Source organism: Pleurodeles waltl, chromosome 6 (assembly GCF_031143425.1).
Source record: "Pleurodeles waltl isolate 20211129_DDA chromosome 6, aPleWal1.hap1.20221129, whole genome shotgun sequence".
In the NCBI taxonomy this organism is placed as follows: domain Eukaryota; kingdom Metazoa; phylum Chordata; class Amphibia; order Caudata; family Salamandridae; genus Pleurodeles; species Pleurodeles waltl.
This window is the reverse complement of record NC_090445.1, coordinates 324,688,490-324,760,578: the sequence shown is the minus strand read 5'-3', so window position 1 is coordinate 324,760,578 and position 72,089 is coordinate 324,688,490. Positions and strand designations below refer to the sequence as shown.

The 72,089-nt window shown below is 46.1% G+C and overlaps 1 protein-coding gene across 1 annotated transcript; it reads right to left on the bottom strand.

The window, feature by feature from the left end:
* Window positions 1–16,352: 16,352 nt before the first annotated feature.
* On the bottom strand, window positions 16,353–47,173 carry CHMP4A (charged multivesicular body protein 4A). The gene is made up of 6 exons (XM_069238167.1): window positions 47,022–47,173; window positions 43,282–43,437; window positions 29,320–29,497; window positions 28,908–29,022; window positions 28,457–28,583; window positions 16,353–18,539 (listed from the first exon to the last, which is right to left on the bottom strand). The coding sequence occupies exons 1-6, from the start codon at window positions 47,050–47,052 to the stop codon at window positions 18,478–18,480; spliced, it is 669 nt and encodes a 222-aa protein (XP_069094268.1). The 5' UTR covers window positions 47,053–47,173; the 3' UTR covers window positions 16,353–18,477.
* Window positions 47,174–72,089: the final 24,916 nt, after the last annotated feature.

Sequence of the window (72,089 nt, the reverse complement as noted above, 5' to 3'; positions counted from 1 at the left end):
CAAGCTTACTGTCTCTGGTGGTTCTCAACATGACTGCAGCAAGGACACCATCCGACTGCAGACTAAGTGGGTGGGTGGGGGGGGGGGGGGGGGGGGGGGAAACACAGAAAGGCCTTTTCCATCTGTGCACACAGAATCTGGAACAGCATCCTTGTATCCATCAGATCCACCCGAATGCTGCCCTAATTTAGGAAAGGGTTGAGGACTGAGCTATTTAAAGAACACTACAACACAATGCATTTTCTGTCCAGAAACCAACTTCCTCTTGTAGTGTGGTCAGTTTTATGTATCCTTTGCGCATTAGCCCTTTGTGCACTTTGCCCTGGATGTCTTTTATTCCTTTGCTCGCAGCATAGAGCCTTTGGGCACTTTGCTCAATGCTGGTTATTCAGCTTCGTACTGTTATTTCTCAAATAGCAAGTTCTATGGTCTTGTTTTATTTTTTATATCACACTGTTTAGCCTACTTCAGCACTGAAGTTTTCAATAACACATTCTTGTTCACTCTGTGCTTCAGTCAAGGACACAGTCTGGTACATTGCCGATAGACGTGGTAGGAGTTTAGTCTTTGGCATTCTTGCGTAGGGACATTTTGTGATCACACTGAAATGTTAGTTATAAAAACACTTCCTTGTCCTAATACACGCAAGAGGGAGATTCCGACCAGGGAACCACAACTAGACGCTGACTGCCCTTTTGCAGATGCTGAACCAGATCACAGGCCTTTGCTCAGGTATGAGGGTTGATGGCTTCCCGAGGAATCTGAAAGGCAAGTTAGTAGCTTAACATGCTGTGCTCGAAATATAACTTACTGAGAGAGAATAGAATCTATTAACACCATGATAGCGTTGTTTTTATGTTTCACTCTCATCGTGACTATTTCAATCCTACTATGTTGTATGGTTCTGGTTATTGCGGCTCACGCCTTACTATCTAAAATGCAGTCGTTTTATTAAAAACAATCTATAAAACTTAAACTGCCTTTGTCATTTGTATATGAGATCATACTGTAAATGAGAGAGCTGGTTGGAACCTGAGTGACCACGACTTCCCTGAGAAGTTTCCAAGATGTCATGCGCTCGGCTGCCCAATCATCCCTTCCCAATGGGAGAGATTAGGCACTGCTAGTTAGCCGGAGCAAAACCGGATTTAGGGTGACAGAGGTCCTTCCAAGTGGGTCAGACTCAGTCCCCCACACCAGGAACGATCCTGCTACCTAGAAATCCAGTAGTCTCATTTAAGATAATGAGAGCCCACGCGACATGGCACCGCCAACGTTTGGTCTGGCTCTAATTTTCTATAGGTACATCCTATTATTTTGTGGTTGGTTGTTCAAGCTTGAACTCTGAAAGGAAAACCCCGATATTGGTGTGCCTTTTCTGACCTAGCGCTTTTTTCATAATGGCGAATCCCCAAGTAGTGAACGTCGCACTTAATATGCGACTCCCGCTCACAGGACATCTGTTAGCACATGGTTTGACAAACCAGGGGGGTCTGGTCATGTTTGTGGTGGACGCCCATGCAGCCTATAGAACAGAGCTTTTTTTTATTCTTGGGTCGTATTTCCGGCAGTTGATGGGGCATCACACACTTTTCATGATTACACTGTTGCAAATGCCCCTGGCCAAAATAGGGCATATGCATACTTAGAGATACCTTTATCTTATCAAGAACACCATAATTGGCTTGATGGCGCCCTCCCACACACCATAGCACAAGTTAGGTTAGGTCCACTGAGTAATGATGGTCCTACCTGGCCTTTATTGGCTACATATATACCACATCCTGCGGTTGCTCAATTGGCAGTGGCTGAAGTTAGTCGTTTATATACAGACCTAACGGCTACATATAGACATTTAGTTCAATTTGTGATGCAGACACTAAATACAAACCAGCGCGTGCTGCTCCGGCGCAACCACATGCAGTGGTTCCGGGTATCAATCCGGCCACTGTACACTCAGTTATGGGTAAAGTACCGGCTAAACGAGAGGAACTCCATTTTGGCTGGCGCAAAAAATTAATACGCTGAAAGCAGTATTTCCCCATACGGGACCTCAGGATAAACATAGAATATTGACGATGTGTTCACCGTTTGGTATGGTTCCTACTGTGGACCATTTTAATACATGGGGCATGGTGTTTGCCGCGCTCTACACTACAGCACACGGTACACCGACATTGGCTAATTTACCGGAAGTGCTTAAACAAATTCAAGATGAATATGGGGCTGCCCCAGCCTTAGCTCTAGGGATGCAACTGATTGGCAATTTTGCCACGGTTTCTTCCATCATATTGAGTAATCTAAAAGGGGAGGCAGTGGCACTAGCGGTGCGTATGCGTCTTCGTGACGTCCCGCAACTCGATCAGGAGCGGGAGCTGCCGAGAATAATAGCGGAAACATATTCCAATATCGGTCGTGATAGCCTAGGGGCTAGACCACAGAAACCACAGTTTCAAGGTATGGGTAGTAAGGATACTACTAAACAGCAGCAACCTGAAGGTACTAAAAAGCGCTGGGAGAAAAAACAACAAACACCTAAAAAAGAAAGGGGAGAATCTCTGCAACCGGAGACCACCCGACTAGGTATAATCTCAGGAATAGGGATAATTTGAAGACGCCTGATAGATATCAATATACTGATACACGCCAATCTCGTTCCTTTCAGGACTCATCGGAAAAGAGAAATGAGAGAGGTGGGCGGTCAGAGCGGAGAACAGAGTACGTGAAACCGAGACAGGAATCACAACGCTCAACAGAGGTTTTGGTCAAGAAAGAAGAGAAACCGACCCAACAAAAGCAGCAGTTTAAAAAAAAGAAGGTGGAGGCAGTCTCAGTTAGACATGCCACACAAGAGAGTTCTCTTGAAGAACAAGACATGGGCGTTAGCACTGTTAGACAGCGCAGCAGAGGTCACAATAGTTTGCCGGAATCTTCTAGAGCATCTGGAGGTGAAAGCAACTGATGACTTCATACAAGTCGAAACAGCAGAAATGCGTGTCTCTCATCCCGATAGAGTTTATACAGTAACTTTGCAATTAGAAGGGGACATTGAGTGCACAATAAACGCCATCTTTTGGGATCGTGTAGTAAAATTGTATTACATTCTGCCTGCCGAACAGGATTGGCCCCCAGGCTTTGTTTGCGACTGTCCAGTTGGGGAGGTTATTACACCTTCGTTCTCACCACTTGTTCCGGGAGAACTTGCAGAGTCCTATAGTAATACATGGGCTCTGGCACAGTATGTCCTTTGTTGTGACATCTGTCAACAAATTAAAGTTTCCACGGCTAGACGCCTGCAGCAGACGCCCCTTCTAATATCGAATAAACCTTTACAGTGTGTGTACTTGGATCATTGTGGTCCGCTGACACCAGATAGTGCATACAAATATATATTGGTAGCTGTAGATTCGTGCTCCAGATTTTTGTGGGTCTGGCCACAGCGCTCGGCTGACGCTCGAACTGTTATTAAAGATTTGCGCATCTTTGTTGATACGTATGCAGTTGCAGCTTTTCATTCGGACCAGGGCCCTGCTTTTGCCTCTAAGGCATTCAGGGACACCATGGCTTCGTTGGGGGGGTCCAGCTCCAGTTCTCGTCTCCATTTCATCCCAAGGGAAATTCTGTCATGGAGCGTTTAAATCGCGATTTAAAGCAATCCTTAACGGCCAGAGTTATAGGTACGGGTCGTAGTTGGCTAGCCCACCTGTATGGATTACAGAGAGCACTTAATAACTTGCCTAGAAGGTCCCTGGGGGGGTCGTACTTCATATGAGTGCCTGTTTGGAACACAAATGTATGTTCCTGATCTAGATGGTCCTGGTGCGGAGACGGCAGATACGCCCTTTGACATAAATGATCGTGTCACTGTTTTGCAGAATTTACAACACTTCAGTGAAGATAACTCTTCTGCCAGTGCTGCCTCCACAGGAATTAAGAATGAACCAGTAACGCCTACTGGTTGGATTCCCAGAATTGGGGATCTTGTGCCTGAAAAGGTCACAGTGAAAAAATAATTTGGCACTTCATATTGAGTGCCAGTCCCTGTACTAGGGATCCACGGCACAAGGACTGTGATTTTGCCACCGCTGCAAGGGGCCATAGGAAATCGCTTTGTTTCCATCACCAATGTCAAGTTACAACATGTGGCCGATTCTGCACAGCAGACCAAGAGGAACGCCCAGTAGTTCTCGAATCCCTCTCACTACTGGGGATGATGTTCCGCTGCAGGTGATTTGCACCGACGCTGTTTCCTCTCCGAGCTTGGGAAGGGTGGAAGCTGATCTTGCGATTGTTCCACTAACGGCAAATAATTTGGAATCTTTTGATCAAGTTGCTGTGACTACTGATGTTGCTGAAGGTGTTATCTACAGCGTACCACGGCAAGAGCCACAAACTGCTCCTTTGTTTACGGTTGCACCTTTTGCGAGAACTGCCTCCGGCTGCTTTAATACCAATGATGATGATACCGTGTCGGACTCTTCGTCCTCTTCAACACCAGCCCTGGGTCCACGTAAGCTGCTGTGTTGGCTCAAACACACATATTTTGTTATTCCTTGGAACTATCTGTGGCTTTTCATGACTGTGATGACTTTTTTCCTATGGCTGGGGTTTGTTGTTACCTTTTTTTCTAGTAATACATGGTCATTTTCTTCCTGAAAGATCTGAGATTGAGCACGTGGAGAAGGTGTTGAAACCGCATTTTTCATCACATATGGTTCGAAGAGACTTGTCCTTTGTGAATATTTCTGCTGTAACAAATTCCGGATGGGATTGTGTGGGATAGAGTAATGTTTGATATATATGGTCCCACGGCAATAATTCAAATACTGTATGTTCTCAAATTATCAATGAATGATATCGTAATACCAGGCATTGTATCTGATGATTGGGATGTGAAGACAGTTGATTCTATGTTGACAGAATTGCAGTATTATACTGTCTTTGAAAATGAAGATGCTTACCAATTTAGAGAGAATTATGGTGACATGTTTTGTTACAATTATTATGGACACCACTTTATTCATAAAGCTAGTAGCCCTAAATCGATATTTGAGTATATGCAATGGGAACATTGCCCGACTCCTCCACAGGGGAGTTCTAAAACTTATATTCTGATAAATTTGCATATTTTTCTGGGCATCATCAACAGAGTGCTAAGTCTTACTATTTTAAGGTTACTCCGCATGCTAATAAGCAGATGTTATTGACTGATACTAAATTTCTGTATTCAAATTTGTTTGTTTCCAAACTTTCGGTTGAGGGGTATGAATACTGGTCCAAAACTGTTGATTTGAAAAGTGTTTGGGGCACGAAAAATTGGAAAATGCGGGGTAGGGACACATTGTTTAGGGCATGTATTATTCCTGTCCAAATGATTTTCTTAAATGACACTGTACAACAGACTAGCTGTTTGGGCTTAGCAACAATTAGAGATTTGAATTTGCCTAGTATACCTGTCCCTTCCAAAATGAAAAATTGGCATCAATATATTAATGCCACGTTTAGTGAGCTTACAGACTGGGTCCAGAATGGTACGCTTAAGACTTCATTGACACGTCCAGGCGGGTGGTTATTGTGGCCCATAGACACTAATTGGTGTCATCAGCGGTTTTGTTACCTCTTTGGGGGGGTTCAGGACTAGTAGGGCAGACCCTCGCTACATATCACCAGAACATGCTGATATCATTACTACATATAGCGTGGGGAAACTTTGTCAACAATGGTTGAAGTCGTCCACACTGGATGCAGTTAAGACACATCTTACGTTACTGTCTAATAATACTGACTTGCAAGATTTTTTGTCAGGTCCAAGAGTGCCCAGGAAAAAACGTTTTTTGTATGAAGTGTACAATGAGATATGGAAAATTTCACAACAGGAGGCGGCGGCCCGGTTGAGGCAGATCAAGAGAATTTGAAACAAGCATTATCTGTTGTGGATAATGGAATGCATAGACTGTCTGACTGTGTATATACGATTGATAATGAAAATGTCACTTACCCAGTGTACATCTGTTCGTGGCATCAGTCGCAGTAGATTCGCATGTTTTGCAATAGCTCGCCATCTGGTGTTGGGCCGGAGTGTTACAAGTTGTTTTTCTTCGAAGAAGTCTTTCGAGTCACGGGACCGAGTGACTCCTCCTTTTGTCTCCATTGCGCATGGGCGTCGACTCCATCTTCGATTGTTTTTCCCCGCAGAGGGTGAGGTAGGAGTTGAATTGTAGTAATAGTGCCCATGCAATGGAGTGACTAAGTATGCACCTATTTAAGGTTGAGATGATACATATACAAATAGTTGAAGGTAACTTCCAAACTGCTACAGGCTCCCGGGGAGGCGGGTGGGCACATGCGAATCTACTGCGACTGATGCCATGAACAGATGTACACTGGGTAAGTGAAATTTTCAGTTCGATGGCATCTGTCGCTGTAGATACGCATGTTTTGCATAGACTAGTAAGCAGTTATCTCCCCAAAAGCGGTGGATCAGCCTGTAGGAGTGGAAGTAGTCTGAAATAATGTTCTTAATACGGCTTGACCTACTGTGGCTTGTTGTGCGGATAACACGTCTACACAGTAGTGCTTGGTGAATGTGTGAGGCGTAGACCATGTGGCTGCCTTACATATTTCTTGCATTGGGATGTTTCCTAGAAAGGCCATGGTAGCACCTTTCTTTCTGGTTGAGTGTGCCCTTGGTGTAATGGGCAGCTGTCGTTTAGCTTTAAGGTAGCAGATTTGGATGCATTTAACTATCCATCTGGCTATACCTTGTTTTGATATTGGGTTTCCTGCATGAGGTTTTTGAAATGCAATAAATAGTTGTTTAGTCTTTCTGATGTTCTTTGTTCTGTCAATGTAATACATCAATGCTCTTTTGACATCTAATGTATGTAGTGCCCTTTCAGCTACGGTATCTGGCTGTGGAAAGAACACTGGAAGTTCCACTGTTTGATTTAGATGGAACGGTGAAATAACCTTTGGCAAAAATTTAGGATTGGTCCTTAGGACGACCTTATTCTTGTGTAGTTGTATAAAAGGTTCCTGTATTGTAAACGCCTGAATCTCGCTTACTCTTCTTAGGGAAGTAATGGCGATGAGAAATGCCACCTTCCAGGTTAGGAACTGTATTTCGCAGGAGTGCATGGGTTCAAAAGGTGGACCCATAAGTCTAGTTAGGACAACATTTAGGTTCCATGAAGGAACAGGTGGTGTTCTTGGTGGTATAATTCTCCTAAGGCCCTCCATGAATGCTTTAATGACTGGTATCTTATATAGGGAAGTTGAATAGGTAGTCTGCAGGTATGCAGATATTGCTGCAAGGTGTATTTTAATGGCAGAGAAAGCCAGGTTAGATTTTTGTAAGTGAAGCAAGTAACCCACTACATGTTCTGGAGTTGTGTGTAATGGTTGTATTTGATTAATATGGCAGTAGCAAACAAACCTCTTCCATTTATTTGCATAGCAGTGCCTGGTGGATGGCCTTCTGGCTTGTTTTATGACTTCCATACATTCTTGGGTAAGTTGTAAGTGCCCGAATTCTAGGATTTCAGGAGCCAGATTGCTAGATTCAGCGATGCTGGATCTGGGTGTCTGATCTTTTGGTTGTGTTGTGTCAACAGATCTGGCCTGTTGGGCAATTTGATGCAGGGTACTACTGATAGGTCTAGCAGCGTTGTGTACCAGGGTTGCCTTGCCCAAGTTGGTGCTATTAATATGAGTTTGAGTTTGTTTTGACTGAGTTTGTTTACCAGGTAAGGAAGGAGAGGGAGAGGAGGAAAAGCATAAGCAAATATCCCTGACCAGTTCATCCATAGGGCATTGCCTTGGGACTGTTTGTGTGGGTATCTGGATGCGAAGTTTTGGCATTTTGCGTTCTCCTTTGTCGCAAACAAGTCTATCTGAGGTGTTCCCCAGAGTTTGAAATAAGTGTTCAGAATTTGGGGGTGAATTTCCCATTCGTGGACCTCTTGGTGATCTCGAGAGAGATTGTCTGCGAGTTGATTTTGGATCCCTGGTATAAATTGTGCTATTAGGCGAATTTGGTTGTGAATTGCCCAACGCCAAATCTTTTGTGCTAGCAGGCTTAACTGCGTGGAGTGCGTCCCCCCTTGCTTGTTTAGATAATACATTGTTGTCATGTTGTCTGTTTTGACGAGAATGTATTTGTGAACTATTATTGGTTGGAAAGCTTTTAGTGCTTGAAAAACTGCTAGAAGTTCTAGGTGATTTATATGCAGTTTTGTTTGATGTACGTTCCATTGTCCTTGTATGCTGTGTTGATCGAGGTGTGCTCCCCACCCTGTCATGGAAGCATCTGTTATTACGTATTGTGGCACTGGGTCTTGGAAAGGCCGCCCTTTGTTTAAATTTATGTTGTTCCACCACAGAAACGAGAGGTAAGTTTGGCGGTCTATTAACACCAGATCTAGAAGGTGACCCTGTGCTTGTGACCATTGTGATGCTAGGCACTGTTGTAAGTAAGGGCCTCATGTGCAGTCTTGCGTTTGGGACAATGGCTATGCATGAAGACATCATGCCTAGGAGTTGTAGTACCATCTTTGCTTGTATCCTTTGTGTTGGATACATGCGTTGTATGATGGTGTTGAAATTTTGAATTCTTTGTGGACTTGGAGTGGCTACTCCTTTTGATGTGTCTATTATGGCTCCTAGGTATTGTTGTACCTTGCGCGGCAGAATTTTGGATTTTGTGAAGTTGACGGTGAACCCTAGTTTGAAGAGGGTTTGTATGATATTATTTGTGTGATTTGAGCACTCTATTAACGAATGGGCCTTGATTAGCCAGTCGTCTAGATATGGGAACACATGTATTTGCTGCCTTCTTATGTGTGCAGCGACTACCGCTAGACATTTGGTAAAGACTCTTGGTGCGGTTGTTAATCCGAAAGGCAGTACCTTGAATTGGTAATGTATTCCCTTGAATACAAACCTTAGGTATTTCCTGTGCGATGGGTGTATTGGTATATGGAAATAAGCATCCTTGAGGTCTAAAGTTGCCATGTAGTCGTGTAGTTTTAGCAATGGCAATACTTCTTGTAGTGTGACCATGTGAAAGTGGTCTGATTTGATGAAAGTGTTCACTACTCTGAGGTCTAGGATTGGTCTCAGCGCTTTGTCCTTCTTTGGTATCAGAAAGTACAGTGAGTAAACTCCTGTGTTTATTTGTGTGTTTGGCACTAATTCGATTGCATTCTTTTGCAATAGTGCCTGCACTTCTATCTCCAGGAGATTGGAATGATGTTTTGTCAAATTTTGTGCTTTTGGTGGTATGTTTGGAGGGAATTGTAGAAATTCTATGCAATAACCATGTTGGATAATTGCTAGAACCCAAGTGTCTGTAGTGATTTCCTCCCATGCTTTGTAATAATGACTTATTCTTCCCCCCACTGGTGTTGTGTGGAGGGGGTGAGTGACATGTGAGTCACTGTTTAGTAGTAGGGGTTTTGGGGCTCTGAAATCTTCCTCTATTCCTAGGGAATTGCCCTCCTCTATATTGTCCCCGAAAACCTCCTCTATACTGTCCCTGGTAACTGGACGGTGTTGCTTGTGAGGTGCTGGCTTGTGTGCTCTGACCCCGAAACCCCCCTCTAAAGGGTGTTTTACGGAATGTGCTGTAATTCCCTCTGCTCTCCGGGGAGTAGAGTGCGCCCATGGCTTTGGCAGTGTCCGTATCTTTTTTGAGTTTCTCAATCGCTGTGTCCACTTCTGGACCAAACAGTTCTTTTTCGTTAAAAGGCATATTGAGAACGGCTTGTTGAATCTCTGGTTTAAATCCAGACGTGCGGAGCCATGCATGCCTTCTGATAGTTACAGATGTATTAATTGTCCGTGCAGCTGTATCTGCAGCGTCCATGGAGGAGCGGATCTGGTTGTTGGAAATGGTCTGTCCCTCCTCAACCACTTGTTTTGCCCTATTTTGTAAGTCCTTGGGCAGATGTTCAATGAGATGTTGCATCTCGTCCTAATGGGCTCTGTCATAGCGCGCAAGTAGTGCCTGGGAGTTCGCGATGCGCCACTGGTTTGCAGCTTGTGCTGCGACTCTCTTACCAGCTGCATCGAACTTGCGGCTTTCTTTATCTGGGGGTGGTGCATCTCCAGATGTGTGGGAGTTGGCCCTTTTCCTAGCTGCTCCTACAACGACAGAGTCTGGTGGCAGCTGTGTAGTGATGAAAACCGGGTCTGTAGGAGGCGCCTTATACTTTTTTTCCACCCTTGGTGTGATTGCCCTACTTTTGACCGGCTCCTTAAAGATTTCTTTTGCGTGCCGGAGCATACCAGGGAGCATAGGCAGGCTTTGGTATGAGCTGTGGGTGGAGGAGTGTGTGTTGAATAAAAAATCATCCTCGACCTGTTCTGAGTGGAGGCTTACGTTGTGAAATTGTGCTGCTCTAGCCACCACTTGAGAATACGCGGTGCTGTCCTCTGGTGGAGATGGCTTCGTAGGGTATGCCTCCGGACTGTTATCTGACACTGGGGCGTCGTATAGGTCCCATGCGTCTTGATCTTGGTCACCCTGGCTTATGGTGGTGTGAGCTGGGGAGTGTGATGGAGTTTGTGCTGGTGAGACGTTAATCACGGGCGGAGGAGAGGGTGGTGGGGTAACTCTTTTCACCACTTTTGGTTGTGGTGTCTGTTCAGTTTGGAACTCCAACCTTCTCTTTCTTCTAATAGGGGGAAGGGTGCTTATTTTTCCTGTCCCCTGCTGTATGAAAATACGCTTTTGCGTATGGTCCACATCAGTTGATTGTAGCTCTTCCTCAAACCTATGCTTTTGCATTTGGGAGGTTAGCGAGTGCTCTTCTGTATAAGAGCCTGAAGCTGGGTCGGTTGCAGTTTGTTTCGGGCCCGAAACCCTGTCTGCGTCCTTTTTCGGACCGAGGTGACTTTTTTCATTTTCGGGGCCAAAACCTGTCGGCGCCGATCTTCTTCGGGGCCGCTGTCTCGGCGTCGAGCCGTGTCTACACCGGCATCTCTGTGTCGATGCTTGTCTCCAGCACTTTCTCGGTCCCGAGAAGGCTGCGTGCCGGTGTCTCGACCGGAGTCGGACGATCTCGGCACTGTTTGGGCCTTTTTCGGTGCCGACGGTCGGTCACCGAATTTATGGGTGGAGCCATGGCCTGGTGGCAGTGGCGTCCCCTGGGCCTTGTAAATCTTCCTCTGAGTGGTTTTCGACGTCTTACTCACGGTTTGTGTATCGTCGAATCCTTCGGAGTCTGAGTCTTGGATCGAGAAGGTACCTTCCTCTTCTTGTTCCTCGAACTCTCGGTGGGCTGTCGGCACGGACGCCATCTGAAGTCTTCTGGCTCGACGGTCTTGGAGTGTTTTTCGGGACCGGAACGCACGACAGGCCTCGCAGGTGTCTTCACTGTGCTCAGGTGACAGGCACAGGTTACAGACCAAGTGTTGGTCTGTATAGGGGTATTTATTGTGGCATTTGGGGCAGAAACGGAACGGGGTCCGTTCCATCGGCGTTCTTCAGCACGCGGTCGGGCCGACCAGGCCCTGACGGGGGAATCGAAAAAATTACCCCGAAGGGCACCGGAGCTCTTCGATCCTTCGACGCGGTGTTGAATCTAACTACGCCGATCCCGAACGCAACAATACCGACGAAAATCTTCCGAAATTAGCTATCTTTCCGTTCCGAAACTCGGAGCGACAGGAAGACGTCCGAACCCGATGGCGGAAAAAAAACAATTGAAGATGGAGTCGACGCCCATGCACAATGGAGACAAAAGGAGGAGTCACTCGGTCCCGTGACTCGAAAGACTTCTTCGAAGAAAAACAACTTGTAACACTCCGGCCCAACACCAGATGGCGAGCTATTGCAAAACATGCGTATCTACAGCGACAGATGCCATCGAACCATTGTTTCCTCTGCTATAGACATTATTAGATCAGATATGTCTTCTTTATATCATGGGCAGAGTCAAACGTGGTCCATTATGCAGTTAGGTTGGACTTTACAGACATTGAAGGCTAGTCGCGTTCCGTGGCAGCACATCCGAGCCAGGGAGATATTTTTTTCCTTTAATTTGACATGTCAACAACAGCTAATGGCTAAAAAGGAAGCAACATGTGTTATGTTAAATATTGAAAAATTGGAGAAGTTGCCTTTTACTGTAGCTGAGATTCCGTCAGCTGAGTGGTTGATAAACGGGGTTATAAATTTGCCTATTTCCACTCTGCAATTCACTTCTTGTTTGAAACATATTCCGGTGGGCAGATATGAGAAATTGGGACAGTTACATACATGAGGTGTGGGAGCTTCCCTTTTTATACAGATGTCTTAATGGTATGAGGGAGGTTTTTATTAGTGGTAGTGAATGCGAAACTTCTGTCAGCCATTCGATGGTTTGTAAGCAGCTGTCTTTCCATGGGGCGTGTAATGCCTTGGTTGCAAACTTGGCTTGCTATCTGAAGGGAGTTCCAGTCCCCGTGATTAAAAACACTTTCCAGGTGCTTTCAAACGGCAGCTACATCCTTCTTAACAGTGAAGCCTGTTGTGGCATGCGTGCCGGAATAGTTTACGTGGTCGTTGTCACCAAGGCCGTTACGTGCTGCGGGAATGTGTTGTTTCCCCCCACTGAATTTAGGGAGGTAGCGGACATCTGGCCTCACATTGCTACTTCCAAGGTGAATTTCGACAAGTTGAGTCGACTGAAGGCTCTATTGTTTCAGAAGCATGTGGCCCTTACATCTGCATGCGAGACCTACGCACTTCAGGTGGCGAGGTCATCAGCAGAAATACAGTCCCTATTAAATACTAACTTTCCGACCCACTTTGGTGAACTCGTGGGACATATATTTAATGCGTCCAGCACTGCTGAAATTGCACATTTTTTCAAAGCCGTTGGTGTTGGTTTTGCTCATACCTTCTCTTCCATATTTTCGGTTTGATACCTTAGGCTATTCATTCTATTTTCTGAAGCATTTTTCAGGGATTCCCGATTACTTTGGCTTTGTTGGCTGGTGTTTTGCAGTTGCTGTTGTTCTTCCGCAATGGCTGTCCCACCGCAACGAGATCCAATATTGGCGCTCCCGTCAGCGCAGCTGTGTCGTGAACGCATGATGCAGCATTTTGGAGCAACACTCCTGGGACAGTTGGAGTGTGACTGGTCTCTGTCATTCCGACCAGTTTTGGATTGTGTGCAACCCCTGTTTCGGTGCCTTTGGTGCTCGTTTGAACATGCACTGACTCTCTGTCTCTCACTACAGCGCCCCCCAGTGGTTGATGCTGATCTGTTGATGTTCCCGATTAGGGCTCATTCCCAGACTTGTGCACTGCGGTTGCGTTTGCTTCGTGAGGCAGTTTATGAGATTCCCTTCCTGGAGGAAGATGGTATTGTCTCATTCATAGGCCCTGCACGGGGTGCCGCCTTGGATGGTTCTGGGGCTTTGGAACACACCTGCTCCATGACAGTATTTGGCGTGGATTTTCCAGTGTTGATATCTGTCGAAGTGGAGGATCTCCTGCTTTCCGCGGCTTCCATTTGAAATTTGATTTTTTTTTTTTTTTTTAGAAAAGCAGGAAAAACAAAATTGACATTGTAACGATTTGGCTTTCCGTCACTTGCTTGCAAATTTAAGATTTAGTTTTATGCTTTGGTGTCCTCTGGACTTGTCGAAACATATTTTGTATATTTTTATATCTGGGGCATATTTTTATTTTCGGTTTGATTAGAACCACTTGGTACCGACAAGGGAAGGGTGTAGTGTGGTCAGTTTTATGTATCCTTTGCACATTAGCTTCAGGCCTTTGTGCACTTTGCCCTGGATGTCTTTTATTCCTTTGCTCGCAGCATAGAGCCTTTGTGCACTTTGCTCTAAATGCTTGTTATTCAGCTTCGTACTGTTATTTTTCAAATAGCCAGTTCTACGGTCTTATTTTATTTTTTATATCACACTGTTTAGCCTACTTCAGCACTGAAGTTTTCAATAACAAATTCTTGTTCACTCTGTGCTTCAGTCAAGGATACAGTCTGGTACATTGCCGATAGACGTGGTAGAAGTTTAGTCTTTGGCATTCTTGCGTAGGGACATTTTGTGATCACACTGACATGTTAGTTATAAAAACACTTCCTTGTCCTAATACACGCAAGAGGGAGATTCTGACCAGGGAACCACAACTAGACGCTGACTGCCCTGTTGCAGATGCTGAACCAGATCACAGGCCTTTGCTCAGGTATGAGGGTTGATGGCTTCCCGGGGAATCTGAAAGGCAAGTTAGTAGCTTAACATGCTGTGCTCGAAATATAACTTACTGAGAGAGAATAGAATCTATTAACACCATGATAGCGTTGTTTTTATGTTTCACTCTCATCGTGACTATTTCAATCCTACTATGTTGTATGGTTCTGGTTATTGCGGCTCACGCCTTACTATCTAAAATGCAGTTGTTTTATTAAAAACAATCTATAAAACTTAAACTGCCTTTGTCATTTGTATATGAGATCATACTGTAAATGAGAGAGCTGGTTGGAACCTGAGTGACCACGGCTTCCCTGAGAAGTTTCCAAGATGTCATGCGCTCGGCTGCCCAATCATCCCTTCCCCATGGGAGAGATGAGGCACTGCTAGTTAGCCAGAGCAAAAACCGATTTAGGGTGACAGAGGTCCTTCCAAGTGGGTCAGACTCAGTCCCCCACACCAGGAACGATCCTGCTACCTAGAAATCCAGTAGTCTCATTTAAGATAATGAGAGCCGACTCGACACTCTCCTCTAACTCGCTGACTTTAGGCTTTTCTTTGACCATGTAAAACGGTCCGCTGCAATTTGGCTAGGCTATTGAAATACCACTTACATACAAAGTTATATAGCTCTAGATGAACATACAAGGGGATTCTCATGCTTCTATTCCTACTGTAAATCACTGATCAACGGTTACTTCTTTCTGGAAAAACAAAATTGAAAAATATTATAAAATTTGTTCCCAAGCCTCTCAGGGACAGAGGAACAAGGTTGTGCCATGTTGCTTACTATCTCATTTTTCGGGAACAGCTACATAATAGAGACAAGATCCAGCTTCGTCCAGAGGCAGGCAGCAGACTCGAAAACTATGAGAAATGCACAGCATGTGTGCGTGCTATCTGGGAAGCTCTTACTTAAAGCAAGATTTTGTTGATAATGTAGACAATAGCTAGAATTAGGAAAGGTGGTATACAAAGATCGAGACCGTCAATTTTCACATTATTTATGTTTTGTGAATTCACATTCAATTTCATGTTATTCACGTGTAGTGCTTTTATATTAAATCGCCATAACTTGTATATCTTTAGCTATGCTTTTACATATACTCTGCACTAAAACTGGCCTTTAATAATTTAATAAAACCTCGAAAAGTATCTGTGGATTTCTTGTGTGTGCATCGTTTTGGGAAAAAGAGTACCAACAAACCACTTCAAAAATATCAATGTATCCCTCACAGTCTGTAGCTCGATCCAATTTTATGGCCAATACGCATTATGTCCTGGTACGTTGTGGAAGACGCATGGGGCATGGCATTTCTGTTCCTTCCACTCAAGCTGGTAAGTTGGCACATACCTTTGGTTAAGAAGGCTCTAATGGGCTGTGTTCGCAAGAAATCTTGTAAAAACATATCAGGAGGGACAGGAGGACATATAAAAGGCAGCAGGTGTACTCAAAATATATATATCCTTTCAGTGAGGGAGAAAGGGGGTGTGGGCCTGAGAGAGAGATTGTGTAGAGTCTTCAGTGCGGTCTAGTGTGAGGTTTAGGGGTTGGGAAGAGGGTAAGACTGCCCTTTTGTTGTGGTAAGAGTGATTTGGGTGTACATGAGCGAGGAGACAGCCACTTCCAATAAGTGAACTTGGCAGCTGTAGGAATGAGAAGGGACACGTTATTCTGGTGTGAAGTCTAGTGGCTAGAGTAGAAGTAGGATAGCGATTTCCAGTGGCAAGCTCAGACCTCAAGAAAACTGGATGATATACCCTCCTTTGTGGGGCCAAGGTCAGTGGACCTAAAAGAGTGAACAAAGATATCTTGAGGGCAGGGAAGCAGAGTGTACCCTCCAGGGTGGCAAATATGGTGCTATGAGCAAGAAAAACACTTCTTCGAGTTCTGGAAAAATAGAGAAAGCAATAAGGACACTAACAACCTTTGTAGCAGAGAAGGGTCTATGGGGTAAAAGGGACGGTTAATAGCTAGAGCCCTTCCCAAGCGGGACCGAGGGGAATCTGTGATGAAGCTAGAGGAAGGGGGTGAGAGGACAGTAAGCAACAGCCCCTCGGTGCAAGGCCATGGGTTTGATGCAGACAATAGTCAGCAGGAACGGAGCTCTGGGCGAGATTCACCCAAGTGAAGGAGACAATAAGAACTTGAGAAATGTACAACTTCACATTTTATTGGAAATGAATTCCAAGCATGTTTGAAATGTGATTTACAACAGCACAAAAAACTGAGCCACACTATCTGCTCTGTGGGGAAAAATATATGAGGACAACGGCAGAGAGGAAAGTATGTCAAAGGAAGGAGAAAAGAGTAACGGAAATGAAAAGGTAAAGAAAAAGCAATAAATATTAACTGAGTAGGGCATAGTGCAGAAGAGGGGAAATGAACAAAGGAAAGCAGGGGAAGACAAAAAAACGCAGCGGAACGAGAAGGGAGCTAGGAAAACAAGATAAAAGGAAAGGAATGCAAAGAGGTGAAGGAGAAAGGAAATTACATGATGCTAACGAAATGTTGTAGGTTCAATTGTGGTAAGAAGAGGGTGAAGAATTATGAGAGGTGGTGAGGAGGTAAAACCATGGGAGAAAAGAAGGATAGACAAAATCGAATAAGGTAAGAAAAGGAGGTTGTTGGATGAAGAACGGTAGGAGAAGAATGAAGCAGTTCAGGTAGAAATAATGGGCGAATGACCAGCTTTTCTGAAAACTGTTGTGGCTGCTTGAGAAAAGGCACAATGGAGACGTTACAAAAAACATCTACAGAATAAGACTGATGAAGAGACAAGAAGGAAAGATGGTACAAGTACAGAAACAAAATGAGTAAGTGGATAGAAGGGTGAGGAAAAGAGGAGATGAGTGAGGACAAAACGTGGATGAGTGAGAAAAGACGGGCGAATGAAGTGGAATAGAGTGGTGTGCATGTGAGGCAGAGAGAGAAACAGAGGAATCCTATCTAGGCTCCTCAATCTGTGGGTGCACAAAACAGGTTCCCCGATGCCAGATTCCACTGAAACACCCTTCACTGTCCTTCAAGTTCCAAAGAAGAGTGCGGTCAGAGTCATGTCTCCTGGGAGAGTGAAGGTGCAGTGGAGAGGAAGTGGTAACTGGTAGCGTGGGAAACCAGGCACAGCTGCAGATCCTGCATTGGTTACAATCCAGACGTCAGTGAAATCTGGGATAGGAAAGGTTTCCCAGGCCCAGCTTTAAGACAGAAAACATAGACAAAGGGTGGGAAATTTGCGGAAGAGTTAGGGTCCTTTAACTGGTCAGTACTTCTGACATGCTCCTATGTCTACTCTGAAATAGAGTCCCAGTCCATCCTCTGGTATTTCTCAAGTAAGCTCTCATAGTTGGCTCACTGAATCGGTAGTTACTTTCTACCCATCAAATCTTCCTCTTCGAAATTAGGTTTCCATATCCACCCACACAATCTTCCCTCTAGCTGCCCCTTGTAGTATTCACACCCTTTCTCCCCGTTTTACCAATTGATTTTACTTCGTGGAACTGCTCACTCGCCCCCACCCTCTTCCCTTCCCACTAGTTGTAACCGTATAAACCGTTTGGCTTCAAGAACAGCTCATAAGATTTCTCCGTTTGTCCTCCACAGACTCTTTAGTTGGGACCCCCCCTAAACTTTAGATGCCTCCCTCTTATAATCGCCCACCTCTCTACCCATGGCATTTTACTTCCTTTAAACCTCCACCCCCCCCCCCCCCAATTCCTACCATAGAACATTTGTTTGTCCTTGGAAAGTCGCCTCAATTTATTAATCTTAGCCTCAGACTTCTTACATTTCTCTACCAGTAAATCATTTTTGGCATTAGATTCCTCCTCCCCATAACTTGGCTTTTGAATTTTTCTTTAGTGCATTTGCACTCTCCCAAACCATTTATCATTTTTAATGGAAAATCCCCCTACTTTTACTTACTGAATGTTCCTTCCTGATCCTCAAGGACGACTTTGACATATCTTTCTTCTTACCTTTCCCCTCTCCTTTCGTATTTCAAAAACCAAGAAAATTTCTTCATGGACCATCAACCCTCACTCTAGCCCTCTAGTGTGGTTTCTTCCTCCACCGTCCACATTTCTCCCCTATCTCACCAGCTTATCCACATGCGTTTCCCAGATATAAAATTTATTTTCTATAAAGTCTATGTTTTATGTACAGATTTTACAGTTTGCAAGAGCAGTGAAGGTTCTCCGTCTGTAGCTATCCTGCCCGGCGTCAGACTGGATAGTCCCGCCAGCTGCGGTCATAGCGGGTGGTCTCACTTGCATTAATCAGGATGCCCAAGCCTCCAGCTCTCGTAAGTCCTCATCCTCATCCTCTTCGACTCTTGGCGCTGTGAATAAAAAAGATATACGTATACAATTTTAGCCAACAGAAGTGACAGGTACTAGTAACAAGGAAAATAGTCCCAACAAACAGTTGATAGCCTAAGCTCATACTGGGGAGCAATGATCCAATTTGTTTGTTTTTCCTCGAAATTGCGGTGGGTCTGGAAGCACGTTGGGGGGCCGGGGTGGGGATGTTGAGTTCTACTATAAAATATTCTAAAACGTACCATTTCTTTTTTGGCAAATGAACAAAGGAAGCACGTCTACTGGAAAGACTGAGCGAGACAGGTTTTCCGTGTGTCTTCCAAGTAATAGGATGGCAAACATGAAGAGGCGTGCTCGGTGGACCTTAATGCAAAAAAATGTATGCCTCTTAAATGTCCATTTGGACACGTAGGCTTCCGGTAGCTTTCTTGGGAAAACAACCACACACCTGTAATCAAAAGGTAGCAAAACCAGTACTGTCTGAAAACTTCAGTATTTGACGATATAAACAGTACGAATGAAAGAAGTGATCTTGCATATTTTGTCTCACTTTGTGTGTCTGCTTATCTATGGGTAGGTGTAGTATGTCATAACTCTGTGTTACTTTGAATGTGGTCTTATTACAATTTTTCCTTTCCATATCAAAATTATTTTCCCCCAATTCGAAGGATGTCTTGGGTATTCTCCATCAAAAAATATAGCCAAACATAGCATCCATCAAAATGATATGCTACGTATTCCTTGCCAAACTAAAGGTGTGTGAGCGAAGAAAGAATACCAATTGAGTCAATCACTGACAGCGAAAGATACAGACTGCCAGAAATTAAAAAGAAGGGGCTGGGCGGGTACACGTACTATGAAGCTGTGTAGTGAGCCCCCCCCCCTCCCCAAAGGTAAAAAGAAAAATAAAACAGTTTCCCTTGTGTGGCATCAGCGAGTCAAGCAATGAGTGGTGGAGTGAAATCCTCAACATAATCCATGAAGTGGCCCACGCTTGGGAACTAAGAACATTCCTTTTCCAGGCCCACAACAAGGGAAACTATGCTGAACAGACTCAAAATATCCCCACACACAATACCACCATCTGAACTACAGGGAACAGCAATATCACAAGTTCCAGTGCAGAAAACAAGCTACAAGACTGATTCTCAGATTAAAGCTTCCAATCCACTGATTGGACCACATCCAGCTGTACATATCAAAAGGTTCTTCTGAACATTCTTCGCAGACATTGCAAACGTAGCAAACCCTTCCTTTCCTAGGGGTACTGTACCGGGGCCCAAATACCTACAACCATAACCCCTCACTTAAAGCCAGACACAATCTTGTACAGGTACCTACCAATTGTGGACGTCTTGTTCATGAGTAAGATCCTGAAAAGCGAGATAATAAAGCAAATACAGGAGTTTGTGGGAAGCCTCAGCCTTCTACATTACCAACAGGCATTTCCAAACCATCTGACTAACAGCAGGGAAAGACTTGCTCATCGCGCTGGACAATGGGCAAACAGGCAGCCTTGACCTCTCAGGTGCTCATCAAACCTTAACTAAAATACCTTAACTAAAATACCGAGCGAATATCTGTGGATTGAACAGTTATAGAGTATATCCAATCATTTTACCAAATCAGAATTGGGTTTGTAAAGCCTGTCAAACAGAGTCTTGTGCAGTGAAATACAAGACTTGGCAATCTTGTCTTTGTTGTTTGGGGGCAATATATCTGCCACTCCACAGCTTATTTCCCAGAAGTAGGATAATGATACAACGATCTACTAAGATCTGAGAGGAAATGTGAAGGCACCACCAGCAAATGCATATATTGTGTCCTTTTGTATTGAAAAAAAATATACCGTGCCTAAATTGTGCCAAAACAGACACGGATAGCAGGCAGTGCCAAGGAAAGACACCTCCCCTTTGAATGATCTAAAATACTAGAACCCACACAAACCTCAACTTAAAATATACCAATACTGACCATATTTTATTCAGAGTTCTTCCTCATTTGCTGTTTGACCAGACAACAAACTGCACAAAGGCAAAATGACAGTTCTCATTTCTATAGAAAAGTCTGCCTGTTTTGGAAACTGACCACTGAACAAATGTAACAAGCGCCCTGCTAATGGCTCGTTCAGACTACACCAGAATGCCTAATACAACGGACTCCTACAGGTACATAATCAGGCTGGCAGGATCAGCCTCAACCTTCAAACGCCCTGTGTGTACTACGGGCATCCCTCCTGAATGTACCATTAATCACCTCCAGTAACTGGTGCCCTAATACATGCTAACCAGCACTCGTAGATAAGCATACTCCTAAGAAGTCTTCCAAGGAACTTCCATGAGGCAAAAACATCAGTGGACTGGCGAGTGAGGTTGAGAAATGGGGCTGGCTATCCAGGAGTCCAGGGTACAACATACTGCAGACCGCTTTATTCAACTGAGAGAAGAGCCCAACCATCTGTACTTTAGCAAACTGACAACAGCCTTATTAATGGCCACTCTTTATTATGATTATTATAATAATGTGATAACATTTTATAAAGCACAGTGGCAGCCAGAAACTAGGAGCCTGGCTGCAGCTTGGCAGAAAGACCATCAGAGAACCATTAGAAGCAATAATTCAGGGAAGACAACATGCAGCAGACATTAAACGAGAGCAACCAATAATAAGCACTGAAACTTTACCACTTCTGCCAATGACAGGAACTCGACAAGAGAGACCCAACACCAAATTATGATCCCGTTCATAAAGAGCCATAGCTAGCCAGCAATGCTGTGTCCTAATCACAGAAATTTAGGATGGAATAATCACTGCTCCAGTACCAAACTTGCACACAAATAACGGACAGCAATACAGCATGCCAAACAAACGCCAATTCAAACAGTCTCTAAATATTTCTGATGGGTGTTATTAGTTATCGGGCCTTTTACTATTGTATTTTTGTGGTCATATAAGGATTTTGAAAACAAAAAGTGGGCATAAAGAGCCTATTTTATGGGTAAGTAAAATAACATTATCAGCACCATAGCTGGATTTAATCCCACGAGTACCCTATTTCACATGAAAACTGTGTTCGGTACTTGTAAACAACAGGCCTTTCTTTATCCCACTAACCCAGACGCAGAGGCTGCCTTCTATGAAAGGTGATGTAAAGATTCTTTGAGAGTATATTCAAACAAGGAGGGACTGATGGAGTCCATCAACTTTGTATGAACTATGTTAAAATTTCATAGGGGAGGTGGTCTCTTGATTGGAGGCTAGGCATTAGCATGACTTTAAAACATTAGTTTTGTTCTTTGCATGAACATATTAAAAGAATGCAGTTTTCCCATTCCTGAGTAATGCACATTTCACGTACCTTACGTTTGCTAACCAGAACCACATTATACTATTGCTTTATTATATACTTTGGTGTTCAAATTGATTATAATCTTTGGGTCTACTGGTCTGTGCCCTTTTTGAGCGGTTAGTTTTTTTCCCCAGGCAAGACATTCGACATCCTCCAAAAATCCTTAATCCGTGGAATTTAGAAACAAGTAGATCTGGGAAACATTCCTTTTGTCAGCTTTCACTGCATCAAGGTGTACATTTATGGAAGGGAACTTCAAACTTTGCCAAATGAAGAAGCTGTTGGAGGAAAGCTTCTTCTTAGTATGTGGTAGAACGGATATTACTTTGAACACATTAGATACATATTTCTGCAAGCCCGTACAATACTGTGGCAGTTGGGAGTTTGATCTTGTAGCCTGGAGAGGAGCTATCATCTGCACTACAGCTATTTTGAGGTCTCTCCGACTTGTGGTGGTGATATGGGATTTGCCACAGCCTCAATCACTCCTGTCGACTCGAACCACCCTGGTATGTGTGTGCTTTCGTTTGTGTTGGTAACGACAGAATAAACAGAAGTGCTTGAAAAACATATAGAAATGTGGTTAACAAGTTAATCAAAAGGGTAAACCAATGCTCATAGTCCCTGGTTTGTGATTTTTTTTTTTTTTTAGGGATGTTTGGGCATTTCCTGCTGTTTGAGCCGGCTTAGAGGTGTATTTGTGGACAACCTAGTCACAAATGACATAGGGGGTTGTTACAACTTTGGAGGAGGTGTTAATCCGTCCCAAAAGTGACCGATATACCACCAGCCGTATTACGAGTCCATTATATCCTATGGAACTCGTAATACGGCTGGTGGTATATCCGTCACATTTGGGACGGATTAACACCTCCTCCAAAGTTGTAATAACCCCCATAGTGTAGAATGTTAAGTCACTCTTCTGGTTCTCTTGAACCTCTACCGAGAGCACCTGCTTCAACATTTAACACCCAAAGGTGTCTTGCGGGGTATCGGATTTCTGGCTATCGGTCTGCCCCAAATTGATTGTGCTTCTAAGAACTGGACTCTCAGCCTCGTTCCCATCTTAATGGTTGCATAGTAAAGTCGTTCCGAACCAGGACAGACTGATATTACTTATGACAGAGAAGACTGGAGGACCATTTAAACCACCCTAAATTCCAGCAGTTTCATAGGATACAAAAATTAATTCCGGATCCAGGTGCATTAAATTTGAAGTTTATTCATTGCCACTTACTATCCCACCCAAACATGTTAGGGGGTTTCTGATAATAGTCTTTAAGAGAAAATCTTACTTCATCTCCTTCATAACATTCAGATTAAGACAGGAACATGACATTAATTGCAGACCAGCCTGGAAACTGAGTTAGTCTGTCATATCAGTTTCATACAAATTGATCTGGTTAGTCTCCCAAGCTGTGCTGCAATGGTCTTGATCAGGGATGCCTACACTAAAATGAAAATTCAAAATGCCACGAAGTACAGCAGGGAAGGAGTCTGAAACACTTTTGATGACTATGTCCTCTTAGAAAGAAAATAAGAATTTTTTTTTTTTTTGTTGAATAGAAAAGGTCTCTTTGCCGACAGAAACAGTTTTCCATTCTGAATGCCATAAGATGTTCCTAGGTGATGAATAACCTTAACTGAAAACAAAGTGAACTTTCACACGCTGACACGAAGTACAAGGATCTGAGGAACGAGGGTCTTTGGAAGGTTTACTGAGCTTATCTGCAAAATTAAGCTTTTAGGCAGCATAAAGCCCAGGTATGGGTATATGAACAACCTTTTCCTCCTCAGAAATGCCACTACCCTGCTTTTCAAAAAGGCAAGTGAAGCTAACGTCTAGATGACTGGAAATGGCTTGTATTGGCAGTGGTCTTTTTTGACAAAACACGTTCATTAGAATATGAAAAGATGGCTTGAGCAAGTCTAAGGAACACAGCCAGTCGACCTGCTAAAGTGAGAAGTAGAGGAGTGAAAGATTAGCCCTCTAAATTGTTCTCCGTAAATCCATCTGTTTGTCGTCTCCAAGTCTGCTTCAGGCCTTTCTTTTCGACCAGGGTGTATCATGAATAAATTCCTTTGCCTTTCATGTTTCAAGAAACTGGTTTCTGCAGCAAGATTTATATTTCTGCTAAACAAAATTCAGCGCGGTGGTGGTGGTGTAAGGGAGGGGGGGGGGGGAGGGGAAATCAAAGGACGGGAGGGTATTTACCGGTCTACTATAAGAAAGTCAAAAAGAAAGTGACAAGAATGTGTCCTTTTCTTTTTTTGTTTCAACTAAATTCTCTGTTAGCGGTTTGCCGGCCAAAAGCCAGACTTCTAATTTTGCAGTTCGAGCTGCCATCCACAGTGATTTAAAATGCGTGCATGCTTTCCCAGATTTACGAAAGAAGGACTTACACATGCATACATATGTGATCAAGGCAGCGGTGCCGGCCCAAACGCGTTATTGCAATGGCGTTCTGAATAAATGAAAGGAAATCGAACAGTATTGAAAGTGTCATCATCAATCCTTACCGTATGAAAATGGCTGTTGTGGCATTATTAAAGGCATTCATATGTATTCATATGAATGGGCTAAGCCAGATGCTTATGTAACCAGTTAGAATAAACTATCTTTTCTTATGCAGCAAGTACTCATCTGGTTAATTATTTCGCTTCTGAAAACAGTTTGCAGAGAGCAAGGATTCCAGTAGTTGCACCTCTGTGGGATTACTGATAGGACCATGTGTTATAATTAGCTGTTATAATTAACAATTGTTATGTTGTGTTGGACGACATCTTTAGTTAGCATTCAAGGTAACGAGGTGGTACAGCCCATCCACTCCCTCTCACACGAGGGAATGGAATGACCCTGTTACAGAGGGAGGCTGCTTTAGACTGTTGAGTGTGAGGAGAGAGAACGAAACGACAATATGATGGAAGCAGCAATGAGAACCAATAAATCTACTTGACATTTACTTCGCCTTCCTGGTCCTAATTACAACACCAGGCATTTCTACGGTACGGGGTCTCCCCTAAGTAGGAGAATCCAGGGTTACGTACTGTGTTCTCATAAAGACTCGATTGGTTGCAGTGGTCTCAAGACCACTGGCTCATCCGAAGTAGCCACAGTACTAATCCCCTCGATGTGCCATGGTAATTGAGAGGCACAGGTTACCTTATAGTGCATAGAACTTAAACTCCTTTTGAACCACAGGGCTGTGTTTCCATTTGTTTAAGGGATGCGCTGTAACACTCCCAAAATGACCTTATAGGAGGTCAGGGGAAGAATAAGCAATACAGGGACGTTGACTTGTTTTTATCACGTTACATTTGCTGTACGTCCAAAAATAGATGCTAAATGCCAGACAAAGTCTTCTGACAAATAGCTGCTTGTATATTTAACATGGAGATTGAGGGTTCGTTTTCCTTTCTGTAATGGCAAAGTGATGTAATGTGAACCAGCTGACTATGTTCCGCGGGTATAGGGAGTGCAAAAAGGAAAGGCTGTAGGGTGTCAAATGTTTGCTTAACATGCAACAAATCTGAAATTGTTGTAAACTACACAAATACTTCAAAATAGATCAGCAGCAAGAAAAGTATACATGAAGCATGTTGGGTTTCTGTTGCAAATCTGAAGTGTGATGGAAACCAAAATGTTACTGGGACCAAAACAAACCAAGGTCGTTTTACTTGTGTGAATTGCAAATTATACATAAACACGGATGCCCAATTTCCACACGTTTTAATCTGTGTGGCATGTACGTTTATGTAAAACTTCATGGTTACTGCAAATTTAGTGGCCATTTCAATGGTAATGAGAAATGTGCTCTTTGTAAATTGCAGTACCCTACCACACCACACTTTAGTCATATTTGGGAAAGTATAGTCTATTACTTCAATGTCATAATACTGATGACAGCACCCCACCTCTGAAATTTGCTCCAGCACTCTTGATCTGCCATCAATGCCTCTGGACAGGAGATAGTTAAACTGACAGACATAAGCAGAACACTACGATCTAGATGTCATTTTTGCTGTAGTTGCCTTGTTGAATCATTCTATTTCTTGCTTCCCTCGCCTGTGCTCAACAAGATTACTCTTCATGAGATTTGGAACTATCCCTTCCTTGTGGACTGTTGCATTTGTGGCGCTTCATCTTCCCACACAGAAGTAGACAACACTGGAAAACAGAACCAATCAGCATTTCCCGATGCCATTTTACCTACCAGCAGATTAGGGGGTGAGTGAAGCAGGGGCCGAGTCTGCCTGCGAGTTAGAGAGCCCCGTAGAGGCCGCAACTCTTCATAGTGTGTGCGTTCGACTCCTGCTTGTGGAAGTGACTGCGCATTTGCACCATAAACACCTGCCTGTGATCTCTCACTGAGGGGATAGGTGGGAGTCTCTCTTCCATGGTGGGCGGGAAACCACAGCAGTGTACCCGAGCCCCCGCTGGTCACCAGGATTGTAGTGGAAGAGACAGAGAGGAGCTTAGTTCATCCAAGTTCAGCCGGTGCGTTGCATGCGCATACTATTCCTGTAGCGGATGCACCAACTCTGACTGCTAGATACTAGGGAGTGTCCCATGCAGTACCTGTAGGAAACTTCGTTTTTTTTGGGGTCCTAACTATACCCCTCAAGTGACATGAAAGGGTGGAGGATGTGGCGCATGAGAATAGATTCCAATCAAGCAGTGAGAAGCTCATCTGATCAGCATTGCAGGACTTTCAAAACACGTATAGGTGACTACAATGGCACGAACCCTGTCAGCAAGAAACACACACACACGTGCTTAAAGAGACCGTATAGCCAAAGATTTCATCATACACACACACACACACACGTGCTTAAAGAGACAGTATAGCCAAAGATTTCATCATACACACACACACACACACATGCTTAAAGAGACAGTATAGCCAAAGATTTCATCACACACACACACACACACACACACACACGGGCTTAAAGTGACAGTATATCCAACAAAGAGTCCATCTCAGATACCCTGATTGGAAGACGGATTTTTAAGGCTTCAAGAATTGCGCCTTCTCCTCCAAGATACACTTAGTGAATCAGCTGGAAAACTCTGAAGGTGTAGTGCATGTGGCGAATATTCACCCATTGTGAGTAGAGAATTCCTGACATAAGGCCGCTTACATTGAAGATCCAGAGATTCTTTGTCCATGAGGTTCCTAGCCAGAGACTCTAAGGGTGGTGTGTGTAAGATGTTATATACTAGCAACTAAAAAAATCAAGGGGTGTTGGGGACAGAAAAGGTATAAAGACTGCAGAATGGAGCAACGTTACAGCATAAGCAGTCGCCCTGCATGCCTTCCAGCAGAGAAGGAAATCGCAGCTAGGGGGTGAAAAAAAATCATGACATTCCCCAAATATACTAGGCCCACAATATGAGGATACTAAGAAATCCAGCGCATAAAGAAAATCCGATTGCTTTAGGATGCGACATTGCAGTACAGCACATTTGCAAGGCAGAATATAGTAATGGAGGGCAGCCTCTGCTTCACTCACTCTCTCTCATAACCTGCTAATAGGTTAAAATGGCATCAGGAAATGCTGATTGATTCTGTTTTCCAGTATTGTTTTTCCTGGTTGCTGTTTAATCATTCCTCATTGATGTACGAGAAAAAAAAAATGAGAGAACAGTGACTAATTCAAAAGCCACTCAGATGCCTCTTCACTGTTTCCACAGATGACTATACAAGGGTAACTCGGATGCTGCAGGACTATGTTTTGGTATGTGATAGAGAGAATAATGTAACTGTCCTGCTCCTGGTGGATCCTCTCCTCTGGTCCCTCTGAACTCCTAGAGTTTCCCCGCAAGTCTAGTGGGAGGGGGTACTGAACTCTCCAGAAGGCATAACCAACGACCATGAATAATGTGAGATTTTTTAGTACACAACTTGGTCTGAAAATCCTGTCCTATGTTTCTTTTGCCCTGTGTTATGATTGAGCAGTGAGATCATTTCCAAATTTGTACTTTTCCTGGGCGCCTATAAATTGGATATTGACCAGTGTATTTCCCTTGAGTTACTGGGAGTGAAGAGGAGGGTTTCAATTTAAGTCAATATTTCAAGAGGTAATGGAAGGAAAGAAAGAGAGTTGTGGGTCTGTTATCAACAAAGTATAAAAGTGCAACAGCAATCATCATGCAAAATGAAAGCATCAATGGGGGCTTCAAATCTATGTAGCACATTTTAACTTTTGAGACCTCCCAAAACTGCCAATCGTTCAGCCTGCTACAAAGACTACCTAAGTGTGGAAATGGGAACCAGGTTTTGTTGGTAGTGGTATTTAAAATGCTCTTCTGTGCTTTTTTCATTTTAGGATTGGCCCAGTACTTTCTCCCAGCTGGCCTCTGGAATGGGACCTCAGCCACAGCACTAGTTAGGACCTTTAAGCCCTTGCAAGAGCAGCTCTGCCAGAATACTTCAATTCTGTCCTGCAGCAGCCCTGCTATTCCTACATTAGGGCTCTAGAAGGAACAGTGAAAGCAACTACAGTATCCGCAAAGCACCCTCGTTCACCCAGTCGTTGCCTTAAATCCAAAGTCATTTAATACTCTTTTGTAGCAAACACTACCTGGCACAGTTGGAACACGGGTAGATGGAACACTGGGAAGTTTGGCAGGTTCATCCTCTCCCACATTCAACAATTCCTTCTCCAAGTCTTCTTGTTCCATTTCCTCCAACTCAGCCAAAAGTTCATCCTGTGTGACAAAATGTACAGCTCATCACTTGCCCATGCTCAAGGTGTAAAAAGAGAAATATAACTGAAGGTGAAGGAAAGAAACAGCAAGTAAGAGAGGCATGAGAACAAGTTAGAATAGTCAATTAACAGCTAGATAGGACGAAGAAGTACAGGGAGAACTGGTAAAGGAATTACAAAAAATGTGCTAAGGAAATTATTAATCAAAAGGGGTTGAATCAATATAGGAAAAAAGTGTGAAAGCAAGAAAATAAATAAAAAAGGAAGAAAAAATATGGAAAAAGCAAAAAAAACGAAGATGCTAACAGGGTGCAGATAACAATACCTCATCCACATCGTCTGCGAACCCCATCGGCCGGGATATGGCATCGGAAATTTCCTGCGCCAGTTCTTGCTGCTCTGTGATATCTGCCATTAGATCATCTACTTTGTCCACGTCCCTGCAACAAAGCAACAAGGTAAACTAGCAACTATTTTTTACATAAAACTTTGAGCACCTCCAGCAGATTTGCATGGTTGCTAAGTTCATGTGAGGAAACAAAAAAAAAAAAAACACGTACGTACACACACACACACACACACACACACACACACACACACGACACCAGACGTTTGTCCCAGCAAAGGACACCCTTTTGATACCACAAGGAAAGGTACAAATTCAAGTATCTATGTACCCACCTTACAGTGCAATATTAAAAAAAAACACCCACAGTAATACCAATGACGGTACTCACATGTGCTGGTGTGCCTCTTTCATAGCTTTGGCTGCCTCGGACATAGTTTTGAGAACCTCGGTGTTAGTGGTGGCATTCTCCAGAGACTCACGCTGGAACTCAATAGTGGAGAGGGTGCCATCAATTTGACTCAGCTGTTGCTCATACCGTTTCTTCCTCTTCAAAGCTTGAAGAGCAGCTGGAAAAACATTGAATCTTAATGTGGGGGGGGATTGGGATGCGTGAAAACTTGGCCAGGAAGACAAACATTTACAAATTCAATCAGTTTTAGGTTTTTATTGTGGCTGCACACAGAATCACAACAGAGACACATACGTGAACACTGATCAACACATGTAGGTACTCACACTCTTGGTCAAGCAACATGCATGCATCGAAGCACAAGGACCACATGACATACAGGCAACCATCTGTACAAACCAACCAGCATAGAAGCACCTCTATCTGCAATGACCTACCAATCTATAGATGTAGGAGGCTGGACTGGCTTGTAGTGAGTACCAAGGGGTACTTACACCTTGCACGAGGCCCAGTTATCCCTGATTAGTGTATAGGGTGTCTAACAGCATAGGCTGATAGATAATGGTAGCTCAGCAGAGCAGCATAGGCTGAACTAGGAGACGAGTGAAGCTCCTACAGTACCACAAGTGTCATATGCACAATATCATAAGGAAACACAATACACAGATATACTAAAAATAAAGGTACTTTATTTTTATGACAATATGCCAAAAGTATCTCAGTGAGTACCCTCAGTATGAGGATAGCAAATATACACACGATATATGTACACAATACCAAAATATGCAGTAATAGTATTAGAAAACAGTGCAAACAATGTATAGTTACAATAGGATGCAATGGGGACACATAGGGATAGGGGCAACACAAACCATATACTCCAAAAGTGGAATGCGAACCACGAATGGACCCCAAACCTATGTGACCTTGTAGAGGGTCGCTGGGACTATTAAAAAATAGTAAGGGTTAGAAAAATAGCCCACCCCAAGACCCTGAAAAGTGAGTGCAAAGTGCACTAAAGTTCCCCAAAGGACATAGAAGTCGTGATAGGGGAATTCTGCAGGAAAGACACAAACCAGCAATGCAACAACAATGGATTTCCAGTCGAGGGTACCTGTGGAACAAGGGGACCAAGTCCAAAAGTCACAAGCAAGTCGGAGATGGGCAGATGCCCAGGAAATGCCAGCTGTGGATGCAAAGAAGCTGCTACTAGGATGTAGAAGCTGAGGATTCTGCAGGAACGACAAGGGCTAGAGACTTCCCCTTTGGAGGATAGATCCCCCACGCCGTGGAGAGTCGTGCAGAAGTGTTTTCCTGAAGAAAGACCGCCAACAAGCCTTGCTAGCTGCAAGTCGTGCGGTTAGCGTTTTTGGATGCTGCTGTGGTCCAGGAGGGACCAGGATGTCGCCAATTGCGTCTGGGGACAGAGGGGGCGTTGAGCAAGACAAGGAGCCCTCTCAGAAGCAGACAGCACCCGCAGGAGTGCCGGAACAGGCACTACGAAGTGGAGAGAAACGGTGCTCACCCGAAGTCGCACAAAGGAGTCCCACGTCGCCGGAGGACAACTTAGGAGGTCGTGCAATGCAGGTTAGAGTGCCGTGGACCCAGGCTGGACTGTGCACAAAGAATTTCTGCCGGAAGTGCACGGAGGCCAGAGTAGCTGCAAAAGTCGCGGTTCCCAGCAATGCAGTCTGGCGTGGGGAGGCAAGGACTTACCTCCACCAAACTTGGACTGAAGAGTCACTGGACTGTGGGAGTCACTTGGACAGAGTTGCTGGATTCAAGGGACCTCGCTCGTCGTGCTGAGAGGAGACCCAGGGTACCGGTGATGCAGTTCTTTGGTGCCTGCGGTTGCAGGGGGACGATTCCGTCGACCCACGGGAGATTTCTTCGGAGCTTCTAGTGCAGAGAGGAGGCAGACTACCCCCACAGCATGCACCACCAGGAAAACAGTCGAGAAGGCGGCAGGATCAGCGTTACAGAGTTGCAGTAGTCGTCTTCGCTACTTTGTTGCAGTTTTGCAGGCTTCCAGCGCGGTCAGCAGTCGATTCCTTGGCAGAAGGTGAAGAGAGAGATGCAGAGGAACTCGGATGAGCTCTTGCATTCGTTATCTAAGGAATCCCCAGAGACAGAGACCCTAAATAGCCAGAAAAGAGGGTTTGGCTACCTAGGAGAGAGAATAGGCTAGCAACACCTGAAGGAGCCTATCAGAAGGAGTCTCTGACGTCACCTGGTGGCACTGGCCACTCAGAGCAGTCCAGTGTGCCAGCAGCACCTCTGTTTCCAAGATGGCAGAGGTCTGGAGCACACTGGAGGAGCTCTGGACACCTCCCAGGGGAGGTGCAGGTCAGGGGAGTGGTCACTCCCCTTTTCTTTGTCCAGTTTCGCGCCAGAGCAGGGCTAAGGGGTCCCTGAACCGGTGTAGACTGGCTTATGCAGAAATGGGCACCATGTGTGCCCATGAAAGCATTTCCAGAGGCTGGGGGAGGCTACTCTTCCCCTGCCTTCACACCATTTTCCAAAGGGAGAGGGTGTAACACCCTCTCTCAGAGGAAGTCCTTTGTTCTGCCATCCTGGGCCAAGCCTGGCTGGACCCCAGGAGGGCAGAAACCTGTCTGAGTGGTTGGCGGCAGCAGCAGCAGCTGCAGTGAAACCCCAGGAAAGGCAGTTTGGCACTACCAGGGTCTGTGCTACAGACCACTGGGATCATGGGATTGTGCCAACTATGCCAGGATGGCATAGAGGGGGCAATTCCATGATCATAGACATGTTACATGGCCATATTCGGAGTTACCATTGTGAAGCTACACATAGGTAGTGACCTATGTGTAGTGCACGCGTGTAATGGTGTCCCCGTACTCACAAAGTCCGGGGAATTGGCCCTGAACAATGTGGGGGCACCTTGGCTAGTGCCAGGGTGCCCTCACACTAAGTAACTTTGCACCTAACCTTTACCAGGTAAAGGTTAGACATATAGGTGACTTATAAGTTACTTAAGTGCAGTGTAAAATGGCTGTGAAATAATGTGGACGTTATTTCACTCAGGCTGCAGTGGCAGGCCTGTGTAAGAATTGTCAGAGCTCCCTATGGGTGGCAAAAGAAATGCTGCAGCTCATAGGGATCTCCTGGAACCCCAATACCCTGGGTACCTCAGTACCATATACTAGTGAATTATAAGGGTGTTCCAGTAAGCCAATATAAATTGGTAAAATTGGTCACTAGCCTGTTAGTGACAATTTGAAAGATATGAGAGAGCATAACCACTGAGGTTCTGGATAGCAGAGCCTCAGTGAGACAGTTAGTCATAACACAGGTAACACAGTCAGGCACACTTATGAGCACTGGGGCCCTGGCTGGCAGGGTCCCAGTGACACATACAACTAAAACAACATATATACAGTGAAAAATGGGGGTAACATGCCAGGCAAGATGGTACTTTCCTACAATAAACATTCGCCTGCATAGAACTGAGATAAACGTGTCCACGTGAGGGCTGTGTCAACTGTGCAAAAAGGGACAACAGACATACATATAAACAAAGGTCAACAGAGGGCACAGGACGGCAGACATTTGCAATAAGCGCAAAGTATAGTTGCTATCAGGAAGGAGGCGGCACAATGCAGTGGTCTTTCAGAAGGCTGGAGCACATGTAGATGTACCGATGACACAAGGTTACATGCAAACAGGGGCACAGTGACACATACAATGGGGGCACAGGTGTGACGGACAAAATGGAAGACAGGTGGCATGCAGCAGGGTGTTGTGAAAGGAGGACACCCAGGGAAATGACAGAGGACAGACTGATGTGCATTACACGGGCACAGGTTGCTGACAAAGGGATTTCAAAATTGCCCCGTGTTAGGTATGAGTAGCTTATGCAGTCCTGTTATTTCGCCGCATTTGCTACTTGTAGCATTATAAATACAGGGCTACAAGTAACTGAATAAAAACACAATACCACACCCAATATGGAAGGATTCAAGAGGATTTTAGAAGAAAAATAAGTGCATTTTCAGCCTCACTATGAAATGCACTCGAGACTGACACTCTTTCATAAAGGGGCAAGAAACTACTTGTGGGTTTATAATATATTTATGAGAAAGGAAGGCATCAGACATACAGACACTGTATGGCATGTTATGCGAATTGTAACTGCCTTACCAACAAGAAAGGGCGTTAAAGGAGCCATAAAAAGTAGCAGAAAAAAAAAACTGTTTTTATTACCCAGCTCTGCATTGCTAACATTCACTAACAATAAGCATTCTAGAATGTTGGTTTGTTTCATGATGTCAGTTTGGGTGATGAGATGTATTGTGACATCGTTCAGCGGATGGCTCACTTAATTGCTCCACTGAACAAGGACTTGTGTTGTAGAACCACAGGGGCCAACGGTAGAGGATGCTGCATGTCGTGTTATTAGGACAGACTAGGAAAGTCGACAGAACGCCTGCAGAGAGGAGTGTCGTGGCAAGCCAACAAGACCCCGGAGCCGGAACTCGACAGGGCACCGGCGGCAGCAGCCGAGCCGCGCTGCAAGAAGCGGACCGACCAGGACCCATTAGGAGTGGACCTGGACCAGCGGGTGTGCAGGCAGTGAGTCACGGGTCATAAGAAGTGATAAACCGCGGAGTGGGCGTAGGAGCTTTGAGGACAGGACATGGGTCCCCACTCCATCTACTGTGGTCCTACTGCCGTTGCAACGCACATCAAAGTATTTTGAAGCACCAGCCGGGTGGCACGGAACCAAGCCAGAGCCCACCGCCGAAACAAATAAGTGCCTGCCTGCCTGATTTGTCCTGAACTGCCTGATCTCCTCTGGAAAGTGCCCCAGCCCCATCCCTGATTCTCGGCTCCCTCTCCTTCCTTCCCACTTCCCTTCCCCCTCTCTCCTGAGGGGTATAATGAGGCAAGCGAGGGAGGGAGTGCAGGAAGTCAATGAAGGCACAGGAGGAGGGCGGGTCGAGGCAGGAGGGGGCTGCGCCGGCTCTGAGAGACCTGGACTGCGAAAGGCAACAAGTTGCACAGTGCTGAATAACATTGAACGCAGAGCTGGACATCACAGCATTACAGTACCACAGCAGGTCAGCTCAGTTTGCGCGAGCGCAGCAGCCGTAAGATGTTGCTGCTAAGGGAGCGCCCTGGTCCCGCGCGGAAGTGGCCCAGCCAGTTCTGGGTGCGGCTTGTGGAGGAAACTGGCGAGACCCGCTCGCCATCGTAGTGCAGCCACAAGACTCTTGAGGCAGTGGGAGCCAGAAGTGAGGGACTCCTGTCTCAATCCCAGCCTCAATCCAACAGCTTAGTATTGACCTATAGGACCTCTAGGATCCAACAGTAGCCTGCATTGAGTAGGGTCATCCAGCTTATTCAGGTTCACTAAGACTGTACAAGCACTCTGAAGGGTGTAGTAGCATGCTCGTGCCCTCCCTGCCCTGAGGTCTGCGGAAGCAAACGCCAAATCAATAGGATCACAAGCAACACTAACACAGAAGGCCTGAGCTGAGGGCGTGGCAGGGGGTGTAGCGGCACTCATCGTTCTCAACTGTGAGGGCGAGGTGCGAAGAGGCAAGCAGCAAGAGGCGACTGGCAAAGGGCCACTAACACTGCAAAGTCATACTACCCACATGAGCAAGTCGCGCAACAAGCAGGCCTAGCAGATTAAGCAGGCCCATGACGCTTCTGGAAGAGGGGCAGACACGAAGACACAGAAACATGCATGGGAACAAAGATAGGAAGAGCCATCAATAACTCCTATACCTTCGCCAAAACAAACTTCGCTCAGTAATTGGAAGTGTTGGAAACGGGGGCCGAAGGCACGAAAGGTGCAGAATAAACAAGAAAACTGAAAAGGAAATAGAGCTCTCAAAATATTCGGGGGCTGCTGGAAACCAGCACACAGAATCTTTACCACCTGCAGGGCTCGTAGAAAGACGAGAAGGCAACCTGATGTAGTACAACACATCCCACTTGGGCATGCAATGGACTACTCCAGTATGAGCAAATTTGGAAAGTGAGGAAGGTAAAAAGGAGATGGAATCAGACAACATGCAACCAAGTATAACATACTTAAAGCAGTCGACCACTGTTGACATAAGGTAGGCAGAAACAGTATAGAAGAGCAAAACTCTGGGGAAACCAACAAGGCATTGCGCAAATCTGATACCAGGAACAATCAGCAAATAACAAGAAGACAGAAGAAGAAATTGAAAAAAAAATCTTTCAAAGTTGCAAAAAAAAAAAAAAAAAAAAAAACACACAAGCAGATTGAACTGCACAGGAAAGGCATCACAGGCCCCGGGGGTTATGCCAGTTCAGCCGGAGACCTATCCAATCTTCAGGCAGAAAACACGGTCTACTCTGGTTCCCGAAACATGCTCCAACGCACATACCATTCATACCGCCGCCAGCAGATTGTTCTCCCACCTCAGAGCCAAAACATGGAACACTCTTCCCACCCACCTGCGTCAGACAAAGGACCTACTTACCTTCAGGAGACATCTAAAGACATGGCTGTTTGAGCAGTAGCAGCCCCCCCCCCCTCTCCCCTCAGCACCTTGAGACCCTCACGGGTGAGTAGTGAGCTCTACAAATACTCTGATACAATTCTAGATCCTGGGGAGGACCTTGGCGAAAAAGGAAAACAAAAAAAAAACGAATTGGCAAACACAAGGATAGTAGCGGCTCAGCCTTGGCGGCAGGGGATAGAGTAAGATCCCTCCCGGAGCTTCACAATGGCAAAAGGACATGTAAGGGTCACAAAGGTCTCAATCACAAAAAAACAGTCGGGTGTTATAGAATCTGCACTGGAGATAAAACAATTTCACATGGGTGGGGGTGGCTATGCTCTCCTGAGAGGGGACGCCCCTAAGAAGAATCCTATGAATCATAAGCCTTTAGTGAAGGATGGGATAAGCGCCACCGTAGGTTTAATTCACAACTCAAAGAATGAAGAACAAATTCTGTACAACAAACCTAACAGAGAGGCTACGATGATGTCTGGAACCAGGAAACAATCACAGGAAGAAACCTCGCAAGGATCAATTTGGCGAACAATCAGAATAGAATCGGAAGGCTGGCGGGAGGAAAGCCCTCCAGTATCTACACAAGCAATCCCGGATACCAGGCAACACTTCCAGGAAAAACTTACACAAGGTGCTTATAATCGAATACATAGAGAAGATCTCAAAGGGGGGTGGGAGGCACGCCCTCCGGTAACCAGACAAGCGATCCCGGCAACAACACCAGAAAGAATCGTCTCAAAGTATGAACTATCAAACAATTAGAATAGATCCTAAAGGGAGACAGGAGGCAAGCCCTTTGGCACTAAGGCACAGGAACTGGGACCATCAGGCCCACACACTGGCACAGCAAACTAGATCATTTCCAGAAGCAACAGAGCAGGTACATAAGTATCCATGGAGCAATGAACAAAACCATTCTACAGCGTCCCCTGTAGTCACCAGAGAGCACTCTGCCATATATAAGCCTGAGAATGTACAGGAACACTGTGGTACATTGAAATTAAATTCTGGAATTCCACAGGAATTAGAGGAACAACTGTCAATTATGTTTCCCCCTGATATGCAACTCAAGGACCTTGGGATATACTTAATATATCAAATATACTTCAGCTGTTGCATCATATACCAGTTTTAGCGTATCTCTCAGAGGATCTTTCAACTGAGAATTTTAACTCATATGCATGGATCACCCAGAGAGAGTCTACATTAACGACTTGGGCTGACCAGGGCACGGTAGAAAGAATACTCGAATATGAGGGATTCATGGAAAAGTGGGGTATAAAAATCAGCAAGGCAGAGAGACAGCGCTAGCCTCGAGTTCTGGCCCGGGAACTTAAACCAACACGCCCAATTAAATCTGTCAGCACCCTGCAAGGGACCCCGACGATTAAACCTTCGAAAGTAGAAAAGAAAATTATCATACACCTGACAAGGTATTTAGGAGGAACTCAAGTGAATTATGCAAGCAATTATGTCAACAAGCGGGAAGGCAGGGACTGGCTCCCTGAAGCTTTGACCATCAAAGGGGAAATGCAGGTTTAGAAACAGAGGACCACCTCCAAATGAAGCAACAAGGTGATTAGGATACTCAGCTGGAATGTGGCTGGCTTGGCCACCCTCATTGCTATCCCAAATATTGAAGGCATTTTAAGTAATACAGATATTCTATGCCTACAGGAAACTTAGACGCCGGAGCCCAAGCCCATATCGGACTTCTTACCTACACAATCCCCCGCACAAAAGAAAAACCTGCTCGGAAGATACATGGGTGGACTTGCAACATACGTCAAGCTAGACTTTGCTGTTAAGCTGTGTCTTGAGAGAAATTGATATGTGACGTGCATGTGATAACCATACACGGTCTAGCTCTCTCCAAAAAAATTATACCAATATCCATCATAAATTTGTACATAAATCCTAAGCGGGACAGCAAGAACGCAGGGGTCAAATCTATCCTGGAACTATGAAAAGAATCCTTAAATGAGTACCTGGACCACAAATATCTAATTGCTGGAGATTTTAACACTCTGCACCTTAGTCAGGAGGAAGGTCTCCCCAGAGATTAAATAAGATCAACCCTAGAAACCTTTTTCAAGGAATGTGACCTGAGAACCTCTAATTGCAGTAATACAGTTGCAGGCTCTCTGATCCCTACGTTTAGAAAGATATCCACATTGGATTACATCTTCTTAAGCCCAGCCTTACTACAAAGATGTGTATGCCATAAGGTGATAGGAAGATCAAAGAGTTATCACAATCCCATAGAAATAGAGATTAACCTCCAAGCACTGAGACTCCTGTCCTACAAAACCACTGGGCTGGAACTATCAACCAAGCTATTCCCCTTGACAAAAAGGATCAAATGGAGCTTGCCATACAAGAGGAAATACGATCTATGGAAGCAGGTCAATGGCCCATTAAACCTGGGAAGTGGGACAGGCAGAATTAGTGACCAGTGGTCAAATACGATTAGGAATTTACATGAGTCACTATGCAGCTCTACGCACCACGGGAATGGACGAAGCAAAAAACAGCCAGGTTTACAACAGCTAGGGAATACAGACAGTGTAAGTGGAAATGTAGGCAGGAGCATACTGCAGAAGGAATAAATCCCCCGAAGCAGAAGCTCTTTGTAGGCTGGCGATGAAAGATTACAAAAAAGCAATATGGGAGTTGAAACAAAAGGAGAGTGAAGAATGCTGGATCCACCTACATGCATTATCTCCACAGAGAAAAAGTAAAGAATTTTGGGACTATGTCAACTCTCTACTCCATGGAACAACAAGTAAGGATAATGCTATATCGACCAGAACGTGGGAATCCCACGTAGGCAATCTCTACAGAGACCCAAAACACTCTACAGCCCTGAGCACCACGGGGTGGCTACACGATCTGGATGGCCTTGTAGCTAAGGCATTAGAGATCACAACTAAATTAGTGAAAACGGTGATCGGCAACATCAGGAGGGATGGAGTCCCGGGACCAAATGGCTTCCCAGGGTATATATTCAGAGATTACCAAGATTATTGGGCTAAACCTTTGAGCACCCTTGTCAACTATTGCTTACATCATTCTGTGGTCCCAGAGGCATGGAATGGCCCAATATTGCACCCAATCTATAAAAACGGAGACTTCAATCTTTGGGAAAACTATAGGCTAATAGCCCTTCTGGATGTGGATGGCAAAGCCTATGCAAAGGTGTTGTTAAAAGAGCTGGAAAAACGGATCACAGAGAACACAAACTCTTCCACCTTGGACAATGTGCTAGCCATCTCATACCTAGGTCAGAAAGCACTGAAACCATCGACCCAGCCGCTGTATGCGTGCTTTATAGACTATAGCGCGGCCTTCGATGGAGTGGTGCGCCTTATCCTCTGGAAGAAGCTAGCGGCATGGGGGATACCAGGGAAACTGCTCGCTTCCATAATCATACTATACTCTGACACCTGGGTGAGAATCAAGATCACAAACTCACATGTGACCAGGAAAACTTATTCCAATAAAGGTTTAAAATAGGGCTGTGTCATTGTGCCCACCCTTTTCAAACTGTACACGGCAGACTTGGGAGCAGAATTGCTAAGAGGAAACACACTCAACCTAAATTAGGGAAGACAGCACTCCTCATAATACGAGGATGACTTGGTGCTCCTTGCTCAGACAAGAATAGGTTTGAAAAGGGGTTTGGATATATTACACAGATACAATTAAAAGAATGATTTAAGGGTGAATGAGGCAAAAACCAAGGTGCTGGTCTTTGGTCATCAGGCAAAAAAACATCAAAGAGAGTTGAAGCTTGGCCCTCTATCAACACAAACAGAGGATAAATATCACTACCTCGGAGTCTGGTTATCACATACAGGGAAAACATCATAGCAGGTAGCGGCAATAAGAACTAAGGCGGAAAGAGCTACCTACGCCTTAACAAAACTCCACCTTCGGCTACAGTCACCAACACCTCAGGCAATCGGGAGGGTCATTAAAGCAAAACTACTCCAGGCTATCACCTACGGACATTTGGCATTCCCTGGCAGGATAACTGCATCTTTTGAGAAGTGCCATATGAGAGCCTATAAAAGGATATTTCAGATCCCTATTTTAACCAGACACGCAGGGCTACGTTTAAAGTTTAATATAACAAGAATAGACACCCTATGTAAAATGGATATGATCAAGCTCTTTCATGGTGTCTGTAGGGCCAACCAGGACAGCCTGAGGGGTTCCCTGAATATAATCTTTAAGGATAACGCAGGTAGTTGGGCCATCTATCTCAGGCAAGCTGAAGAATATCTCAACTTAGTTCCCACCTATGCGCTAGACCAGGGATACTCAAAGTACGACCCGCGGGCCTCACGCGGCCCCTCTCACCTTTACCTGCGGCCCCTGGGGCAACAGGAGCACTGGGCAGCTGTTTGCTCGACTCTGCACTAACAAAAACATTAAATACACACACAATCATTTATTTCAAACTTAATTGGTGCCAAAGAAAGGAAGTAACTAGGGACTTTTGCACTTAACTTTAAAAACGCCGTAATTATTAAAGATATCTTGCCGCTTAAGTGTAAAACTAAGACAGTCTCTTCAAAATTAATTAAGTGTATTTAGTTAACATGCAGAACTTTTTCGCCTTAAAATAAATTGTACTATCAGTACATTGAGATGTATTCCTTTTAAAGTGACAGTTTTCAAACATAAATTTGGAAACAATAATTATTTCCCTTACCCTGAGAAGACCACCAATAGTAAATTAAGGAGGCAAGCCACTTGGTATGTGCACTTTATGGGTGGCCTGGGTTCCTATCATACATAAAAAACATTATAGTTTATTAAATCAAACATAGAAGCAGGTTTTGTGCAGCGCACACCATGAATCTTGTATTTCAAGGGCATCTTAAATGTGATAATGCAGAAAAAGGAGGGAAAGTGACACTAAACAATTGCCTAGGATCACAGAATTTGGAAACGTGGGTAAGCCAGGATTAATTCCAGGTTTTCTGGTTTCCAATTGTTTATTTCAGCCACTAGATGTATCTCCTTTGCTTCCCCTACACCTACCTTGCCACCAAACCCCCTAGTCGCCCCACCTGACCGCCACCTCCCTGGCATCAATGCGGCCCCCAGGCACGTTACAGACCAAACCTTTTGGCCCCTGGGAAAATGTTTGTGAGTACCCATGCGCTAGACCCTCTCATATCGAAGGCACTCCTAAACAAGCATTTTCAATGCAACGGGTCTTGCATTTGTTCGAGTTAGAGCTAATAGCGTTGTAAAACAAACAAAACAAAAAACTGCACGATCGCCGCTATGTAAAATGCAGCTCGATTGTGCTGCGTGTAAAATAAACAGACAAAGTAGTCCGGACTCCAGGCTTAAAACATGGAGCCTTGTATGTTTTTGGTACTTTACCGGTGCTGTGTAGGTGAGCTAAACACCGGAAAAGGCATGACGTATGCATGCCTTTCACAAATAAAAGCAAGCGGATTTTAAAAGGCAAGCCCACAAACCAATGTAAGTGACTGACGTGGCATGGGTGTGGTTTCAAGCCCAAAGAGAGATTACTGAATGGACTGAGCACTTTGTGCTAGCCCATAAAAAGACTTTGAAAGATCAGGGCATACAAACTTCTAGAGAAAATGATATAGCCATAATCAGGAATATCTCACGAGCAGAGGGCTTGGCCGCATCTTACTTGACCAACAATGTCCAACCATATATGAAAACAGCTCTGGGAGCTTGTACGTTTCAGAATATTCTGTTAATACGTCTCCTAACACTCCCAGTCAGGGACTTTAGACGCAGCTGGAAGTCCGCATGGGGTGATTCTCAAGATTGTGCACTGTGCAAATACCATACTGAATCTATAAGACACCTAGTATGTTGCTGCCCGCAATTGGCCTTGGAGAGACACCTCCTACTAAAACTGCTTTTCCTGAAATATGGAGTGAGATCATGCATTGATGCCATAAAGCAAATATTCAGGGCCAACACCCCAATGGAACTTTCTCGCTATGGGAATTTTTTTTCCCATTATGAGACTGACCCTACAGAATGCCCGGACCCTTACACGTGCAGAAATGAAAAGGGAAGAGACAGCCACAAAAGAAACATTGTTAACGAAGTGGCTTAATTATCCATGAAAGACCCACAATAGCATTAGACTCTGAGCTAGACATTGGATTGATAGGCCAGACAGGGCGTCCCTGTTTGAATTTTCAGCGCATACTATTGTGCATTACTTACTCAGTCTTTCTCGAGTCTATATCAATTTGTAGATTGTAGGGAAGTCTGGTATAGGCAACCACTCTGTCATTGCTGTGCCCGTGGACTGTACACTAAAGGATGAGACTATGTGATAACATCAGGCACATCCTATCATTGCCACTCTAGTTTTAAGATTTTAGATCTTCTATAACTGTTAATTTTATCAGACGTTATGACCACCTGTTGCTTGAGCATACACATGGATATGCAGACAGCATTATAGGTAGAATGATCATATGTTCAATGTCATTAGAACTGGCAACAAGGACTGGCATCAGATTCTAGAACAATTTGCACTAACATTGCAATTGAATGCAGGGAGGTTGCGGATATTACATACCTCTAGAAGTATTTTTATGATAAAGTATTTCTATTGTATTTTATGCAATGGTTTTAAGTAATTATGCAATAAAAGCTTCTACTACTACACAACTTTGTAGTCCACTGAAATAATGTTTTTATTTCGAGAAAACTACAAATCAATTGCTGACAATATTTTCAAAATTGCTGGCCCGAGAAAGCTATTGTACATAGAGCTGGAGTTTAGAATATTGATAAATTGGAGCTGGTTACCCTGCTTTCATATGAACAAAGCTGTGTAAAGCTTTCAAACTTCATTAGCCCGTATTTTTATATTCCAGAGAAAAGCAATGCAGTGATTAATTGCAGTGGGGTGTGAGATAGATATGGCTCCCTCATCCACTTTCTATCAGATGACCCTTTTCAGTTAAACATGCTCATACAAAAAAATAAAATCCCAACTACAAAATGTTTTTAATAGCGCCATCAATGAAAACACTCAATGTCATCGCTGCAACCACTAAACTCTACACATCTTGCACATCTGCATACATCTCTTGCTGCACCAATCACAAAACATATGTTTCCTAGAACACTCACATGATGTTTTGCTTATATCGTAAAAAACTGAACAGAAATAGATGCTGCAACCTAAGTTCATGTTGTTAAACCTACAAAGTAAGCCTCTAGAAACTGAGTGTTTTCGGTTTGCCATATCTTGTAATTTAATAATGAACTTATCTCCTTCGTTATCATTCATCGTTCATATTCATTGATAAATACACCAGCGAAGAGTCTGCGACATGCCTTTTCCATTTTACCGAACTTCTGCTTGAATTGCTCGCTTTTTAACTCTTCCTCTTACCTCTCTTGTTTTTGGTCCCATGTTTCTTTGCTGTTGCCAGTTCCTGCTGAATTTTCCCCTCCAAGAATTCTTGCTTCTTTATCATTATTTCCTCTGTCTCTCTGAGTTTCTGAATTGCCTCCTGAGGGCTTGGTGCTTTCCCTTTTGCATTTTTTCCTATAAGTAAAGTAAAAGGAATAAAGTGAACTAAGAATCATAACTTAAAAATGGGAATAAACGAAGGCCTTTTCAACAGGATGTCAATTTCTGCATAGATTAATGCGATTCTTAAATCTAAAGGATTTTCAATTATTTCATAAATGTGGGAGTGAAGCAAGCATGGATGAATGGCAATAGCAAGTATGGCAGCAGCTCAGAACAAGCATTGGCATAGCCAATAGGTCTTGCCTTTGGGACCTTATAAGTATTTAGCTATGCAGCACATTAAACCTTTATCAGAAATAAACTGTGTGACGTATTTGCAAGCCCTGTGTTTGTTAATTCCTTCATACACTAGGCATTAGACTGTAATGGTCAAAACATCCCCCAGAGGGCACCAAAATAAAATTTGCATTTTGAAGAAACAGCCATATAACCATATAGTATGTCCCTAGAGGGCATAACCCCATTAAAAGGGAAGAGCAAAGAACACTGTAGTGTAACCATACATATACTCAGCCCCTGAAAGGCATAGCGCATTACACATTTTCAGGCCTAGCAGGCCTGCTATTATGTTATTACAAGCAAGAGCCTTAAAAGACAAACTAGTCTCAGCTGTAAAGCAAAAAGCTCCAGCAATGAGAAAGCTTAAAAGACACTGAATGGTAGGAGAGGTTATGATTTTGCACCCGCCCACCCTAGTGTGAGGACCATGAACTGGACAGAAAGAGCACACAGAGCTGAACATTGTGGTGGTGGTCCCATTAGTCTAGAAAACCCACAGGCTGAGTTATGGGCAAAAATGTGTTGTAAAAGTAATGCCCTGCAAACCATTATGGGGTGAGTGTCCTGAGTCTGGTGAATACTGTAGTATCGGCTCTCCTGCTGTTTGGGGAGAGCCCCTTGAAGATTTCCCTTGTGTTTTTACTATTTAAAAGGCACCAGTTTGTATATTTTTCAACTGCTAATCTTGGGCAGAATTTAGGAATGGGGCTGCAAATTTAACTGGTGCTCACGTAAAGCGATCCAATCTTGCCGCTAGCAAGAAGCAGAGAGGCGAAATAAACTAGAGGACACCACAATAAAAATATAATTTGGAAACAACATGGTAATGTCACCATATAGTCAGCCCCTAGAGGGCATAACCACTTGAAAATAGCAGAGCGCATTGCAGTGTAACCATGTATTCAGCCCCTGAAGGACAGAGTGCATTACACATTTTCAGGCCTGGCAGGCCCGCTAGAATAATACAACCAAAGCCCTTAGAATACAAACTACTCCCAGCTGTAAAGCAAAATCTGCAGCCATGAGAGAGCTTAAAAAGACATTGAATGGTGGGAGAGGTTATGATTTTGGGGTCCCCCCAAACTTATGTGGCAACCCAGAAGATGAGCTGGACAGAAATAGCATGTTGTGCTGACCGATTTGGTGGTGATCCCGTTGTCCTAGGTACACCACAGGCTGATTTATGGGCAAAAATGTGTTGTAAAAGGAATGCCTTGCAAAGCATTATGGGACGAGTTTCACTGAATGCAGTGAGCAGTGAATTCACAAGCGTGAAGCAGAGAGGCAAAAAAAACTAGAGGGCACCACAATAAAAATAGCATTTGGAAGAAGCAAGGTCATGTAACCATATAATCAGCCCCTAGAGTGCATACCACATGAAAAGAAAAAGAACAGAGAGCACTGCAGTGTAACCATGTATTCAGACACCAAAGGACATAGTGCATTACACATTTTTCATGCCTAGCAGGCCTGCAAGAATATTATTACTAACAAGGCTCTAAGTGCACAAACTACTCCCAGCTGTAAAACAAACATTCGAGCCATGAGAGAGCTTAAAAAGACATTCAATTGTGGCAGGACTTACGATTTTGGGGTCCCCCTACCTAGTGTGGGGACCCAGAAGATGAGCTGGACAGAAAGAGCATGGTGTGCTAAATGTTTTGGTGGTGGTCCCGTTGTCCTAGGTCCACCACAGGCTGATTTATGGGCAAAAATTTGTTGTAAAAGGAATGCCTTGCAAAGCATTATGGGATAAGTTTCCAAAATGTATTTAATATTGTAGTATCGGCTCTCCTGCTGTGTGGGGTGAGCCCCTTCAGGATTTCTCTTGTGTTTTTTTCCATTTAAGAAGGTGCCAGTTTGTACATTCCTTCAACTGCTAAACTTGGGCAGAATTTAGGAATGGGGCTGCAAATTTAACCAGTGCTCACATAAAGCGCTTCAATCTTCTGGTCGAGTTCACGCTGTATAAATAAATAAAAAAAGAATCCCTCCTCCAGCTTACAGACTTTGTCTTGCGTAGACATGAACAAAAAAAAAAAAACACAGCGAAATGCCAGAGGGGGAAACAACATACCGTCACGAGCGCAAAGCAGAAAAGCAAAAGAATACAGTAGTGCGCCAATACGCTGATCGTGCAATAATCCATGTCACAGGGTCAGTTTCCAAGGCGGTAACATAACAGCCTCAAGGTGGAACACGCCTAAACCACTTACCTCACTAAGCAAAGGAATTTTGAAAGGCAAGCCAAGGAACGAATGAAAGTGGTCGGCGCGGTGAAAACCCACAGAATAAATCACTTCATGTCTAGAGTCAGAGTGTGCACGCTGCCTAAGCTCGACCTAAAAATGTTGTCAGTACTATCAAGATAGGACTGTGTATATCTTCCATAGGAGACTGTGACACACAAATACATATATCGCCTAGAGACGCCTTTAGTCCGCCAGAGCAGAACTTAAAAAGATATAAATAAGGCAGAGTTTATGGCACCAAATGTTATAATAAAGGAGTGTATGAAAAGTGCCTGTTAAAGGGCCGCTTACAAGATTCAACTTTTGTCGTTTCATAGAAAACTACAGATGCAAAATAGACTAATACTTCCAAGCTTCTGCTGCCAAAACTCTTGCGCCAAAGAAAATTCAGTTTCTTGAATATTACAGCCCTTGTCATTTTTTGCCACCGTCATATCACAAGTCACTCTCCCATTCCACAAAAACAAGAAAGAGGCGTCACATTGGCTTGAGCGCAGAGACGGTTACTCCTTGCTCCTATTGTGATGCATAATAACAGCAGATTGTGCGCCATACAAGTGGCGATCAACAAGAACAGCGCCCCTCTTCCCCGTACTCCACTCAGTACAATATGCTAAGAGCCCCAATAAAACCACGGTGGACCCCGCAGACCCACATATCACTGTAATCAAAGTAACCACCAAGTTAATATGAAATGGGCCCCTGGTCTAGTCCATACTCGTTAATTGCTGCCAAGACTCCCTTCACACTTTGAATAAATTGACATATTTCATTATTTGCTCTTTTGTTACTCACAAAACATCTCACTGTCCAAACCCGCAACTCTTCAATCTTCCCATGTCACCTTGGTTTTCTAGAACCCCTCCTTATCTCTTCTAATCCGTCTTTTCATTCACTCATTTCTATCATCCTGCCCGTATCACACCCTTCTCCCTCTCCTGAAGTAGCTATGATATTCCTCGAGGGCCCTATGTGCTTTATGTCTATCCTCTGCTCCCTCTACAAAGATACACCATAGGAGCTTCCAATACCCTATATCGCGATCGCCCCTCGATGGTTCCATACCTTTCCCGAATATCCGCCCCAGAGCGCTCATATTTGCTTCTCTTCGGCTTCTCCTCCTCCCTTCCGTACAAATTCAGGTCCAGTACTTCCTACTTCCTGCTCCGATGTCATCGCCTACGTACCGGCACATGATATCGCAGCACCAGGGGCGCGTGATGGCTGACGTTAGATGAACCTTCCCTAGTCGGGGGTGATGTCAACTAAAGGAATCTTTGCGTTTCAAGCCTCGCTCTCATCTTCTCGCCTAATGTCGGCGCCTTGATCGAATAATACTTTTCACCAAGCATTGGCAAAGCCAATCGGCTGCCTTTTGCAAGCAGGCATGATTTTTAAAATTTGTATTTGCCTACATATGCCACAGAAATAAAAAGAGAAAAGAAAACATGCCAGTAGCTAAACGTGATGGGCACGTGGCTGTGATAATTGTACAATTAAGAAATATTACCATTGGTTATAATCAGAGCTTGAAATGGAAAAATTAAAGTGCAGTTACTTGTTTCTGAGAAGTGCCGGTACTCTCCAATTAAATGTATTACGTTTTTCTTGAGATGTGCCGGTACGCTCCCTCTCAAAATAAAAAAGTGCCGGTACTCAGTACCGGACAGTACCGGCCCATTTAAAGCAATATGGGTGCTTGCTCTCGTGTATGCGTACTTAGGCAAGGTATTGAAACCATTTTTAGTTTTAACGCACATAAGAAAATATAATTCGTGCTGGCCGAAACAATAGTTACCAGCTGTGACTGAACTGCTGTAGCCTGAAGAAATAGATAAAATAGAAAGAAAACCGTATTGGCAAAGGGATGCACTGGCACGTCTTTGTGGGCAGATGCGCACATGTGGTCAGGGAAAATTTCAACACAGAAAGCAGTCTGACCCACTTCACGCTATATGCTGTAGTCAGCAGAAGCAAAATGGAAATAACTTTTTAAGTGATCCATGGATGAAGCTGTCTCACACACACATGCATATTGTCAACCAGAAGGGCACAATTGCAGTTAAAGCACAGTCGTCAAGAAGTGCCTGCAAGCTTCACCCACTCAGATATTGTAAGTCACAATCAGTAGAGTTATAAAAGAAAACATGGGTATGCTTATGCATTATTTTTGAGTATCAATTAAAAATATTTCAATTCACTCTGTAGGATGTCTGCCTCCTAGGAATCAGCTTGACTTTGCCAGCTGGCAATCTGTTTGTGACAGGCTGTAATACAATGACTCTAGAATTCATATCAATTTATTTCAATGTGCTCACCTTTCCAAAACGCATGATTTCACCCTACTTGAAGTTTTAATGGTCTGGGAAATATGCTGTTCTCCCATTATTATCAAGAGCATCAAGAAATATGTAGAAGTTCTCACCAGAGTCCCATTTACTGGAAAGGTAGTGTCAGTTTGTAACAGTGATTGTTATAAAGCAAGGTAGTGTTGACTTAAGTTTACACCAATTATGGGGTGTGTCACAACAGAAGCATGGACTTGGGGAACACTATGCATGTTTATAAGGGAGAACAGGCACACAATGGAATATTGCAACAGGTGGGTAAACATTTGAGATAGGTTTCTCACTTTAGAGCGATTCAGAGGCGACTGTCACACACCAATTGGGATGGCTGTTCCACACACACATTTAGACAGACGAATCACAAACAAACAAGCACAGACTGGGCCACACAGACAGACAAGAGACACACCCTGTGATAGCTGGATCACATTAATACAATTATTTGGCAGTGGCACATGTTGTAGGAAGGTGGCTCATATACCATATCAAAATGAGATATAGGCCCTCATTACAACCCTGGCGGTAAATGCCACCTACTGCCTTGCTGACGGCTGCCAACATAAGGTGAGAGCGGCGGTAATCCACCATGGGTATTATGACCCACACAAAGAAATCCGCCACTATACTGACACCCACACAAGTCCGCCAGACCAAAGGTCAGTGATAAACTGGCAATAGCCAAACCCACACCATTACGCCAACAGCAATACGCCCACAGTATCACGACCCACAAATCACCGCGGCGGGCTTTCAATCGCGATAAACCATTGGCGGTACATACCTCCGCCCTCAAAATACACACACACAAAACTACACCAAATTGGACAATTCAAAATACACACACACACACCACACCCACACACCCAATCCAATATAAAACACACACTCACATTACCCACAACCCCTTACAGCGAAACAAAAGAGAGCAAGCAGAGAGAGACAAGCAAGGAGCACCCACTCAATCAGAGGCACAGAACACCATCACCCATACATGATTCACGCACATCACAGCATACACCACAACACATCACCCCACACATATCACTCACACCACATCCATGGCACCCCAAAGACACCCCAAATTTCTGAAGAGGAGCTAAGGGTAATGGTGTAGGAAATCATCCGGGTAGAGCCACAGCAATTCGGATCACAGGTGCAGCAGACGTCCATTGCAAGGAAGCTGGAGCTATGGCGGAGGATTGTGGACATGGTCAACTCCGTGGGATAGCACCCAAGAACCAGGGTTGATACCAGGAAGAGGTGGAATGACCTACGGGGGAAGGTGTGTTCCATTGTATCAAGACACCGGATTGCCGTACAGAGGACTGGCAGTGGACCCCCACCTCCTCCTGCACAACTAACAACATGGGAGGAGCAAATCTTGGCGACCATGCATCCTGAGGGCCTCGCAGGAGTAGCAGGAGGACTGGACTCTGGTAAGTCAAATCTTAACTACTTCATTCCCCCACCCTACCTGCATGCCATCACAAACTCCTACCCCTACCCTCACCCCATCACTCCACCACCTCACATATACCCCACCATCACAACTCACCCATCCCAATCCCAAGCCCTGCATGGAACAACAACGCATAGACACCCATCACAGCCCTGCATGGACACCCATCACCCCAGCCTGCCCAGTAGAGAGACTTACCCAGCCCACAAATTCACCACTCACACAAGGGCAAGCCGACAGGGAAATCACAATCATAGATGGAAACACACCCATGCACAATATGGCCCACGCAGATACATTAACAATGCATTTTCATCCCAACAGGACCGCTACTCAACGTCACCGGAGATGAGGTGGCAGCTACGTCCAGTCCCCCCCGAACAGGCCCACAGTGACGACAGCAGCTCTGCACGCCTGGATCATGATGACCAACCTGGCCCATCAGGGACCTCTGGACAGTCGAATACCCAGGCACAGTCCCAATCCACCACAGAACCTCCCCCCTGAGGAAATACCAGCACAGCACCCACCCAGCGGGCCCAGGACACGTCAATCAGCAGTGTGTCCACCACTACAGGGACCCCAGGCAACCCCACAAACCCAGGGCGATCAGGGACCTGGGGTAAGTGGGAGTGGGCGCACGGTTCAGGGGACAGAGGCACAGGACAACAGGGATGCTGGGAGGACTGCTGTGCGACAGGGGGAGGACAGGCCCAGGTACCCCACTCTCCATGAGGCACTCTCCAACAGCCTGGGAGCATACCATCATTCCCAGGAGACGATGGGCCAGATACTGGCCAAGTTGCAGGAGACCCAGCGGCTGCAGGAGGGACAGTTCTTGGGGATCAGGAATAACCTAACAAAAATATACACCAGCCTGGTCACCATTGCAGGGGTGCTGGCAGACATGGGCAAGACCATGAGGGAGGCAGTGGCACAACAAAGGGCGCCTGACACTAGCCAAACCGAGGAACAGCCTTCCACCTCCGCCGGTGCTAGTGGACAGGAGGCCCCCGCACAGGACCAACAGGCCACCAGCTCCCCACGGCCCGAGAAGAAGAACCACCCCGCAAACGGTTCCTGCGATCCAGGCAGAAGACAGAGAACATTGCCAGGACCCCACCAGGAAATAGGACTCTCCTGATAGTCACCCTTCTGTCCCACTCTGTTACCCTGTCCACCTTGAACTGCCATTGCTCCCCTTTCTATGCCCCCTTGGACAATGCACCTGTGATACCAAGAGACTGGACTCTACCATGGACTTTCCTCCACCATCACCCCAGCCCCTTGCACATACCCCTATACTTATTAGCACCTAAATAAACACCCTTGAAACAAATACCAATCTGGAGTCAGTCTGATGATTCACAAATGTATTAGTACAACATATATTTGTTCTGTATATATCTTCTTCCTTTGCTTCCTCTTCGCCACAGTCCACAGGCTCCACCGCTGCCACAAGACCATCTCCAGGCACATCCTCCTGCAGAAAAGGCACCTGGCTTCTCAAGGCCAGGTTGTGCAACATGCAACGATGATCTGGCACACCTTCTTGGGTGAGTAGTACAGGAATCCACCTGTCAGATGGAGGCACCGGAACCTGGCCTTCAGGAGGCCAAAGGTTCTTCCTATAACCCTCCTTGTATGCCTGTGTGCCTCATTGTAATGTTCCTATGCCCTTGTCCTGGCATTCCTCACTGGGGTCAGTAGCCATGAGAGGTTGGGGTAACCAGATTCACCTGTAAATATAGGGTGACAACTGTTAGACACACACTAACCCTTAGGGGCAATCCTCTTCCCAGACATCAACATATAGTCAGTGGGGACCTTTGGCTCACCTATTAGCCACACCCGGTGTCTCTGGAGTTGGCCCATCACATATGGGATGCTGCTATTCCTCAATATAAAGGCGTCATGCACAGAGACAGGATATTTGGCATTCACATGGGAGATGTACTGGTCTGCCAAAAACACCATCTGCACATTCATCGAGTGAGGACCTACACTGCAAGTGCTGCTTTGACCTGTGTCTGGAAGAGACAATGGCTCATGTGTCTGGAGAAAGGGCCCCTGCCTTCACTGCGGAGGAGTTGGAGAAACTGGTGGATGGGGTCCTACCCCAGTACACATTACTCTACGGTCCTCCAGACAAACAGGTGAGTACACTGTGAGCATGATGTGTGGGCCATGAATGTTTGGAGTGTTGTGGATGTAAGCCACATGTTGGGGGGGGTGAGGCGTCCTGGCCAGAGTGCAGCATGTGCGTCAGGGCATGGGTGGGAACTAGAGGGCAATGAGTATGACGGTCTGGACGGGTGAGTAATTTCCTTTTCTGCTGTCTTTTCCCTGCAGGTCAGCGCCCACCAGAAAAAGGGTATTTGGCGTCTCATTGCCAAGGAGGTGCAGACCCTAGGGGTCTTTCACAGGCGGAGCACCCACTGCCGCAAGAGATGGGAGGACCTGCGCCGCTGGTCAAAGAAGACGGTGGAGGCCCAGTTGGGGCTGGCCTCCCAACGTGGAAGGGGTGCCCGTCGCACCATGACCCCCCTGATGTTCTGCATCTCGGAGGTGGCCTATCCGGAGTTGGATGAGCGCTTGAGGGCATCCCAGCAGCCACAAGGGGGTGAGTACAGATTCTGAAAGCTGACTTTGCGCGCGTTAGGAGGTAGCTGGGTGGGGGATGTGGGCTGTGGGTGCCCCTAGGCCAGGGCGGTCATGGCAGGGTAGGTCCCTTGTTGGGCAGGCTCTAGAGCACTCCTACCCCAATGGTGTAAGTGGCCATCTACCACTGGGCAGGGTCCTGTGGGTTTCTGGTGTGCAGATGCTGGCGTTAGGCATTATACCCCATGGGCTGGTGACTGTCTCAGTAAATGGGTGGGCATGGCCTAGTGCATAGGGCTGATCCCTGTGTGTAGTGTACGCCAATAGTGGTGTTGTTGCTGGCATTGACCAAGTGTATCCTCTGTATCTTCCCCCCCCTTTTGTTTTGTCACCCTGTCCTTGTGTGCATTAGCATCATCTGGCGGAGGAGCAGAGGCACCGCTAACGGGTGTGCTGCATCCCACATGGGCCTGGAGGCCGAATCCACCGAGGGTGAAGGCACCAGTGGGACGGAGGGTGAGAGGAGCACCACAACAGGGACAGGAGGGGAAACCACAGATAGCGACTCCTCCTCTGATGGAAGCTCCCAGGTGGTGGCGGACACCTCTGTGCCCACCCCAACAACAGGTACAGCCGCCACCTCCCCTACCAGCACCGTCCTCCCAGCAGCTCCTCAGCGTGTTTCCCATGCCCGCTCACCCAGGAGGGTGGCTATCTCCTTCGCCCCAGGCATCTCAGGCCCTGCCCCAGTCAGCCCTGCTGCCCTCAGTGAGGAGGCTATTGACCTCCTGAGATCCCTCACTGTTGGGCAGTCAACCATTCTGAATGCCATCCAGCGTGTCAAGAGGCATTTGCAACAAACAAATGCATACCTGGAGGGCATTCACTCTGGCGTGGTGGCCCAACAGAGAGCATTTCAGGCTCTGGCCTCATCACTGATGGCAGCCCTTGTCCCTGTGTCTAGCCTCCCCCTCCAACTTTCTCTACCCAGACCCAATCCCCTCAACCCCAGCCTATCCCAAGCACACCTTCAGACCAGCATTCACCCAAATCACCGCACAAAAGTCGCTCAGGCAAACATAAGCACCACACTTCATCTCACAGGCACTCACACAAGCACCATGGCCATGCAAACACACCAACATCCATTGCCTCCACTGTGTCCCCCTCCTCCTCATCGTCCACCTCCCTCCCAGTAGCGTCTACAATCACACCTGCATGCACTACATCTTCATCCACTACATCCATCACCAGCACGCCCATCACAACACAGCCCTCATGAGCAGTCACCACTCCCACAACCATGCACACATCCCCTGTGTCCTCTCCCAGTGTGTCTGTGACCCCTCCTCGCAAAGTACACAAACGCAAGCACCCACCCGCCCAACAGCCATCCACCTCACAACAGCATCCAGCCCATGCACCTTCACCCAACTCAGCAGACAGACACCTCCTACAACCACTCCCTCTTCCTCCACTCCCAGACCCTCTCCATCTTCCCGTCCCAGTGTGTCTAAAAACTGTTCCTGGCAAATATTGACCTCTTCCCTATGCCTGCCCCCCCATCCTTCCCCTCGGGCCAGGGTGTCCAGATCCCATGCCAGCACCTCAGCCACCAAGTCGGCGGACGCTGTGGTACCTGCAACTCCCAGAGGATCAAAGGGGCACCCGTCAGGCTAGCCAGTGTGCCACCGACCCCTGCAAAGGACCAACCCATTCCACCACCTGCCAAGGTGAAGAAGGGGCCAGCATGCAGCATGGCCAAGGTGCATGACCCACCCAGCAAGGCCTCCTCCAAAACTCCAGCTGCCAGCGCCAAGGTCCCAGCAGCATCTGCCAAGGTGAGGAAGGGGCAGAAAAGCCAAGGAAAGGCACTTCAGGCCTCGGATGCTCCAGGAGAGGGCCTGGTACCCACCATCAAAACCGACAGCCCCGCCACTTGTACCACGGCAAGCACCGCCACATGCACCCCCGCAAGCACCGCCACCTGCACCGCCACCTGCCCAGCCACTGCCACAACAACTGTCAGCAGCAGCATCCCCAGTGGCAGCCGTCCGAGGCTGCAGGAGACGGCCTGGAGCCTCCCACCACCACTACCAGCACCTGCACCACGGGCAGCACCGCCAGCATCCCCGCTGCAGGCACCGCCGCAAGCACCGCCGCCTGCACCGTCACCTGCCCCGCCACTGCCACAACAACTGTCAGCAGCAGCATCCCCAGTGGGCAGCCGTCCGAGGCTGCAGGAGACGGCCTGGAGCCTCCCACCACCACTGGAAGCACCCCCACCAGCACCGGCACTACCACCAGTTTGCAGCCTTAGTCGCCGCAGGATGGAGTTTGGCCCTGCCTCCATGGAATATTATGCTACCTGTTCCGTGCAAATATCTTGCCTCAGACACCCAGGTGGGGGAATGTGAATTGCCACACCCCAAGGGCTGCATCACTGGGCACAAAGCCCCCTCCAGAACCAGTGGAGAAATGCATCCACTCACCCAATCCTTGGCAGGATGAAGCAGACTGGGCACAAAGCCCCCTCAAAAACCAGTGGAGAAATGCATCCACTCACCCTATCCTTGGCAGGATGAAGCAGACTGGGCACAAAGCCCCATCCAGAACCAGTCGAGAAATGCATCCACTCACCCTATCCTTGGCAGGATGAAGCAGACTAGGCACAAAGCCCCCTCTAGAACCAGTGGAGATGCCACCCAGTAGAGAGACTGTGGCCTGGCACTCCCCAGGAACAAGCAGTGGGCAAACCACCCACTTGCGAGACTGTGGCTTTGCACTTCCCAGGACCAAGGAGAGGGCAAACCACCCACTTGAGAGACTGTGGCCTTGCACTCCCCAGGACCTAGCAGGAGGCATGGAGTCCCCCTCGAGGAGCAGTGGCGTTGTACTATCTTCCGGCTGAGGTGCCCCCCCTTCCCCGTCCCCCTGAGGTGCCTGTGTGTTTACGACCTGATGACCTTGCAGTGTTCTCTCCGTATTGAGGCAGGAGTCAAATGTGGGCTTGTCCCATGATATTTGGCCCAGTAGGCCCGGACATTTGCAAAGGACAGTGTATGGCCTTCTGTACATATTGTACATATTTGTATATACTGTTTTTATATTCGTTCAGTATATCTGCATATTTCAAAATATCACTGATTTAACTCCATTCCTTTTGTCCTTGCATTCTTCCAGGGGGTAACAGGGTATAAATGTACTGTTGTTGCATGTGTTTGTGTGTACAGTGTTGTGGGTGAGGGTTGGAGGGTTGGGGTGTTGCGTGTTGCGTGTCACTCTCCTTCCCCCCCCCCTGTGTGCTAGGTGCAGTAAGCACCGTGGTCGTCGCCGCCACCTTTGATATTCCTCGTGTATGAGGAGGTAGACCAGCATCGGCAGGACCTGCAGCTCCGGCTCCATGGCGTTCTGGTTCTTCGTTGATTGTCAAGAGGTGAGTGGTTTCCCTTCCAAAGACTGTTTCTGCCATGCTTTTGATTTCATTGGTACTGCCCCGGAAAAGCTGGCGGATTGGCTAGAGTGGGCGGTATTTTGTCTTCCGCCTGTCTGTTGGCAGTGACCGCCGCAGTGTTTGTTGCTACCGCCGTGGCGGTCGGAGTGTGAAAGTGGTTGTTTGTGTTGGCAGTTACCGCCGTGGTCGTGATCGCATTTTATTTACCGCCGGCCTGTTGGCGGTATTAACGCCGCTTTAACACCGACCGCCAGGGTTGTAATGAGGGCCATAGTGTGCACAGAGTCCAGGGGTTCCGCAGAGGCTTAACAGAGGCTAAAGTAGATAATACTAATGCTCTCTTTTGTGGTAGTGTGGTCGAGCAGTTAGGCTTATCAGAGGGTAGCGAAAAGCATTTGTTGTACACACACATACAATAGAAGAAGCACACACTCAATGACTTAACTCCAGACCAGTGGTTTTTATATAACAAAAATATATTTTCTTAATTTATTTCTAGAATCACAAGATTCAATTTGCAGGTAAGTACATTAATAAATATGTATTATACATATAAATCAATATGACTCTGGAATCAGTAAGTTATACAGTTTAAGAATAAATGGCAATAATCTGTTTTAAAAGTTGACGGCAATTTTCAGAAACAGTTCTTGGGAGGAAGAAAAGTTTGTATGATATTCAGGTAAGTACTTGACTTACAGTTCCAGTCTCCGGGGGTTAGGAAGTCCACAGGTTGGGGTTCAAGTTAACCCCAAACACCCACCACCAGCAACATGGGGCGGCTGGATGCAGAGGTCAAAGTTGAGGCAAATTTAACATAGGCTCCTATGGTGACTGGGGCCACTCGGTTTCAGATCTGCTGGCAGGTAAGTCCCTGTGTTTTCAGAGGGCAGACCTGGGGAGTTTTGAGGAGCACCGGGGGGGCCACAAGTAGGCACTGTACACACACCCTGAGCGGCACAGAGGTGGCTAGGTGCAGGGGACAAACATAGTGTCGGGCTCCCAATGCTTTCCCATGAGGGGACCCAGGGGGTCACTTGGATGCTGCAGGCTGGGTCCAGGGGGTCGATTCAGGAAAATCACAGGCTGGACAAGTAGGAGGGGCACCTGCTGAACATTGCTGGACTGGTGGTCGGGTTCTCCAATGCCTGGGTGCTCCGGGTGCAGTGTATCCTTAGGCGTGGGGGGGTCCTCTGGCTTAACACTTCAGGCATCGTTGTGAGGGGCAGGTGAAGTCAGCCCACAGTGGGCACTTGCTCGGAATTGCCTGGGGATCCTCTGTCACCGGTTGGGCCACCTGGACACGGGCCGTGGGTGTCGAGTGGAGAGTGGTAAGGACTCGCGGACCCGGGGAGGCTCTGGAGTCCTTAGTTGTAGTTTCTTCATGGACAGGGCTACTGTCCACAGGAGGTCTTGGTCCTTGGTGATGCAGGGCAGTCCTCTGGAGGTTGGCAGAGGTCACTGGCCCCGCTGGATGCGGCACTTTCTTGCTGCAGCTTTTGAAGCAGGAGACAGCCCAGTAGGGCTGGGGCCAAGTCAGTTTGTATCTTCCTTCTCTGCTGGGGGTTCAGCTTAGCAGTCCTTCTTCTTTCTTGTCAGGTCACTAGGAATCTGATGAACTAGGTTCAGGGGAGCCCTTAAATCCTTGACCTAGGGGCGTTTTAGAGGTCAGAGGGCAGTAGCCAATGGCTACTGTCCCTGAGGGTGGCTACACCCTTCTTTTGTCCATTTCCTTTGGGGAGGGGGACACAAACCTAACCCTATTGGTCCCTGTCCTCCAAACTAAGGTGGAGGATTCTGCAGGGAAGGGGTCACCTTAGCTCTGGACACCTTAGAGGTGGTCCTAACTGGGGTGGTCACTCCTCACTGTTTTCCCTAATTTTCCCACCAGACTTGTCACCAAAAGCGGCCTTTGTCTGGGGGGTGGGCAGCTCTACTAGCTGGAGTGCCCTGGGGCACTATAACCCGAGGCTTGAGCCTTTGAGGCTCACCACCAGGTGTTACAGTTCCTGCAGGGGGGAGGAGTGAAGCACCTCCACCCATGTCAGCCTGTCAGAGTCACCAGATCCTCGGGGTCTGCGCACGTTCCCAACACGTCCACCACTGAACAGCTCCAAGACTCTGATAGATAAATCACAGAGGCTAAGAGAGTTCAAGAGTGGAAGAGGGGATTAGGAAGGGAACAGCTGGGAAGGAGACCTGTAGTAAGAAAAAGGTTAAAACACACAATCTGAAAATTACATCTCATGAAATCAATACTAGACTATGACTCTAAGCCTAGTCATTCTAAAAATATGAACAACCTAAGAATTAGGCTTAAAATGACTAAGTTTCAAGATGGCCGGATACCTGTAAGGGAATCAAGATGGATTAAATGAAACTTTCAAATTCAAGTACTTTCCTTTACATGAGAATCAGGAAAAACATTCTGAATACATTCTAAACCAGTCATATGAATCCTTTTTTGAGACTGCATACTAGGACCATGCAATATTGCATCTAGAAACTCTGGTCTTCTGTGTTCTCTTGAAATGTTTCAACACGAATTGCGCACATTGCACATTTTTATATATATATAGTAAACACCATAAAAGGATTGTGCACCATGAATAACACAATATGGATTCAGGAAGCAAATCACACAACTTGTCAAGTCGAATATTACCTAATAAATGTCTTAGAATAATGGCATACAATGAACAACATGAATTAAGCTCGAAGAGAGAATCGTGCGTCTTGCCGAGCCGAGTGCCACCATGTAAAATGTCAAGAAATGGTAGCACGTAATGAATATCAAGGTTAAATCACCATTAAACAAATCGCGTGTCTTCCCGATTCGTAAGCCACAATGTAAATGGCAAGAAATAACAGCGTGCAATGAATAACAAGATTAAAGCACCATGAAATTAATTGCGCGTCTTTTGCCGATTCTTAAGCCACCATGTAAATGTCAAGAAATGGTAGCGCGCAATGAATAACAAAGTCAAATCATCATGAAACGAATCGCGCGTCTCTTGCCGATTCTTAAGCCACCATGTAAATGTCAAGAAATGGTAGCGCGCAATGAATAGCAAAGTCAAATCATCATGAAACGAATTGCGCGTCTTGCCGATTCGTAAGCTCCCATATAAATGTCAAGAAATGGTAGCGCACAATGAATAACAAGATTAAATCAGCATGAAACGAATCTTGCGTCTTGCCGATTAGTAAGCCACCATGTAAATGTCAAGAAATGGTAGCGCGCAAAGTAATCTGTTAATCATTAAAGAATTAGGCCAAGAATATGAAAGTTCTCGATAATGGCGTCGGGAGGTCATCCCAACCACCATCTTACCGCCCAGAACAAGGATCACCAATGAAGAATGAAGGGCAGAGGCATGGAAGATCAAATAGGCCACCGGGACAGGAGCTCAGGAAGTAGCTGCTGCTCTGCACCGGGACCTCTGAATAGTGAGCACTTGGAGCTGGGCTGGCTCCCTTTTATAGAGTCTTGGCCCAGCCCACAACCACACCCAGGCATGCTGCAGGGAAAGTCTCTGGAAGGCCCTGGAAAGGGACCAAACCCTAACACACTCTGAAAGCCTGCAGCAATACATTACAAATGAACAGTATTTGTAAACACATTCAAAATAAGTCTTCAGGATTAAACTTTGCAATGCAAAAGGTTAAACAACAACATATCAGCACAATGCATAAATTACGTTGTTTTGAGAGTGCTGGATTTTTGCATTCTAGTTGCCAATAGAGCGCGCACTGCCCTGGTGTTGACACAGGCTTTGTTTCTAGCCACAGAGAGCACAAAGGCTCTTACCCCATGTGGTCAGAAACTTATCTGAAAGTGGTAGGCTGGCACAGACTGGTCAGTCCTGCACCTGCAGCTTGGCTAACATGTAGGGGGCATCTCTAAGATGCCCTCTGGGTGCATTCTTCAATAAATCCTACACTGGAATCAGTGGAAGTTTATTGTGCTGAGAAGGTTGATATCAAACTTCCCAGTATTCAGTGAAGCCATTATGGAACTGTGGAGTTCGTAATGACAGACTCCCAGACCATATACTCAATATGGCTTCACTGCACTTACAATGTCTCAGAATGGACTTAGACACTGTAGGGGCATATTGCTCATGCAGCTATGCCCTCACCTGTGGTATAGTGCACCTTGCCTTAGGGCTCTAAGGCCTGCTAGAGGGGTGACTTACCTATGCCACAGGCAGTGGTTTGTGGGCATGTCATCCTGAGAGGAGTGGCATGTCGACTTTGTCTTTTTCTCTCCACCAGCACACACATGTTGCATAGGCAGTGTACATGTGCTTGGTGAGGGGTCCCCCAGGGTGGCATAATACATGCTGCAGCCCTTGGGAACCTTCCCTGGCCACAGGGCCCTTGGTACCAGGGGTACCATTTACAAGGGACTTATCTGTAAGCCAGGGCTATGCCAATTGTGGGAACAAAGGTACGGTTTAGGGAAAGAACACTGGTGCTGGGGCCTGGTTAACCGGGTCCCATCACACTTTCAATCATAACTGGCATCAACAAAAGGCAAAAAGTTAGGGGTTAACTATCCCAAGGAAGGCATTTCCTTACACAACCACCCCCCCCCCAAACGAAAGAGGATGAGACTAACCTTTCCCAAGAGACACTTCATTTTCTAAGTGGAAGAACCTGGAAAGGCCATTAGCATTGGCTTGGGCAATCCCAGGTCTGTGTTCCACTACAAAGTCCATTCCCTGTAGGGATATGGACCACCTCAACAGTTTAGGGTTTTCTTCTTTCATTTGCATCAGCCATCTCAGAGGTCTGTGGTCAGTTTGAACTGTGAAGTGAGTACCAAAAAGGTATGGTCTCAACTTCTTCAGGGACCAAACCGCAGCAAAGCCCTCCCTCTCAATGGTACTCCAATGCTGCTCCCTGGGGAGTAACCTCCTGCTAATAAAAGCAACAAGCTGGTCAAGGCCATCATCATTTGTTTGGGACAGGACTGCTCCTATCCCATGCTCCGAGGCATCAGTCTGCACAATGAACTGCTTTGAATAATCTGGAGCTTTCAAAACTGGTGCTGTACACATAGCTTGCTTTAGGGTGGCAAAGACCTTTTGACAGTCCAAGGTCCAGTTAACTTTCTTGGGCATGTTCTTAGAGGTCTGTTCTTTGAGGGGTGTCACTATGGATCCATGGGCCAGATGTAGGAAACGTTTAGCGAGTCGCAAACGGCAAAAATTGCCGTTTGCGACTCGCTAATCGCATTTCCCTATGCAGAAATGCATATTACGAGTCAGGACCGACTCACAATATGCATTTCAGAATCGCAAATAGGAAGGGGTGTTCCCTTCCTATTTGCGATTCGGAGTGGTATGCAATACCATTTGCGACCGCATATGCGGTCGCAAAGGGTATCGCAGTTACCATCCACTTCAAGTGGATGGTAACCCACTCGCAAATTGGAAGGGGTCCCCATGGGACCCCTTCCACTTTGTGAATGGACCCAAAATTATTTTTTCAGGTCAGGTAGTGGTCCAAGGGACCACTACCTGCCCTGAAAAAATACCGAAACTAAAGGTTTCGTTTTTTTTTAAAGTGCAGCTCGTTTTCCTTTAAAGAAAACGGGCTACACTTAAAAAAAAAAAACTGCTTTATTGATAAAGCAGTCACGAACATGGAGGTCTGCTGACGACAGCAGGCCTCCATGTTTGCGAATGCCTAGACTCGCTATGGGGCCGCAATTTGCGACCCACCTCATTAATATTAATGAGGTGGGTCATTGCGACCCCATAGCGAGTCGCAGACGGTGTCTGAGACACCGTTCTGCATACCAATTTGCGAGTTGCAAATTGGCATTTTCCTACATCTGGCCCCATATCCCTTCACAAACCTCCTGTAGTGCCCAGTCAAACCAAGGAATGCCCTGACTTGAGTATGGGGTTTTGGAGCTTCCTAGTCCGGAATAGTCTGGATCTTGGGTTGGAGTGGCTGAATTTGGCCTCCACCTACAAGGTGTCCCAAGTAAACCACAGTTCCCTGCTCTATCTGACATTTAGATGACTTGATAGAGAAGCCTGCATCTTGCAGGGCCTGCAAAACGTTCCTCAGGTAGACCAGGTGATCCTACCAGGTGGAGCTAAAGACAGCAATATCTTCTAGATATGCTGCACTAAAGGACTCTAAGCCAGCAAGGACTTGATTCACCAACCTTTGGAAGGTGGGAGGGGCATTCTTTAAGTCAAAGGGCATAACAGTAATCTGATAAGAATGCCCATCTGGTGTTGAGAATGCTGTCTTTTCTTTTGCTCCAGGTGCCATTCTGATTTGCCAGTACCCTGCTGTCAAGTCAAAGGTACTTAAGAATTTGGCTGCACCTAATTTGTCTATGAGCTCATATGCCCTTGGGATGGGGTGAGCATCTGTCTTGGTGACAGTGTTGAGCCCTCTGTAGTCCACACAAAACCTCATCTCTTTCTTGCCATCATTGGTGTGAGGTTTGGGGACCAAGACCACTGGGCTAGCCCAGGGACTGTCAGAGTGCTCTATCACTCCTAACTCCAGCATCTTGTGGACTTCCACTTTGATGCTTTATTTGACTTAGTCAGACTGTCTGAATATTTTATTCTTGACATGCATACTGTCTCCTGTGTCCACATCATGGGTGCATAGATGTGTCTGACCAGGGGTTAAAGAAAAGAGCTCAGCAAACTGCTGGAGGACTTGCCTGCAGTCAGCTTGCTGTTGGCCAGAGAGGGTGTCTGAATAGATCACTTCATCTACTGAGCCATCCTTAGAGCCAGTGGAGAGGAGATCAGGGAGAGGTTCACTCTCTGCTTCCTGGTCCTCATCTGTAACCATTAACATGTTTACATCTGCCCTGTCATGATAGAGTTTAAGGCGGTTAACATGGATCGCCCTCTTGGGGATCCTGCTAGTGCCCAGGTCCACCAGGTAGGTGACCTGACTCTTTTTCTCTAGCACTGGGTAAGGACCACTCCATCTGTCCTGAAGTGCCCTGGGAGCCACAGGCTGTAGAACCCACACTTTCTGCCCTGGCTGAAACTCAAACATAGCAGCCTTTTGGCCATACCACAACTTCTGGAGTTGTTGGCTGGCCTCAAGGATTTTGCTTGTCTTTTCCATGTACTGTGCCATCCTTGAACGTAGGTCTGGTACACAGTCCACCACATCTTGTTTAGGCTCATGGAGAGGTCTCTCCCAGCCTTCTTTTACAAGTGCCAGTGGTTCCCTTACAGGATGGCCAAACAGAAGCTCAAAGGGGGAAAAACCTACTACCCTTCTGTGGCACCTCTCTGTAGGCGAAAAGTAGGCATGGCAAGAGGACATCCCATCTCCTTTGGAGTTTTTCAGGGAGCCCCATGATCATGCCCTTCAATGGCTTGTTAAATCTCTCTACAAGACCATTGGTTTGTGGATGGTATGGTGTAGTGAATTTGTAAGTCACCCCACACTCATTCCACATGTGTTTTAGGTAAGCTGACATGAAGTTGGTACCTCTGTCAGAAACCACCTCCTTAGGAAATCCCACTCTGGTAAAAATACCCATGAGTGCTTTAGGTACTGCAGGATCAGTATTGGACCTAAGGGGAATTGCCTTAGGGTACCTAGTAGCATGATTTACTACTACCAAGATATATTGGTTCCCTGATGCTGCGGGAGGTTCAAGTGGACCCACTATGTCCACTCCCACTCTCTCAAAGGGGACCCCACGACTGGAAGTGGAATGAGGGGGGTCCTTTGGATGGCCACCTGTCTTACCACTGGCTTGATAGGTGACACAGGAGGTGCAAAACTCCTTTACCCTCTGGGACAAATTGGGCCAATAGAAATGGTTGACTAATCTCTCCCAAGTCTTGGTTTGTCCCAAATACCAAGGAAGGGGAATGTCATGGGCTAGGGTCAGAATGAACTCCCTAAACTTGTGAGGCACTACCACCCTCCTAGTGGCACCAGGTTTGGAATCTCTTGCCTCAGTGTAAAGGAGTCCATCTTTCCAATAGACCCTGTGGCTTCCACTGACAGTTCCTTTTTTTTGCTCAGCTGCTTGCTGTCTTAGGCCTTCAAAAGAGGGACACATATTTTGTCCCTTACAAAGCTGTTCCCTTGAAGGTCCCCCTGGGCCCAAGAGCTCAAACTGATAAGGCTCCAGCTCCATGAACTCAGTTCCTTCAGGGGACAGAACATCTTCCTGGGAAGAGAGGTTCTGTTTTGTTGCCATGTAGAAGCTAGTTCCCCAGTCTTCTTTCCTTTTCTCTTGGAAGGTTGGGCCATTATTTCAGAATCAAACACTTCTTTCATGCTGTTTACAGTCTTGAAACCAGGCATTTTTGGGATCAAAGTTTTTATCTTTATACCCTAAATGATTTTGAAGAGGCTAGGGCCCACTCTCCTGAGCAGGTTTTTGGGGCCCTGTAGAAGACTTTTTCTTTTGTCCTTGGATGTCTCACCACCCTTCCCTTGGGGAGGCTTTGTGACCCCTTTCTTTTAGTCACACCCTGTGGAAGTCTTGGTCACCCTAGTCTTGACCCAGTGGTCTGCCTTCTTTCCTAATTCTTAGGGAGAAATTGGACCTAGGTCTACCAGATGTTGATGCAGTTTGTCATTGAATCAATTACTTAACAGATGTTCTTTCATAAACAAGCTATACAGCCCATCATAATCACTTACACCACTGCGAGTTATCCAACCATCTAATGTTTTGACTGAGAAGTCAACAAAATCAACCCAGGTCTGGCTTGAGGACTTTTGAGCCCCCCAGAGCCTAATCCTGTACTCCTCAGTTGAGAATCCAAAGCCCTCAATCAGGGTAGCCTTCATGAGGTCTAAGATTCTGCATCTTGACCAGAGAGTGTGAGGAGTCTATCCCTACACTTTCCAGTGAACATTTCCCAAAGGAGAGCTTCCCAGTGAGACTTGCTTACTTTTCTGGTTGCACAAGCCCTCTCAAAAGCTGTGAACCACTTGGTGATGTCATTACCATCTTCTTATTTAGTTACAATCCCTTTGGGGATTTTTAGGATGTCATTATTCTCTCTGACCCTATTTAAGTTGCTGCCACCATTGACAGGACTTCAACCCATCTCTTTTCTTTCCCTTTCTATGACTAGGAGCCGCTTCTCCAAAGCCAATCTTTTGGCCATCCTGGCTAACAGGATGTCCTCTTCATTGAGTGCTTACAGAGGCACTGGTCTCCCCTGTGGAAGAACCAGGCTCTCTATGATTTGTGGGGTCAGGGTTCTGAGAACCTGTTCTACCTAATTAGGACAGGATGGGTGAGTTCTTCCTCCTGTTCACTAATTTCCCCATCTGAAGGAGCATCCTCCACATCAGAGGGGTGGTCCCTTGTGAACTCTGCCAAGAGCTCCTGGGGCTTTGCCTTGGTAGGGTCGGAGCCAGTCGTTATCCTTTGTATCTTACAGAGAGACCTTATGACACCCCTAGATGCAGGTAAGGTGTGAGGTTGAGTTCCATCACTGTCTCATCTGTGTGATTCATTATCACTCTAAAACTTGGGATTACTTTTTAAGAATCTAAAAAATACTTCTAGAACTTAAATCCAAACTTTTACAAACTTTTAAACTCTAAAAGACATGCTAACAGGAACTTACACAAGGCCCTAGCAGGACTTTTAAAAATGTAGAAAAATAGTCAAATTGCAAAAATCAATTTCTAATGACATTTTTTTGAATTTTAGTTGTGTGATCAGGTATTGGCTGAGTAGTCCAGCAAATGCAAAGTCTTAAACCCCACCGCTGATCCACCAATGTAGGAAGTTGGCTCTGTATATACTATCTCAAAGTGAGAGATAGTGTGCACGGAGTCCAAGGGTACCCCTTAGAGGTTGATTGTGGCAAAATTATATAATACTAATGCTCTATTTTGTGGTAGTGTGGTTGAGCAGTAGGCTTATCAGAGGGTAGTATTAAGCATTTGTTGTACACACACACAGGCAATAAATGAGGAACACACACTCAAAGACTTAACTCCAGGCCAGTAGTTTTTATATAGAAAAATATATTTTCTTAATTTATTTTAGAACCACAAAATTCAAGGTTTGAGGTAAGTACATAAAATGCAAGGTACTTCACACAGGTAAGTATAGAACTTTGATTTAAAACAGTAGTATACCCAGTTTTGGTTAAAATGGCAGTAAGCTATTTTAAAAGTGGACACAGTGCAAAACATCCACAGTTCCTGGGGGAGGTAAGTTTGGTTAGGTTCTCAGGTAAGTAAAGCACATACACAGTCAGTCTCCTGGGCATAGGCAGCCCACCATTGGAGGTTCAAGGCAACCCCAAAGCCACAGCACCAACAACACGGGCCGGTCAGTTGCAGAGGTCAAAGGAGAGCCCAAAACACATAGGCGCCTATGAAAACAGGGGTGCTCCGGTCCTAGTCTGCTTATAGGTAAGTATCTGTGTCCTCGGGGAGCAGACCAGGGGGTTTTTGTAGAGCACTTGGGGGGACACACACAAGCCCACAAGTGGGTTGTGGGCATGGCACTCTGAGAGGAGTGCCATGTCGACGTAGTCTTTTTCTCCCCACCAGCACACACAAGCTGTGAGGCAGTGTGCATGTGCTGAGTGAGGGGTCCCCAGAGTGGCATAATACATACTGCAGCCCTTAGAGACCTTCCCTGGCCACGGGGCCCTTGTTACCAGGGGTACCATTTATAAGGGACTTATCTGTGTGCCAGGGCTATGCCAATTGTGGGAACAAAGGTACAGTTTAGGGAAAGAACACTGGTGCTGGGGCCTGGTTAGCAGAGTCCCAGCACACTTCCAATCATAACTGGCATCAACAAAAGGCTAAACAATAGGGGGTAACCATGCCAAGGAAGGCATTTCCTTACAACCCTAAGTATGGGTCAGTAGATGGAGTTGTCTATTCAGACACCCTCTCTGCCCAACAGCAAGCTGACTGCAGGCAAGTCCTACAGCAGTATGCTGAGCTCTTCTCTTTGATCCCTGGTCAGACACACCTGTGTATCCATGATGTGGACACAGGAGACCGCTTACCTGTCAAAAACAAAATATACAGACAGTCTGACCAAGGCAAGGAGAGCATCAAGGTGGAAGTCCACAAGAAGCTGGAGTTAGGGTAATAAAGCGCTCTCACAGTCCTTGGGCTAGTCCAGTGGTCTTGGTCCCCAAAAGTCACACCAAAGATGGTAAGAGAGAAATGAGGTTCTGTGTGGACTACAGTGGGCTCAACTCTGTCACCAAGACAGATGCACACCCCATACCCAGAGCAGGTAAATTGATTGACAAGTTAGGTGCAGCCAAATTTCTGAGTACCTTTGACTTTACTGCAGGATACTGGCAAATTAGGATGGCACCTGGAGCAAAAGAAAAGGCAGCATTCTCTACACCTGATGTACATTATCAGTTTACTGTTAGGCACTTTGGTTTAAAGAATGCCCCTGCCACCTTCCAAAGGTTGGTGAATCAAGTCCTTGCTGGTTTGGAGTCCTTTAATGCAGCATTTCTAGATGATATTGTTGTCTTTGGCTCCAGCTGGTAGGATCACCTGGTCCACCTGGGGAATGTTTTGCAGGCCTTGCAAGCAGCAGGCCTCTCTATTAAAGCATATAAGTGTCAAATAGGGCAGGGCACAGTTGTATACTTGGGCCACATTGTAGGTGGAGGCCAAGTGCAACCTTTACAACCCAATATCCAGACAATTCTGGACTGGGAAGCTCTAAAAGCCCAGACTCAAGTCAGGGCATTCCTTGGCTTGACTGGGTACTACAGGAGGTTTGTGAAGGGGTATGGATCCATTGTGACACTCCTCACTGAACTGACCTCAAAGAAGATGCCAAAGAAGGTAAACTGGACTCACGACTGCCAAAAGGCCTTTGACACCCTGAAAGAATCAATGTGCTTAGCACCAGTTCTTAAAGCTCCAGATGATTCTAGGCAATTCACTGTGCAGACAGACACCTATGAACATGGTATAGGTACGGTCCTGTTCCAAACCAGTGATGGTGGCCTTGACCCGCCTACTACTTTCATTAGCAGGAGTTTACTCCCCAGGGAGCAGAGTTGGAGTGCCATTGAGAGGGAGGCCTTTGCTGTGGTTTGGTGCCTAAAAAAGCTGAGACCATACTTGTTTGGTACTCACTTTGTTGTTCAAATTGACCACAGACCTCTCAGATGGCTAATGCAAATGAAAGGTGAGAGCCCTAAACTTTTGAGGTGGTCCATATCTCTCCAGGGAATGGACTTTGTAGTGGAACACAGACCTGGGACTGCCCATGCCAATGCAGATGGCCTTTCTCGGTTCTTCCACTTAGACAATGAAGACTCTCTTGGTAAAGGTTAGTCTCATCCTCTTTTGTTTGGGGGGGTTGTATAGGAAAGTGTCACTGTTGGCATTGCTATCCCCCCACGTTTTGAATAGTGTTGATGCCAACTTTAATTGAAAGTGTGCTGGGATCCTGCTAACCAGGCATCAGCACCAGTGTTCTTTCCCAACAAATGTACCTTTGTTTCCACAATTGGCACAAACCTGGCACACAGTGAAGTCACTTGGGAATGGTACCCATGGTACCAAGGGCCTGGAGGACAGGGAAGGTTCCCAAGGGCTGCAGCATGTATTATGCCACCGTGGGAGTCCCCTCACCAAGCACATGTACACTGCCTATGCAGCCTGTGTGTGCTGGTGGGGAGAAAAAGACAACGTTGACATGGCACTTCTCTCAGGATGCCATGCCCATAAACCACTGCCTGTGGCATAGGTAAGTCACCCCTCTAGCAGGCCTTACAGCTATAAGGCTGGGTGCACTATACCACAAGTGAGGGCATAGCTGCAAGAGCAATATGCCCCTATAATGTCTAAGTCCATTCTTAGGCATTGTAAATACAGTGTAGCCATATGGAGTATATGGTCTGGGAGTTTGTCATGTGAATCATGGCTTCACTGAATACTGGGAAGTTTGATATCAAACTTCTCAGCACAATAAACCCCCACTGATGCCAGTGTAGGATTTATTGAAAAATGCACTCAGAGGGCATCTTAGAGACACCCCCTGTATGTTAGCCAAACTGCTACTGCCTGCCACTTTCAGACAGATTTCTGACCACATGGGGTGAGAGCCTTCGTACTCTCGGTGGTCAGAAACAAAGCCTGTCCTGGCTTCACACCTCTCCCCTCCAGGAACTGTAACACCTGGCGGTGAGCCTCAAAAGCTCAAGCCTCGGATTACAGTGCCCCAGGGCACTCCAGCTAGTGGAGTTGCCCGCCCCCAGACAAAGCCCCACTTTTGGCAGCAAGTCCAGTGGAAAATTAAGGAAAACAGGGAGGACTGACCACTCCAGCCAGGACCAACCCTACAGTGTCCAGAGTTGAGATGACCCCCTCCCTGCAGAATCCCCCATCTTAGTTTGGAGGACAGGGACCAATAGGGATAGGAATGTGCCCCCCTCCCCAAAGGGAGTGGACAGAAGGAGGGTGTAGCCACCCTCAGGGACAGTAGCCATTGGCACCTGCTCTCTGACCCCTGTAACGCCCCTAAATCTTGTATTTAAGGGCTTCCCTGAACCCAGCTCACCAGATTCCTGATGACCTACAAGAAGAAGGACTGCTTAGCTGAAAGCCCCAGCAGAGAAAAACAAAGACAACAACTGCTTTGTCTGGAACCTGCACAAGAACAGCAACGTGACCAGAGGGGGCAGCGACCTCTGTCAAGTGCCAGAGGACTGCCCTGCACTCAAAAGGACCAAGAAATCCAGAGGACAGCAGCCCTGTCTAAGGAAAACCAAGGACTCCCACCTCACTTCGGAGTCCTGACCACTCTGCACCCGATGCCCACAGACCGTGTCCAGGTGGTCCGCCCAGCTAGAGAGGATCCCCAAGTGATTGTGAGCAAGTGCCCACCCTGGGTTGACCTCTTCACGACGATGCCTTCAGAGGGAATCCCTAGGACCCCCCTGACCACGAAGCTCTGGACGAAGATATCTGACACCTAAAGGCACACTGCACCCGCAGTCCCCAGGGCTTGGAGAACCTGACCTCAGGCGCAAAAACATTCAACAGGTGGCCCTCCTTCCTGTCCAGCCTGTGGTCTGCCCGAGACAACCCCTTGGACCTCACCTGCAGCCTCTGAGTGACCCCCGGGGTCCTTTCATAGACCAGCCTTGGCAATCCGACGTCCTGTTTGCACGCTGCACCAGGCCGCCCCTGTGTCGTTGAGGGTGTGTGTTTGGTGCCTACTTGTGGCTCATCCAGTGCTCCTCTAATCCCCCGTGGTCTGGCCTCCGAGCCACGGGTACTTACCTGCAGGCAGACCGGATTCCGAGTATCCCCTGTCTCCATAGGAGCCCACGTTATATTTGCTCAACTTTGACCTCTGCACCCAGCCGGCCTATGTTGCTGATGGTGGATGTTTGGGGTTAACTTGAACCCCAACCTGTGGACTTCCTAAAACACAAAGATTGAAACTGCAAGTGTTGTACTTACCTGCAAACCAAACTAACATTTCTTCCCCCCAGGAACTGTTCTGAAAATTGCAGTGTCCATTTTTAAAACAGATTATTGCCAATAATTCAAAAACTGTATAACTTATCGATTTCAAACAAAGTACTGTTGATGCGTGTGTGACATACACATCTATTGAAGTACTTACCTGCAACCTGAGTCTTGTGTTTCTAAAAATTAATTTAGAAAATATATTTTTGCTAAATAAAACCATTGGTCTGGTGTTAAGTCATTGAGTGTGTGCTTCTTCTATTGTCTGTGTGTACAACAAATGCTTTGCACTACCCTCTGATAAGCCTAACTGCTCGACCACACTACCACAAAAGAGAACATCAGTATTATCTACTTTAGCCTCTGTTAAGCCTCTGGGGAACCCATGGACTCTGTGCACACTTCATCTCATTTTGATATAGTATATACAGAGCCAGCTTCCTACAGTAGCACAATCAGTGCTACAGACCCACTAGTAGCATTTAATTTACAGGCCCTAGGCACATGTAGTGCCCTTTACTAGGGACTTACAAGTAAATTAAATATGCCAATTGAGTAGGAACCAAAGTTACCATGTTTAGGGGAGAGAGCAGATGCACTTTAGCAATGGTTAGTAGTGGTAAAGTGTGCAGAGTCCTAAAACCAGCAAAAACAGTGTCAGATAAGTGGAGGGACGCAGGAAAAAAGTTGGGGGATGACCACCATAAGGTTGTCAGATCTAACACTATACTGGCGCAGGTTGACGAATCTTCACAAAAATTTCCCCCAAAATTTGCCGCTCACATGAACTGCTTTGTGGAAAGTTTTGGGGTAATCCATCAAGCAGGGGCTGAGAAAAAGGGGGGGAGGGTCCCAAAACACTTTTTCCCCATTCGTTTTTCCATAGGGATTTTAAACAGCGTTAGCGCCTGAACCACTGAACGGAATTATACCAAACTTGGCACAAAGGTAGCTCTTGGTCCAGAAAGTGACTTTTTCGTTATTTGGTGTAAATCCGTTCAGTAGTTTTTGGGAAATTAAAGCAGTATAGGGACAGGAAGGCTGCGCAAACCACCCGATCTTGGGCTGAGATCTGATTGGCTGCCATTGCTTCAACAATGAACTGTTGGCAGCCATCTTTTTGACTCGGCTTCAGCCGAGTCTCAGAATAAAACATTAAAAAAAAGAAAAGGGGCCAGGGTAGGGACACCCTGACCCCTTAGCTCTGCCTTCCAGAGGGACCCAACCCCCCCTGAGTGCTAAAAAGCATTTTTTTGCAAATTTTCCCTGAAAGTTGCGGCGGATCCAGTGAATTTTTTTTAAAAAAAACAAGTGCAGGCTCCTTCTCTTGCTAATTCTGAGGGCTCCAGGTGGGCTAAATCCAGTGGACATTGCCATTTTAATGCAGGGGGGGCGCCTGGCCCCCGCAGCCCCAGGGACCACCATCTCCCCGGGGCTTTTGTCAAACGAAACATGGGGAGCCACCCAGCCCCCCTTGCACCTGCAGGGACCTGGACCTCCCCGGGGCTTTAAACAACTGTAACAGGGGGCCTCCCAGCCCTCCCCTGCAAACCCTGGGACTACTGCATCCCCAGGGCTTAATTCAAATTAAATGCGGGGGCAATACCCCACAGCCCTGGGGACCACCACCCCCCAGGGCTGGCTCCTGCTATGTGCCGGAGTGCCCAACCCCAAGACACAGCTGTTTGCTTTTGCTTGGTGGGGGCTGACAGCTGTTGTCAAAAAGTGGAGTTTTCATCTGTTTCTCTGCACGCAAATATGCGTGCAGGGAAACAGATGTAAACTTTGCTCCCACAAGCAGG

What these genes read in the sequence shown, in the direction of transcription:
- CHMP4A (XM_069238167.1), bottom strand. Translation starts at nt 47,052, where the DNA reads ATGAGCGCTCTGGGGCGGATATTCGGGAAAG. An exon ending in TGGGACCAAAAACAAGAGAG is followed by an intron (nt 29,498 to 43,281) that starts GTAAGAGGAAGA and finishes ATGTTTTTCCAG; the next exon opens with CTGCTCTTCAAGCTTTGAAG. An exon ending in TCGCAGACGATGTGGATGAG is followed by an intron (nt 28,584 to 28,907) that starts GTATTGTTATCT and finishes TTTGTCACACAG; the next exon opens with GATGAACTTTTGGCTGAGTT.